The 72,089-nt window shown below is 39.8% G+C and overlaps 1 protein-coding gene across 1 annotated transcript; it reads right to left on the bottom strand.

The window, feature by feature from the left end:
* Positions 1 to 9,022: 9,022 nt before the first annotated feature.
* On the bottom strand, positions 9,023 to 37,475 carry cbln1 (cerebellin 1 precursor). The gene is made up of 3 exons (XM_044193682.1): positions 36,542 to 37,475; positions 34,919 to 35,038; positions 9,023 to 18,924 (listed from the first exon to the last, which is right to left on the bottom strand). Exons 1-3 carry the CDS (start codon positions 36,797 to 36,799, stop codon positions 18,727 to 18,729), a joined length of 576 nt encoding a protein of 191 aa, XP_044049617.1. The 5' UTR covers positions 36,800 to 37,475; the 3' UTR covers positions 9,023 to 18,726.
* Positions 37,476 to 72,089: the final 34,614 nt, after the last annotated feature.

Here is a 72,089-nt window from a genome sequence, read left to right on the forward strand (position 1 = left end):
AACTAAAAATTTCTACTGGGGTTGAGAACCAAAGAAATCAAGATAGGTGTAACTGCTGCCTCGGGGCAGTACATGAATTATTTTGCTCAGTGTCTAGGCTGGATCCAGGCCCCATAAATCATAACTATGCCCTTTTATTGGGATTTTGCAGGGACTCTTGGGTCCAGACCTACCCTTTCTCCTGGACATGGACATACTGACAGGATTAGTCTGACACACTGGTCAAATGGTCAGCAAACCATGGTTAAAATAACATTTTCGATGTCTAAGCAAGTTAAGATTGTGTTGATAATCTTCATGTTGAAGATTATCATTCCTAAAAGTAAACTTAAGTCTTCTGTTGGTCTGCACACACTAATTCAAATAAATCATGTATTCAACTAGATTAAACCCAAATAAGTCCCTTTGTTTCACTGTTTTTATGTTTGTGTGATACTCAATACTACAAGTACTGTTTTAAAAGGTAAAGACCGATTTTTGGCGATAAAATCTCTACACAACTTCTGATTTTGTAGTAAGAAGACTGTTAACAGAATCCCCTCTGTGTGTGTCCAAAAATACAACACAAAGTGAGAAAAGGTTGCAACTGTTCTCTTCAATAAATGCTAAACTGGCCAAAGGATCCGTTTAAATGTAGAAAAGAGAAAATGATGGGCAAGGAAATGAGAGGGAAAATGCTGCAATTGAAGGAAATATGATGAGTGGAAAACAGAGCAGATAAGACACGAGTCGAGAGGGACGAAACAAGAAGATGATGGAGTGGGTTGAAGAGAAAAATGAAAAATGATCTTCAGTGTTAGCTTCTCTGGATTAAGTAAAATGTGTTTTATACTCAATATTATTTGTTTATTTATTTTGGATATGAAACAATCCATCCAGTCCTGAGTGGAAACAGTGTGTTGTAATGGTAACCCACTGGACCAAATGTGCACTCTCCTCTTCCTCATCAATCATCTTAGCCGTCCTCTCCTGAAGTGATGCCATATGGCGTCTCTACCTCTCTTCTCTCACTCTGTCTCTCTGTCCTGTTAATTTTCTCACCTTGTCTTCTCTCTTCCTTTCCCCTCTCTTCCTCTCCTCTCGTATCTACCTCCATTCCTCGTCTGGTGACTCCAGCTCAATCCTTTTGTCTCAACTCTGCTTGTTTCTTTTGTCTCAACTCGTTTCTCTTTACACTCACTTGCTCGAACACACAGATGTAAATACACACACTGCCCAGCTTGCCCTCCTGCCACCGATCTTTCAGGGCCAGATCTGTGCATGAGCGAGAGCGTTGCCAGCGGGCACGACATCTCTCCCTACTCTTCCCGCTCCCATGTCTGCCTCTACTTCTTATTTCTCTTTCTCACCTGTCTCAGCTAAGATCAATACAGCAGCAACAGAACCTAAAAAAGTACTTCTACTACTTTTTATTGTGATTGTGTGTCTGTGTCGACTGCAAGTCATTAACACGGGAATCTTTCCCATCTCTACCATCCATTCCATTTGATGTGAGCGCTGCATTAGTGGCACAAACAACAGGAGTTTAAGCTCTGTGATTGGATATTTCTTACCAAAATGCTCTCTGGGGAGTTGTAATTGGCTCATCTCCTTATTTTTCTATGTGAACAGGCTTGTATCTTTAACTTTTCATCAAGAACTTGATAATTTATAACAGTGGCTTATCTATTGTTTTATGTTTTGAATTTCATTCCCATCCAAGCTTTGGAAGTGTTCCACCTGCCAGTCACATAACATTGTCTGTACGGAAACTAAACAGGATTTTTACTGTGGGAATACTGGACGTCCAAAATAACTTTACTACTCTATAGTTACAAAATAATTAAATTACTATTGCTACTATTAAGAGAAATCTGATTTTTGATAGTATTCAAAGAGAAATACAGAACATGATGTGTCACTGAATGAACAATCTATGAAATGAACATTTTCAGGATGTAAACATAGTCATTGACCATCAATGTTTCTGCCAGAGTTAGCCGACCAGACCGGGCGTGTGTCCAAGCAACACACCTGCTGGATGCCACAAAAAAGATTAGTCTGGTGTGAGAGCCTCTCACTGCAGCCTCTCCTCTACACGCCACTCTCCTTCTCTACTCCACTTTCATTTCCTCTCTACTCCTCTCATCATGTAACCTCTCCTGTTGTAGTTTTTCCTCTCTCTGTTTTCTATTCACTTCCCTCTCTCCTGTTTTCTCGAACTGTTGAACTCAAGTCCAGTCTCAGTCTCAAGACATTTTGTCTATTATCTCGGACTTGTCTTGTGGGTGTTTTGCCCTGGACTCATGGTCCTCGCCCAGTGCAGTCTTTGGTCTTGATCATATTGAGACATTTGACTCGGACTAGACCCCATTTTAACTCAGTCTTGACTCAATTTTAAATATCCATTTAATTCATTCAAGAACTTTATTCGTTACAAATATTTATTTACATTCATGTTAACTGAAGCTGGCCTCAAAGCTGTTCCTCCACTGTCTGGCAATTATCTTCTCCACCTTTTGAGCTTCCTCCTTTATTTTCCATTATGCTCCAGTGTTGTGATTTTCAGATGTTTTTGGACACTTGGGTGTACGTGTAGATTGATTATTAGGCCTCGATCAGACAGAGCGCAGTTTTTGCAGTGAGAGGCGTCTTTCCAGTTGTTTTCCATAGGCAGTAAGCGTTTTGCGCGCTGCTAATAAGCATTTTATACGCTCGGAGCGCCTAGCATTTTTGCAGGAGCGCTCTGAACACCTGGAGTTAAAAAAATTTTTTTCCCATTATCCAATGGGATGAATTGAGAGGTGGGCCTTCTGTGGTGGTGATAAAGTTAACAGTGGCTTGGAAATAACAATCGTGGAGGACAAACTAGTGGTGACTGTTGCTGGATACCCGGAGCTATAGTTACTGTGATTTGAACAGAAAACAGCAGGCCTGGAGGCAAATTAGTGCGGTACTTCAGATTTCGGGAAGTTGTTTCCATTAAGCAAAACGCGCTCTGTCTGATCTGAGCCTTATAATATCTTTTTTATTAGAATAATAAAATCATACATTTTCAAAAAAATATAAAATATAATTTTAATGTTTTTCTTAAAATCATGCACAGGAGGATGAGTGATGTGTGCTTATCTAACTGTCTGGCTGCGCAGAGTTCCAACAACCTCCTCCAATCACAGGATTATGGCAGCCTCTGCTAGCCCATTTGGTGTGTTGTCATTAATTTTGGTAGCCAATAGCTGATAGAAGTACAAATGGAAACTTTGAACAGACCTGTACAAAGTTAACTTTTTAGTTTTTTACTAAATTAAAAGAAGGAGTTGCACTCGTCCACACAAGTTGTCACACCAGGATTTAGCATTTGCTAATCATAATGATGAGGAAGAATTACATTGCAATAAAATTCTGAAATTCGTAGCAGCCGCTTTCTCTTGTACTGCAAAGATGTGCATTTGTCTTATGAAATGTTCTGACATTTAGATTTTCTCAAACATTTAGATGTCCTTCTGCCTACAGATCTCTTGAAGTAAAGCACAGGTTGGTTAATTGAAACATTATAATGAAATTCCAGTTTGGCAACTGGTTTTCATTCTGCTACAATGCCCCATTTGAAAAGCACAGGAGGAACATTTGTTCTGACATTTCACTTTTTTCTGCTGCAAATCTTTTCTGTAACAAGGCTAAGAGTCAACAGCCATTCGAGCAGCTTTGTCAGCCTATACTTGACATAAATGCTCATATCAGCATGCTAACATGCTCAAAATGATAATGTGTGCATGTTGATGCTTAGCAGGTATAATGTTGGTGGACAGACTGACCGACATCGCCATCCCTATAGCCATTTCTAGCGTGACTAAACATTTTAAGAATGGTGTGAAAGTTCATGTGTGATAAAAAATCTCATCTGTCTCTGCTGGACCATGGAAGTGGCACAACCTAAGAGAGTGAATGTCTCTTACTGACTGGCTGAGTAACAAACGTGACAGTGATTCATAATGTCGAAATGCATACAGGCATCCATTTCAAGTCAACCAAACAGGGCAGCACTTTGTTTATTTTGGTTGTTTCTGTGGTTCAAAAAAGAAATCCAATAACTCTTTCTCTATATATTTTCTTAAACAAAGTAGAGCCAACTCAGTGTCCTATACTTAGTGTTGTGTCACTTGGTAGCTCTTAGGATCCCTCTACTAAAGAATATAGCCTAACAACAATTTTAGCAACATTTTGGGAAGACATTTGCTACTTTTCCTTAAAGCTAGGGTTGGTAACGTTGGAGAAATTAGCAAGAGACAGCTAGATTTTTAAAGTATCCAACTGAAAAAATCCCACCCCCTCCCTTCAGGCCTCCTCCAATGCTACTCCCCCAAAACACATTTTCATTCACAATAAGTGCACAGGCAGAGTGCGCGCAGGTAGGCCAACCAAACATTTCGTTCGGGCCAAATGAAATTATTGGATGGGTTTATTACAGGCCTAGGACAGCTACAGATTCCGGATTTTTTTCAGGGGTTTTTTTCAGAGCATTTGATTTATTGATTGCTGTCGGGATGTAAAGAGAAGTTCAACAAATATAACAAAAAATGCTTCTGAAATACATTACCTACTGCAGCTTTAACTTGCCAATACAGTTCTGCTTACTGTGGCTGCGTCTCAGCTGTGATCAGTTAGACAGAGACACTTTCAGCCGGCCACACAGCAGCCAGCCAGAAACACGTAGCTAACTGAATGCAAAGTACCAATGGCATATGAGAGAACAGCATGGATCTGGTCACTTTGTGTGTCACTGTGCACTTGCTGCCAGGCAAAGATTGGTTTTTGTGGGTAATTCTAAACCATTCATAATGCATATAATGCAAAGGCCTCTGCAGTCTAAACTTTGTTATAGGATGTAGAATAAAACTGCAAACTCTTAAATATAAACAAACAGGAAGTCATTAGAAACACATTATTTTAGATATAAAGCAACTTCTTGCTCCTCAATTTAGTCTGAATCAGACAGCAGTAAATAGCTATAATAATGTGTTGTTGCTGTACGTTTAATTTTACATCTTGATACAATACAATGTACCACGCACTGCAAAAAAAAAAAACCCACAACAACCCATTGTTATATAATGTCTATTGAGTGGAACAATTTGTCATTTCAAAATTCCTCTTTTTCTTCCTGACTCACACGGGTGCCTCTTCATTGCTGCAGTCACCTTTGTCACCATGACAGGTAGGATCCACCTGCTGCAGCATTGATGTGTAACAGCAGCAGGAAACACAGAGGCAAAACATGTTTCTTGGTGCACTGATCACCCTGTTCACTGCCGCCACAGACACAAACACAGGACAGAGAGCTCTTAAAAACAGGTGGGAGTCCTAGTATGCACACTATTACATACTTACACATAAACAGGGGCTGACAGTTGGTTATTGATAATGTTGCCTACAGACTACAAAATTTAAAAACCCAGCACACTGTTAAGGCAGAAAGGCAGTTCAAAATATATTTCTAGGCTAGCTTGATGAAGAAGATGAAGAGCAGCTGGAGCCAGGGATCACCCACTTGACAAAGAAAAGCCTCATATGTAAGACAAATTGTCTGTAATTGACTGAAAGAGTGCTGTAACAGTCAAATCTCGGAGCTATGGTGTTAAAACGAAACGATAAAACACCAAGCATGAAGAAAAATCGACTCAGTTTCACTTGTTTTGCAACTGCATGGTTCCAGCAAGAGGAACCTTCAGGCCACTCGAGCAAGGTGATTTACTTTATTCCTCCATTAACAAACATCACAACCTGACAGACATAGTTTCTGGTGAAAGCAATTCCGAATAGGTGTTTCTTATTTCATTCTGGTTAATATTTATTGGCCAACACTGGGCTTGTACCGACACATTCAGGCTTGCGCTAACTGAAAGCTTTGAAGTTGGCTCTTCTTAGTTTTAGGGCGACATTAGCAGACATATGCAAGACTCTAATAATGATAACTTAAACTCTGTACTGGATATGCAATATAAACAAATGCTAGCAAAAAAAAAACCCTCAAAGAACAGATGTGTCCTGATTGAAACTTTTTATTGAGGGGAAAATTTGATCCAGCTATAATGTCACAACAGATTTATCATAAATATATGCTGCTTTATAAGTAAAACAACTTAACAACTTATTATGGTGATTACAACCAGGCAGGGATGTGGTACTTGAGTACAGAACAAACACAAAGTCTGTTCTGATCCCCACTCATGACTCCATTTAGATTCGTTTTAATGACTTAATCTTTGTCTTAATATTGATTGTTGGTCTGGTTGGCTAACTAAACAGGAGGTTTAAAACAAAACACAGTCACTGATACAATGCTTGGTTGTGTTGGAAAGTTACTTGAAATGTATTTAATTATTCATTCTCAGAAAAAATTGCTTTACTAAGTACCCAACAGCAGATTTAATTAGTTACATTACTCGGTACATCACTCAACACTACTCAGCCCAGCTCCGTCAAAGACGCCACAACCACATGTCACACTTTCTGTATTTAACACATGCCCTAATTGTAGGCTTACCAGAGGCTAGCTTGCCAACTTAGGAGGCAGGACATGTAAACAAGACAGCTTTGGAGTTGGTAGGTGTATTTCTACTCTTTTGGAAGAGGCTAGCCCCTACAGCAACCTGTTACATTCAGGACCAGTCTCTCCACTTAACGCACAAAAAGGAAATTGATATTAATCCTCCTATCTAACGCTTGGTAACAAACCGATGTTCCCCAAATGCTGAAGTAATGAAGCATTACTGGGATTAGTAACTGTAATGTAATTGCTCACATAAATGAACAACATTGCTATAATCACTAATCAGCAATGCATCACTGCCTAATGCTGCATATCGGTAAGTGTGTGAGAATATTGTTAGTCATGAAAGAGATGAAGATGTTGTATGTGAGCTTCACATCTGGCAGAAAACAATGTGAACGATGTTAATAGGCCAGTTGATGTAAGGACTGTACTTGGACTGACTGCTTCAATTCAAACTGGTTGCTCAGACTTCAGAACTGAGATCTTGAAACTGGACTAGGACATGTCTTAGACTTAGAATTTATTCCTCAGCTTGTCATAGTGGTGTTAACACTGAACCAGTGTTGCAACGTACTTAGTAAAGCAAGAGGGGTTTCCAAAAGCATCGTAACGAAAGACACTTGTTGTAGATTAATGAGTGCCTCCTGCCACTCGTGGGAGACGAACCTGTAGCAGGAACCAAAACCTACATGTTTTATGATACATTTTCATTGTTTTTGTTTATTTTTAAGTCTGTACTTTTATCATAAACACTGATGTTTTGTTCAGTGACATTTAATGTAAAATGAGTGATAATGTTTAAATTAGAAAAAACTAAACTAACACACACAACAACTGATTTGCGCAATTAATCTGCCAGTTTCTGCCATCGTCCTCCTCTCCCTCTTCTTGCCTAGAATATTGATCTCTTTCGGATAAAATGCCACTTTCCTGATGGTAAATTTTCAGGTTCTGTATCGTCTCTTTTCTTTTTATTTGTGATGCAAATGTTGTTTGCCAAACACTCATATACAGCAGGTCTACAAGTGAACAAAGACCAGATGGCATTCACAATAGATGATCTGCATATTCATAATAGTTAGGAAGCATCACTGCTTCATTTTAGCTTTAATATGAGCTAAAGAGTAATTTCTGCCTCCAGCGGCAGCTAAATCAATCAAAATGCACTTTCTTAAACTTCCATCATGAATTATAAAGGGCAGCAAGCTGAAGGCTGTTGATTGTTTGCTGCATATTAAACTTTGTTTTCATACTGAATGATTCCAAGTATAAAACATTTCTTTGTGTGGTTTACAACACTTACACTATGTGATGTATGTATTTTTAATATTCTGATAGCACGGCTTACAGACAGTTGAATATTCAAAGTTATTTTAAAGTGTACTCAGCATCATCTTCAGCACCACAGACAGCCGGCATTAAGAAGCTTTTAACGGCACGCTCGAGCACTCGCTCTCAAGTGCTACTCTGGGAAACACATGTAGAAATTTAAGAACGTTATTAGAAACGCTCTTAACGTCTAAGATCCATTGTTATCAGGAAACGGGGCCCTGCCCTGTGTGTTACTGTGAGAGTTTTTGGGTGACAGTGACATTCTATTGGATTGGCTACACCGATAATACTTGTTATAAGGTAAAATTCACTGATGGTTTTAGTTTGAGTCTCACAAGTTAGTCACGATTGCACTGTTCAGACACACACACACACAAACACACAGTTGCACAGCTGTCTTGGTTTCACACATTCAGACAATGCTAAAATCTGTTCACCATGTGGTTACCAGTAAACAGAAAATCATTTGCACAGTTTTGCCTTTCATTGTGTTTCATTGTTGCAGAAAATGTTAATGTTAAACCTAACACGGCAGCAGCGGATGGCCGCCCACCATTGAGTCTGGTTCTGCTTGAGGTTTCTGCCTCTTAAAAGGAAGTTTTTCCTTGCCACTGTTGCCAAGTGCTTGCTCATGGTGGGATTTGTTGGGTCTCTGTAAATAATATTATAAAGAGCACGGTCTAGACCTTCTCTATAGGAAAAGTGCAATAAGATAACTTCTGTTATGAATTGGCATTATACAAATAAAACTGAATTGAATTAATATACAACTGATGATTAGCCCTTATGTTATGTTGGGACTTTACACTTTACACACAGGAATGCAGAAAGAATCAAGTATGAGAGCTTCTGTATCATTAAAAACAAATATGAAGCCCTTTGAGTTATTAAAAGTTGTTGTGGCATACAGTATGTGCTCCTCTCTGAACATCACTGCTGAAAAGCTGTCAGTGTTCATTATATTCTGTTCTTTGCTCTGTGTTATGTCTATCTGTAAGTCTGTGTTCTGGTCACTCCCCCATCACCTCAGCTCATAACACAAAATCAACACAGTCAGGCTCTGCTTGTGACACTACAGTCACATAGTACTCACTGAAGGGTCCAATACATCACATATGTCCATTTTCTCTGATACATTATATAGTGCCTGCCAATGTATTCAATTTGAACTCACATTTTTTTATTGAACATGAATAAAAAATGTCATGAAATATCAATAGAATGAATCTATTCATGACAACATCTGTGAGAGGAGATGCACCGTTGTTCAACATCAGTTGAGTGTTTGTTAAAACTGTCATGCAGCCACAGTCTCCTACAAATTGCATAATATGCAACTATTTTGTTTTAGCAAAGATGCTATAAATGTAATATTTTGCAGGACACGCAATAAACAACTAAACCATAAACACATTGTTGCCAATGATTTTATTTCGGTTGGCCATGGTCAGATGAGGTTCTTTCACTACAAAGATAATATTTGAAAAGAAAATTGTTTAAGTACATAAGCAATAGTAATAGCTCATGTCAGTCCATTTTGTGTTTTGGGTATGAGTAAACATTCAAAAGCAATTCTACAAGTTTGAAAGGGAGGAGGAAATCCAGATTCGCAGATGTTCTGATTATTTGCAACTTGCTTTAATGCCAGTTGATTTATGTGTCTTTATGTGTGATCTATTGCTGCAGTGGCACACTCCAACTGAACGCGTTGCCACTGACAATGGAAGCAGAGATGTTTAAGTTGTTCAAGGTCGGCAAACATGAACAACGGTAAATTTGATTTCAGAGCAGAGGCTTGTGGAGTTTCCTCTTTATTTTCCAGAGTTGAGGTTTAGTGTTGGAGCTAAATTTTGTTGAAAAGTGTTTTACATTATAAACTTATTTTAATAGCATTTGATTAGTATTTTCAACGTGTAAAAGGTTCTACAGCATCTCCTAGGTATATTTCTTGGTTTCTAGTGCCTAAGAAGTTAATCTCTATAAACAGATATCTGCATAAGAATGCAGAATCTGTAGGCAAGGGACAACATTTTGGTATCAAAGCATTCTGGTTTCTGTTTGTAGCCCGAGTAGTATCGACCAATTACATTTGAGTGGGCTTTGGGTGCATGCAGGTAAACAGTCCGTGTGGAGAGCAAAAGAGGCGGAATGCATTGGCCAAAATGCAATGTCGTAACCCATCACTTTCGTCTGAAAACGATTTCGCTTTTTGTCAATCTTGGAACCCCAGAGATGAGCTTTTTATTATCTTTTTTTTAAATGTATCTGCATTCAAATCATCATCAGACGATAGCCAATGGGTTCCAAGAGTGTTAATCGAAGTATAATCAATGACCGGCGCATGGAAGAGGAGGTCTTGGCCTGATATCCGTTATCTGTTATCCGGATATTTGCTGGCTACAGCGGAAGCTCCGAAGTACTGGCTGTTGCCCCCAGAGGCTAAATCGTCGTCAGACGATAGCCAATGGGTTCCGAGATTGCTAAGAAGTTAAATCTTTTACATACATTACTGGGTTTTAAGCGAGGTGCCACCACAGAAATGGCGGTTTGTTTACTTCCACCTACAGCCCGGATTTGTCCGTACAGCTAGTCATCCAGAACCAATTTTTTCTACCCTAAATATGTAACTATTTGTGTTTCACCTGAAGAATGTTCCCCACCAAGCATGATTTAAGACATACAAATACTCTGCTTGGAATAATAATGTATTAACCGAGGGCTGTGCCTTCGGTATGTGAATGTGTGTGAATGATTAGTAACTTTGATGAGCAGTTCTGCCATCGGTGTATAAAGGTGTGTGAATGGGGTGAATGTGATATGCACTTTGAGTAGTCAGAAAGACTAGAAAGGTGCTATATAAGTACAGTCCATTTACCATATGATTGTTGCACAAAAAAGTTCCATTACTTCATTAAAAATTCTTGAAATATCCAGAATCTATGAATATGCATGCTTTGTTCATTTCAACAGTTTATCTGCTCGACACACAATGTCATGATGATACTTCAATGAAAAAGTCAATTTTCAGCGTGCGTGCACTGGAGGCTTCAAGTTTCCACACCACTCTTGTGTACGTTGCATATTGGACCACGATTGGCTTCCAAATAAGCTGTGATGTCACAAATCCTGCTCGCACTAACACGTCTTAGACCCAGATTTAAAGTGAGCACAGAGAAACTTTCCTCCTTCAGTAAATGAATGTTAAAACAGTCTCATAATGTCAAACTATGTACACACATCATTCTGCACAGTGAAGGCCATACATCCAAATGAAGTAACAATAAGCAAAACACATTTTTGATGGGGGGCTAAGGCATTCACAATGTTAGGCAAATAAAATAAATAAATTATGTGTAGTGTGAAATGCTTTGAGTGGTCAGAAAGACTAGAAAGGCATTATACAATTACAGTCCATTTACCATAAAACTACTTGGTTATGGTTTAGTCAGCATCCTTTACCCTGACTCTGTTAGGGCCAGTGTCCAAAGAAAAATGTTTGGATTTTTTCCGTGAAGTGTGCATGAGGGAAATAATCCAAAGTCAGGTTTTTTAATGGTAAATGGACTGCGCTTTATAATTTGCCTAATAATAATTCACACTCACACACCGATGGCAACGGTGCTGCCATGCAAGGTTCTGGCCTGTCCATCAGGAGAAACTTGGGGTTCTGTGTGTCTTGCCCAAGGTCACTTCGACATGTGGACAGGAGGAGCCAGATTGAACCGCCAACCCTGTGATTAGTGGACGACCCACTCTACCTCCTGAGCCACAGCCTCAATGTTGTCCATGCCACGGTCCACAGGACATTTGCCATGCCAATTTGCTGTATCATCACTTTTACACATGTAATCTATTTTTTCTGCACCCACACGTGTAATAGAAGCCTAAAATATATAATTTCTAAATGAAAATGAAATGTCAGTCCAACATTTACACACAATAGATGAGACACATGAATTTAGCAATTTACATAATAATATATGCTTATTTTTCTTTTGAATTGTTAAATCTAATACTGTATTCCCTTGTGATGCAGGTATTTCCTGATGTTAGTGTTACAGTCCCAAGAATAGAGAAACAATACAGCCCACATGGGATATGTAGTTTTTACTTTAAAGAAAGATTTCCATTGGACTGTTCCTTTAAGAGTCACGATCCCTATACATGCATGATGTTTTCACTTTGCTTTTTTGTTACAAAACATATTTTCTCAAATCTTTTCTCACATGCTTAAACTCAAGAATTAAAAAATGTACGCATACTGCATGCATGCACCTAGATGTATTGCATTGTGTTGTATTCTGAATGTGTGCTTTGCCTTTTTAACATTCAAGGATGATTCAGTTACATTATTTGTAAGGTTTTCACCCCAACTTGCAGGCCAAACAAAGAAGAATTTGTGTGTTTTTGTTTCTCTGTCTTTGTGTCTGTTTAAGTGTTATTTGAGTGACATGGGGTGAGAAAATGAGAGGGCCTTAGCGACTCGGTGTCAGATGATCTGAAAATGGTAGAGATCAAGCTACCATGGATGTGTCTGAATTTGTGTGAGAGTGTGTGACCTGAGGAATTGGTGAGTTTGGGAGAGGTCAAAGGTTATCTGTCATTGGGACAAAAGAATTGCTGGTCTGTTCTTTTTTTCCTGTCTAGATGTCAGTCTGACTCGCTCTCTATTGGTCTTTCTTGTTGACTGTCTATCTGCCTTCATGCCCATCTGGCTGGAATCAGAGGGCATGGGGGCAAAAGTGTGTATGGCAGCAGGAAGTGTGAGTGTATGATGTGTCTGAGTGTGCGTGTGCTCTTGGCAACTGTAAATAAGTGTGTGCACATTTCCATAGGGCTGAAAATATAATGCTGCATCAGACCCAACTGTCAGCTTTCTCTTGACATTGAGAGGAGAGGAGAGGAGAGGAGATGAGGGGATAGGAGAGGACACAGGAGAGGAGAGTACAGCGGAGCAGACGCTGGTGGAGAGGACATAGGAGAGAACAAACACACACACTTTGTTTGCTATGCGGTGACCTGCTGCAGACAATTATGTTTCCCTCGCTCTGCCACAATCAAATTACTGCTGGAGGACAAGGCCTCTGGACAGACCTGCTGCTGTGAGGGAAATGAAAACACAAACACACATTCCCTCTCACAAACACACTAACATTCCATCATACACACATACACCCACATTGTCGTAAATTCTTAAGGTAATGCTGTGATTGAGTTAACAGATTTCTTAATAAGAATCAAATGAAACAAGCCAATATTGTGATTAAAACACTACAACTAATGTTAGTGAGAGAATACTGTATTGGTATGAACAAAAAAATAGCTCGATTATAAAACACCACCATCTGCCTTCTTTATGCAGCACTTCTTTTTGGATGATGACTTTTTGAAAATGAGAAACACTGTAAATAAATAAGGTAGATATGGTGTATTTAGCACCTTTGAAACTATTGACATATATCAATAAAAATGATTGTAGATCGCAATTGAAATTGAATATGAGAAATATTACCCATAAAGATTTAGAAACATAGTTGAATAGTATAATGCCAGGACAAGACTATATGATATTTTTGAATCTTGAAATGGTCACTTTGTGAGATTAGGCGATCATAGAGTCATACATTTTTGTTGTGACTTGGCTGAGAGACCTGGCAAACAACATAGATGATCATTAAAACTAAAATGAAATAAAACATGATGGCTCTCTTGTTTTGCTATGTTTATAGATGTGCACGGAAGAGGGCTCTCTGCTCCTGTGGGCCAACGTCACGAAACAAACTAGTCAAACTAGTCGAGCGAAGGCAAAGAAATTTCCACGTTAGTCTTTTTGTCAGAATGTTGTGAGGCTCCCAGAGGCTTTGTGGGTTTTCTTTCACTATGACACAATATGCGGGATAAAACAAGCAATTGTCAAATGCTGATTTTCATTCCTGATGCCCCTCATCTGTCGAGTCGGGCCATTATTTGGCTGATATCGTGTAGAAAGGCATTGCAGTCACCACATGTACTTAATGACAGTCAATCATCAATGAAAGTAGACATTATTTACAAGAAAGGTCTAATATAAAAATCTTTGTTACGTCCAGAATGGGTAAATACCCATGGAATAATTTTGTTCTGAACAAGCTATATTTATTATATTATTATTATTTGATATGTTGAAACTGATGTTTGGATTTAAATGTTTTGGATGGATTATGTATATATGCTAATGTAATTGATGGCAGACTCACTGTGATTCACGACCTAATGTCGCAACACTCTACATAAATCATACTAAATAGCACACTAAATCTTTTTGGCAGCATCAATTAAGTGTGCGAGCACCTAAATCTAGAATAATTTCACTTTACTACCTCAAAACTCAGCATTAGCCAATGAATTTATGAATTGACCAACTTTCAGTTGTCTTGGAAACAGACATTTCACAAAAGTGTCTTCTATTTTTCCTTTTGACTACTATTGTCCTATTACAGTTGAAACCATTACTCAATTAACCAATTACTACATCAACATGAATTTTGTCAACAATTTTGATAATTGATGAATCACTTAAGTAATTTATCTAGCAAAAATGTCAAATATTTGCTAGTTCTAGCCTCTGAAATGTGAGGATTTCCTGGAATTTTAAACCATAAATGATGAATTGGAAACATAATCAAGTAGTTAATCATCTGTCCTGTAGAAAGACTGTCCTCCCCAGAAAAATAACATTGTTTGTTTGTTAACACTTAAGAGAATAGTTTGACATTTTGGGAAATGCACTTTTTCATGTTCAAAATCGAATTCAAAATTAAATGAGCATATTAATACCATTCTCATGTCAGGCTACAGCCTGCAGCCTGTTAGCTTAACTTAGCAATTTGCTAATTAGTCAATTTTAAATGTATTTGTAGGCTAGCTGTTTCCTTCTGTTTCCAGTCTTTACACTAAGCCAAGTTTACTGGTGGCTGGCTGTAGCTTCATATTTACCGTACAGACACGGGAGAGGTGTTGATCTTCTCATCTAACTCTCGGCAGTTAGAACTCTTTCCTTACCATAACCAAGTAGTTTTAGTTGGCTAAACCTAAACAAACCTTAAACATAAAGGCGACAGAATATTAGTCATTTTAGAAGGCAATCACTCGGTGCAAACAACCTATTTTGTGGTTTAGTTTGGAGGACTTGCTTCCCTTTGACCAAAAACAGAGGGACGTCAGAGAGACAATGACAAAGAGAGCAAAGAGAGAGAGAAAGTGTTGAAAGCTGCTCCAGGAAGGTAAGTTTTTCCAAAGTAATTAATAGTAAAAATGTCTTTTATTAGTGCCAATGTAGTATTTGGCAGTTAAGAAGGAAATGTAAGTTTTAAAAAAGCATGACTAAATAAAGAGGAAACCTAAGAAAAAAGGGGAATGTAGCAGAAAGTAAGTGGCATTGAGACGGTAGAGGGGTAGAGGACAGCAAATCAGAGATAAGTTGGAGGGAAGTTGGACAGAAGAAAAGAGGAAGGACAGGAAGGAGAATCAAGCTGTGGGAAAGCAAGATATGAAGAAATGAAGTCAGATGAAGGAGGAAAAGAAGAAGAGGAGAAGAAAGGAGGGACCTGGAGGAAGAGGGGAGATGATGTTGATGTTTGCTTGTTATTCCAGCTCTAATTTTCCCCCTGGAGCTCATTAGAGTCTAGAGAGAAACGAACCACAAAACCTTAAAAACCAACAGAGTGGAGAAAGAGAGAGAGAGGGAGAGAGAGCGAGAGAGAGCATCTAAACAAAATAAAAATAAACAAATGTAAAGAAATGTAAGAGGAAGCAAAGAAAAAGGAACTCTAATCAATTGGATTTAGAGAGGAAAAGAGGACAGAAAAAGAGAAATGGGGGAATAAAAAGATAAAGAGACACAGTGTAAAAGTGACTGAATAAATATCCACATAGATATGGAGAAAAGAGGAGACAATAACAAGAAAGACACACACACACAGAGGCACATATAGTGAACACTGCCCATCATTACACACATCAACCTGGGGCTGTGTATCTTTCTGGTTGCTTTCAGAAGTTTTGCCAGCTTCAACAAAATAAACTGCCAGGCCAGGCTTAAAGTAGGTTTAATAAAAATAAAAGTACCATTTAAATTTTATTGATTTCATCAGAGCAAATAAATAAGAAAACGGTAGATAAGTTGATTTGATTGATTGATAATAATAATAATAATAATAATAATAATAATAAATAAAAGTCCTTTTTAGCTGTAGGTTCTTTATATAAGTAGTAGCCTCACCTTTTAACCACAACTTGGTTTGACCCAAAACAAAAACAAGAAGCATGTTTTTAATCAGAAGAGCAGAACGGCAGCCTCAGATTTCCACACACAATCACTAGTAAGTTTCTCTTAGAATATTTTTTCTTTTATATAACACTGAAGTACGGAAATACAGATATTATAGTCATCAACCAGATTCAGTTTTCAGTATTAGTATTATCATTATTATCATCATAATACCAGTAGAATAGAAATGGTGGCTTAGATTTCGATATATTTATATATCCATTTGTATATATATTGTGTAAATTTATATATATATATATATATATATATATATATATATATATATATATATATATATATATATATATATATATATATTATAGAGTTAGTGGTTGTAAGTTGGTTTCAGTGTCCAAAGTCCAACATTGAAGAAAAGCAAGGAAGGATCCGTACTGGGAGGCAAACGAGTAGTACAGCAGCAGATAAAGTACAGACATGAGGAAGGAGAGGGAGATGGACCATTGAGGAAAGGAAGAGAGAGAGGTGAGTGAGGGGATAACAGAAGTATACAAAAAAGGAAGAGAGTGAAATCTGCACTTGTGGGTAAGCAGCATAGTTGAAGAGAGAAGAGGATCCTGGAACAGCAGCAGTGATGGAGGGAGAGAAACAGATTGAGGGAGGAGAGATGAAGGTGTGGACAAAGGATGGAAGGATAGGATGGACGTTGGTTCAAATGTTTGTGTGGCTGCCAGAGAGATGAAAAAAACACTGATAGAGTAAGGTATAGCAATACTTTCTGGGTGATGGTGTGACTTGTATCAATGTCACTGTAAGGTTCATTAGATATAGTAACAAGAGAGTCACAGTTAAGTATTGAGTATATGACTGAAGACTGGATAAGGCTTTGATTACATCTACATTTAACTGCGCATCTGAAATTCCTGTTGTTGTAAACTGTACTATATACTTCATACTTCACATTTTGAGTAATTAAAATTGCATTTTTGATTCCACTATTTTGTGCTTTTTGAAAGTTATCTAGCAGTATTCAGTATAGAGTATTCATTTGAAATCTTGTAGTTTCCTGATGGACGTCAGATAGCAACTACTACTACTAATTTTTTTCCCAATCACATTTTGTACAAACAAGTAATCGCTGCCTGGATTATGTGTAGGAAGCGCTACATTTATGTACCGCACATGAGTTGTGGGGTGGAGACTGGGGTGGATGGTGTGCCAACAAAGCACAGGACATTAACACTTGACCCCAGACCTCTAAGGTTTTGGTTTGGTTTGGTTAAAGTAAGGGAAAGGTCATGGTTTTGGTTAAATGTTAAAATAAGCACATTGTGTCTCATTCTTCACGTTGTGTTCACAACTTGTTTCCACGGCCCCAGTTGGCCAAAAATATCTGTTATTGCAGATTTAACCAAGACCATGATCTTCTCCTAACCTTGGCCAATTTGGGCAGCATTACCTTTCTTTCATTATTTGGTTTTTATTTTGCATTTTATTTGCACACGTCTTTTGATTGTATTTATCGTTTTATTTAATTTTTTATTTATTGTTGCATCAACTGTTGTGTGAGCTTTCTTAGATTAGGAGTCATGTTTGATGCTCACAGCTGGTGAGCATGTCTTTAGCGTTAGCTGGTAGTTAGAAATCAAGTCATCTGACAAAAAAGACAAAGCATAGCACAAGACTGGGACTGTGGCAGGGATGCAGGGGGAGAGGGCAGAGCTTTGTGCTAGGATTAAATAACAGAGAGTAGGAGAAATTGAGCGGAGAGGAAGGGTGAAACAGATGTGTCTTTCAAGAACAAAGTTTTTTAAAAGCCATTAATTATGATGATAACTATAAACCACAGCTTTACAGGGAATCTAAATGTGTCTCACCTGATTTTGTGATCAGAGTTTAGTGTTTCCCCTATAAAAATTCTAGTTTATCTCTGGGCTAGAGGCTGATCCAAAATCAGAGCAATTTATGTCAAGCATGAAAAAAAAAACTACAAATATGGCCATAGTAAATGGGAGACGATTCTTCAAGAAACATTCTTCAAAGCTTATGTTGATAGAGATTGATGAATTAATGATTGAATGAATGTGGGGGGGGGGGGTTACACTCGGGCTTTAGAACACTCTGGAACATATAAATGATCAATTGCGTCTTTCTGCAGAGAATAAAAAAAGTTTTGGCTGTCCAAAGCTGCAGTCAAGCCACAGAGAAAACAGAGGGAGGAAAGGATGGATGAAAGGATGGATGAAAGGAGGAAGGGAAGTGAAGAAGCTGGCCATACACTTTCATGTACTGGCTTCACAATTCTTCTCTCATTTTACTCTTGTATAATCGTTCTGTCATGCTCTTACATCTCTCTAACATCTCTCATCCTTCCTCTTCCCTCCTCCCTCTGCAGAATCCCAAACAGAGTCTGTTGTCACGTTCCCTCTTCTTTTTTCTTCATTTCCTCCTTTTCCACCATCTTATTCACATCTTCTTGCCCCTCTTCTTCCTCCATCTGCCTTTTCCCCGTCATCACCATACTTTCCGTCTTCCACCAGCTCCTCCTCCTTCGTTTCCACCCCCTGCTCCTCCTCCTCTTCCTCTCGCTCTTCCTCTACATGGGGAACACCAGGAAGCCGGAGAAGGTGGAGTATTTCCATCCTCCCATTAGGTTTCCTCTCTCCAGTTTGAGGTAGGCCCGGTCTCCCTTCTCCATCTGGATCAGAACACCATTACTGGCCGCCTCGCGCGTCACATCCTGGTCACCCGCAAATGCCGAAATCACTGGCCAGCCGTTGTGCATCAGGCTCACCTGGATAAGGCAGAAGAGGACAGACAGTTTACAGAATGAAAAGGGGGGGGAAAGAACGAGAAAAAAACTGACAGACTAACACCCTCCCACACAAACAGGGAAATGAAGGGACACGAGACACAACCATATATATATATATACCAACCGTATACACATATACCAATACTCAATATCATGATGATGCTTTCATGTGGATTCAGAGCATCATATTTTTCTTAGTTGAGCTGCAAGATTTTAAATATCTATGCAGAAATGTATGTGGTTATGATAATACAACAGAATAGCATATTTGCATGGAGCAGCTTTGTGCTGTGCAGTCAGCACATTATCAATAGTGTGTACTTCCCTTATTTTTCAATCACCACTTGGAGAAGATTTAACAATGACTTAGAGAGACATTCACACACACAAAGACACAACAGATTCACACCCATTTCTGACTCAACAAATGTTTCAATGGGGAATAACATCTTCTTCTTACAAAGAGAAGTAGCTGTCAGTGATGCGTCCCCTCCCTTCCCAGGCCAGCCAACATACATGCCAGACAACAGCTTTCATCCCTTCTCTTTTGAGCAACAGCAGAAATACAAGTGCTCCCTGGATTTGTTTCCCCCGTATGCTTCACTAAGAAATGGTTTTATGCTACCCCTGGCACAGATGCAGTACTAAAACAAACTGAAATTAATTTTAGAGAAATGTCTGTTTATGCAGGATCACATTTTATAGAACCAGACGACCATTACGGCCGTCCTGAGAGCAAACTCACTGTACCTTAATAAGGAAAGAGAAACAACACAGGGTTTGTGTTCTACTGCATTTCTGGAGATGGTTGTACACTACAAGACTATGACTACATGATGACTGATTTTGCATCAGGAAGGGAAAAATATGCAAACCATTTGTGAGTGAGTTGTCTTCCTGCTTTGTAAATTGAGACTCCTATTCTAATTACGTTGTAAATCTGATCAAAGGTGTAAGATGGTTAAGGAGTGGCAGAATGCACAAACTATTTGTGAGGGATCACTGATCTGACAGATATGTCTGAAAAAGTGTCCCAGATGTCTTCAGACTGTTGTTCACATGAACATGCATATACATGGGACGATGTTCATTGAAAATTGTTTTTTTTAAAAAGACAGCTTAACGTATTCAACAAGTCCTTCAAATTAAACGACAAAATACATTGTTTGTCCACCCCTTCAGAACGACACAGAGAGGCGTTTTCTGATCTGACCCCCTATCAGCAGGATGATATCATTTGTGTGTGCTTTCCTAAACATTACAAATCACTGCTGAAAAATAAATTAAGTTTTGTAATGTGATGACACTATGGTTAAGGTTTGATGAGGCACACAAACGACTTGGTTATGTTTAGGTAAAGATCATGGTTTGGGTTAAAATGACTGCTGTACTTTGTGAAGGTTAGGGGACTTTCGTCGTCATGGTTACAATAACAACACTACAATAACACTTGGTTAAGGTTAGGGAACGATCGTGGTCATGCCAAAAGAAACAATGTTAACTTGCAGTTGGAAACGGGAAACAAAGTGTTCTCCTGTGTTAAAGTCTGATGTTTTGTGCTGACAAATCCATCCACACTGACCTCCTCCCTAAGCTATACTGTAATAACGTCACCTGACTTCCTCCTTTTCCCCCGTCATAAATACTATGGCAGCCAGAGGGCTTTGTCACTTGAACATAGACATATTTTGGGGCACTTGAAATGACTGATGCTGTCGGCTTGTGGGGCATGTATGCCATTTTTTAACATCAGTGATGGCACAGTAAACAACCTCAGATTACCATTACAAACGCTGAAAATGCACCTTGCCAACGTCCAGTGCAGTAGTGTGTTATTACTATTTTATAAAAGACAACAACACGCTAACTGTGGTTTTAAACAGGGACAGTGCTTTCACAGACCACACCCAGTGTATGTTAGCAATACATTTGTTTCTTTACATTATTTATACACAGCTTTCAGGATTTCAAGGTTCATCATCAGATAGAAATTCACATCTGCATTCTAAATACATCAAACATGAACACCCTGGAAGTAAATAGTTGTAAAACCACTGCTAACTGATGGAACACAGTCATAAACATCCCATAATTATACACTTATCCACCTCATTCTACCTGATGGTCAGGAGAGAGAGAGGATGTGTGTGTGTGTGTGTGTGTGTGTGTGTGTGTGTGTGTGTGTGTGTGTGTGTGTGTGTGTGTGTGTGTGTGTGTGTGTGTGTGTGTGTGCAGGAGATGGAGAGCCTGTCAGAGTCAAGAGCTCTCTTGGCCAGGCACTCCTCTTAATAGCAAACTGAACGTAGCAAGTCAGACTGTGTGTGTGTGTGTATGTGTGTGTGTGTCTGTGTGTGTGTGTGTTGCTCTGAACAGCCAGCCTGTGAATTTGATGAAAACACTCAGACTATACTTAAACAATTTTATTAAATTATCAGGATGGAAACACAGTACAGGTCATGGCAAAATTTACATTTCACAATGTTGAAAATTGAGTTGGGCTGCAACACATTTAAAAAAGAGGCTGTGCTGTATTTTATATATCATTATATACCTACATATTTATGTACAGTATGAAGTGTTCAGTAGCCATCTGAGACTAACAGGAGGCTGAGCAGGCCTCACACAGTATGAGATGAGAAAACAGTGTTTTGGCTGTCTGACCTGAACTTGGTTCCTGCTGAACACATCGCGTACTGTGGGGGAAATAACTCTCCTCCTTGTACATGTTTTAAACTTCAAACTTTTCAGTTTGACAGTTTCTTACTCCCTCTTCTGATCCATATTCGTCGTTTCTCTGCAGTCTAGAGCAGGCAACTAGTCACAGTCTTTAAAACAGTGACATGAAACACTACTCATGGACGAGGGGAGGTCACCAAAGTCAGCAAGTGTCAAACTGTACTTGTAGCAGCTTTAAGGAACTAGACTGAAGGAATTTGGTATATTGTATTTGTTTATCACCTGTTGCTATATATTGCAGGGATGCACAATACTGACATTTTTACAGATAACCGATCATTTCCCTGGACAATTCAGCAGGTAATGATGCCGCTAAAACCAGCAATACCATCACGACACAGTTTTAATGGAACTGCAATAATTAGCGAAGGCTTCTTACAGTAAAAACTCTACTTCATTATGATCTATCTTGATTGATTACAAATATTACAAACTGTTTATGAGAATCTTCAGTCAGTAAAGGAGATGAGCACAAATCACTTCAACTCAAATGCAGAAGCATGAGATTCGGATCTCATCCTGCTGTGCAGCCATCATCAATAACTGACATCGCCACAGATAACCAGACTCTGGCAAGTACACAATTAGAACAAATGACACCCCTTTTATGAAGGCTTTTTTTAAAGCAAGTAGCAAAGTGTGACAGAGATGGAGGCTGGGTTTGTGATGTGTGTTTTGGAAAAAAATCATTTTTAAATAATTCTTCTAAATTTTTAATTTATTATTTATTTAAAATCTTTAGTGATGCTTGACAACTGCTAAATTATAATGATCACAGTAACTATTAAATAAAATTCTGATTCATACATATATATATATATATATATATATATATATATATATATATATATATATATACAGACAAACTTACATTCTTATTTGACATTCACCTCTTTCTTGCAACAAATCAAGCAGAAAGACTTATAGGAGACCAGCCTAAAACTATCAAGTGCTTCCTCCACCACCCAAAATGTCGAGATGAAACCAATGTTCTGACAATCCAGTTGATGAAACACTTAGGCTAAAAAGCACACTGTATGTGGAGAGGTGCAACCAAGGGCTTTAAGTTAGCCTCATAAACCCCCAGATCATAATATGAAAAAAATAAAGGGAGAAGAGACAGGGGAAACAGATAGAACACTAGCATAGATAGATAGTAAACAATGACAGATAAAAAGGAAAGTCAAAGAAAATAGAGAGGAGGGGGGATTAAACAAGAGGGAGAGAAAGGCAGACAGAAGAGAGAGACGGATGGAGGGGGAGAGGGAGGGGGAGACAGGGTTCCTGTCCAGTGTGCATGTAATGCTTCCAGAGACAGAGATGGCAGACAAAGAAAGGCCAGCATCACTACATCACTGTTACCCTCAGATACGAACACAAGCGCACACACAAATCATGCAGACAATCCCCCTTCTCAGCTGCCCAGCCATTCAACTAAGTCACTCATGTGGAACTCACACTTACAAAGCTTCCCCCCTTCCACAAGCCCACGTATTTTTTTCCTTCCGTACACACATAAACACACACGCTCTTTATTTTAGTGAGTTATTTAAACACGTTCCCTTGTGCTGTTGCTTACTTAAGCGCCAGTGAGACATGGAATTTGTAACATTGCTGGGCCCATCTATCAGTTAAAATAATGGCTTTTTGGCTTTCACACAAAGGTCTCCATTGCAGAGGAGTGCCACGTTGAGTCTGTTAAAACATGATGGGACTGTTAAAAGACAGAGCCACAGTGCTCGTGTGCTTTTTGGCTTTTGGCACGTGTGAAGCAAGTCAGGACTTGCATGTATGATATAAAAGACACGATTATTTACTGCAACATCCCACTAAAGCTGCCTTGTTATATTTGGTGCATGGAGCGGGTAGAGCAGTTCTTTAATTTGGGCATCATACCAAAGTCCAGTCATTTTTTCACAAAAGTAGAGTAGCTTGCAAGTCATTCTTTACAGTCAAATCTGTTGATTTAAAATGATCGCTGTGATCAATTGGCAGAGCAGTCTGAAAGGGACTCAAATCTCTCTTTCTTTCTCTCTGTCTTCTCTTACTATCTCTCTCTGTCTCTCTCTCTCTCTCAGACACACACACACACACTGGTGTGTGCCAGTGATGTATAGCTCTAATAAAGCTGTGACAGTGTCTTTGGAAGGATGAGACTGTGGTCACCACACACACAAACACACACACCTCTAAAGAATAAAGAACATGTGTTGGTGTTGCCTGTGTGCAGCTGTCTGCCGCCCCCTCCCCCAGTCACACACACACACACACACACACACACACACACACACACGCACACACATACAATATCAACTACACCCTTACAATTACCAACCATAAATATAAAAGCATGATAATAAAGCTGCGTATCGTGTCAGGCCTCGATCGATCTGCACTCATTAATGCATAAGCACCAATGAACTGGCTGAGCAGCAGAGAGAAAGAGAGACAGAATAACAGAGAGAAAGAGAGAGAGAGAATGGGGAGGCAGAAAGAGGATGCATAAAAAGAGGAAAAGGGGTGAAATGGCAGGAAAAGGTTGGAGGAGAGAGAGAATAAGGGAGAAAGAAAATCTGGCTCTCGATATGTAAATACAAGTTGTCTGACATCTCAGTGCAGCACTTAATGCCAATGACATGATGACATCCTGTTATTGCATCATCAATTCCTGTCCAGTAGACTGTCTTGACATGGAAATGATGATAGTTTTTTTTTCCTTTTTGTCTGTCTCTCTTTCTGCACATCTTATTTTCTTTTTCCTCTTTGTCTCTTTTTCATTTCTCTCCCTTTTCTTTCATCTCTAGCTCTTTTCCCTACTTGTTTATCCTTGGATCTCTTTCTTGTCACCTCTCTTTCCTTATCTCTTTCTCTCTATGTATTTTTTTTCTCTCCCATCTCTTTCTTTACAGACTGATGTAGATAGATGTGGTGATGGATACATACATAATGGTGCGTCTGCCTGTGGCCTGTGACACCCTGTGTCTTTAAAATGGCAAAGTTTCCTATAGTGGACGTTTTCAAAATTTTATAGCACAGTTACTCCAGGGTCATCCAGGAAATGGCTACAGTACCAAAGCAAACCTCTAACAGGAAAAGAAGTGATCCTGGGGAAAGCAAAGACTCAGCAGTGGATGAAATATAAGGTACATAGATTGGATCTATATAGTCTTACTCCATGTCAAAGTGACGTGTAGGCCTTATCTCACAAAATAGTACAAACTCACTACGTTTTTACACATTGTAAACTTCCTATTGTTGTTTCACAATAAAGGCTTACCACCCTCTTAATGTTAAAACACTTATTTATTGTGGAAAAACATGCAAAAAGTGTTGAGTTGGTATCAATAGGATCTTTACTCATCAGCATTAGCTCACTGCAGCAAATGAACAAAGCAAAAACAATAGGGGTTCCTGCTGAAACAATGTTGTTTGAGTGACAGGACTACTGGCAAATAATGTGGCAGGACTGCTGGCAAATAATGATCAATAAAGCAACATTATGCACAGGGAATTATAGTGGTGCTACCTCTTAATGAATGTTGTGTAAATCTTTTGATGCTGGCTCAAATTATATTACCCCTAACCAGTCTCGAGGTGGAAAAAAGCTTTTCCTGCTGCACAGGTTTCTCATTATTAGAATCTGGAACATCTGTGCTGGCCAGGAGACTTTATTTAGGTCAACTCTCTCTCTCTATCCAGTTGTTCTACAAGCTTTTTGACTTTGGAATTTCTGTTCTTTGTTGATGCACCTTTTGATAGATACCTACAGTAGGTGCTTTCTAGGAATACAATCCAGAAACGTAATTACCACCCTGCAACTCACAGTGAGCTGTGTTTTGTAACCATTTTTAATAAGCAGTTTTACCATTTGGGATGAAATTTGTACATAAATGGAAGCTTGAGTTAACATGTTATAATGCCTTAATATCCTAAATATATTAATAGGATGTTTGTGTGCAATGTTTCTGTCTGTTTAAAGCAAACTAGTTTTACCTCAATACATCTGATTGATTGTTTGTTAGCAGGAAATCTCAGAAAATTACAAATGCATTTTCAGAACTCATTTTGAAGGCATAAAAGAAATTACTCACTTTTCACTCTACTGGCCAATGCAGGCACAGTGGTGCATGTAACACAATGGTTGTGGTGTCTTAATTGTTTAGGCCTATTTCAAACTTATTTGAATAATAAAAGTGATTTTTTTTATGTGAAGCAAATTGGTGATGTACACAGAAGAAAATGTAATGAATGAATGAAAATGTGACTGTAGAACAGGTATATCATGCATGCACTGGTATGCTTTCCATTGACTACCCTCTACTCAGATGTTTCAAGGTATAAATTGGAAGGTGTGTAGGCCTTTATCACAGAAGACAATTTTGACATGTCACAGAAGGAAAAGCACATGTGTAAATAATATAAATTACTGATGGCTGAATTCCATTTAGCTGCTTCAGTTTCAGGGTCCTGGTATTGTGCATGCTGGCTCATTGTCACACTGTCATGGCTTACTGGGACTTACTTGAATAGAATTATTAATGTTATTAGTAACACCTGTGCTCTTCCTACTGTTAAGTCAAAATGTCTGTGGTAAAAAAATCACCTCATTCAGTGTCTTTTTCTCATATATTACTATAATGACATTAAGAGCATAATGCTGTCCATCAGCAACAATGTATTGAAATTTTATTTAGCTTTTTGTAGAAACTGAATCCAGTGTGAATTTGCAGTTCTCTTGGCCTTTTTTCCACACCTGCACTGTTCATCAGTGATGTATTGTTGATCTCACAACCTGCAAGTGTGTAGACAAAGTGTTCTCTCAAATCCGTAGTTGGATGGATTTTTACACATCTAATTTAATGAGGAACTGCATTTTATCTAATTGAATTGTTCTCTGTTTTAAGGGCTATGAAAAGATTGCATCTGTAACACAAAGTTAGAAAGAATATTTGCTTTGTTCCTGTGTAAACACAACATTTGATGTTACTGTGCAGTAGATGTGTTGTTATTGACTGTTTACAGGAAGCAGTCTGTGAATAACTAAAAAACCAAGCAGAAATGATGCAAAGAGATGGAGGCAACCAGTTGCCAAATGTCAAATTACACCAAAGGAGAAAAATTAATTAAGATAAATCAGTTGAGAACTTCAACAAGAGCAGATGATCGTATGATTTCTAATAGCAATAGCAACACACCGAAAAACGTCAAGGTATTATTTATTTGATGCAATAAGAAAGCAGGCCCTGACTTCTCATGAGATAAAATTATTCAACTGAGAATAAAATTAATCAAATAATTGTAAAATAATGCTGAGCAAAATGTTGTCTTTGTTTTATCACTGCTTTAGAACTTGCACCTCAGAACAAGGCTCAAGTCATACCATAATGTTCAGACAAAACTACTGTCAATGCTTCACGTTGTGGCCTCTGGCTCAGCTACAGATGGAAATCACAAACTGCTCTCTGCCCTCTGCAGCATTGACACAGCCTGCCATGCGAGTTCCACTTTGTAGGCACACACACACACACACACATACACACACACACACACAGGTGTTGATGCATGTGTTGCTGTTGCTTTTATTTTGGCAGTTAACTAGAAGCACGTAGCAATTTTTCCAGGATTATAACCTTGCTTTTTCAGTCTAAAAAATGGTTGTTAGTTCAGTCATCTATGGTGTTGTCTTCATCGTTATTGGGTTACTTTGACACTGACAGTTGTATTAGTCTGCACATAATTGTTTCTAATTCTAAGATTTTATTTTGATTTCTCAATATATACAGTCTACATCATATACACTTCTCACATCAACAAAATAATAAATGTCTCTTGAGTAAAACATAAACACAACATACAGTGTGTCATCTATGACAAGCTCCATCCAACTGTTTTATCAGAACCAATCACCATACAGACAAATGGTAAATGGACTGCAGTTATAGTATATCACCACCATTCTATTTGAATTTACAAGAGCTGACAAAGACGTATGCATGCATGGGCGCCTGGTTATGTTTTAAAATGGGGGAACAAACCTACAAAGATACATAATTGTCGGGGGGTCTGGGTGTCCTCCCCCAGAACATTTTTTTTAATTTAAACTTATTTCCTGCATTTCTACACCACCTAACTTGACTTTCAGTAACAATAGAGGATAATTTCCAAAACATAAAATAATCATAATTTTGTATAGGCCCTACTCAATCTTACAGTTAGAGGAATAATAATGACACATTATGAGATTGTGTGTTTATAACTTTGTTGAATGTAACTGCATGGCTCATAGAATCCCATTTGAGACAGTTGTGGTGAAGCAGAGTTGGATGTGAAACATGCTGGACTGGGGGTGCATGCTATTCTAGGTTAGTCTGCTGTTGTGTGGGGCGAGGGAGAGAGCGGGGCAGCAAATTAGCCCGAGATATTAACAATAATTGGACAAAATCACAGAGGGGACCTAGTGGTAAAATAAAAGGTGGGTAAACTCTAAATATCCGCTGGCTAAACTGTCCAGTGTTAGGTGGTAAACTCACAAAGGTGAGTAAACCTGTTGCATTTGAAAAAGGAGGGTAAACTGCGTTTATGTGCATTTACCCTCCGCTACATCCCAAATAATAAAATCAGCAGGGCTAATGCAAAATTTTAATAGCCATATTACACTTAAAAGAGGCGATTCTTTCATTTGGCTCCTTCGCAAACGTCCCATCTCCACAGCCGAATCCTGTTTGATCGCAAATGCTTTTGGCGTTTCGGCAACATTACTGTCGTACTTTAAGCTAATTTAAGTTTAGCTGGAGTCAGTGGGCCACGCAGGTTCATTCAACATACACTAGCCTATCGTTTCCTATGTTCTATTTTCATTCTGTGATCGCAATTAGGCTAAATGGCCTGTTTCTCACCTTTGTAAACAGTCAGACTCCTGTGTGGATTGACAGACTGTGATTGACAGCCAGTGCATGCTGTGGCAAACGATCTGCGTCAGGTTCAAGTGAACCAACTCAAAAGGTGGTCCAACAATGTGTGATTTTTTTATTACTTGTTTTTGTCAGTTGCTGAAAATTGATATAGGCTGCTTAAATATAATCACCTGATTGCAGGGACTGTACGATGATATGTTTATTTTTAAAAAGTGGGGTAGCAAAACCAAAACTTTGCTCCCCCTAATTGAATAAATGCATTTGTTCCACTAGCTCCATTGTTCAGGTGTCAAACTGTCCCTACGAAATGCCCGGTACTAAGACAGTCATTACTACACTTGGGCAGGCCGAACAACTAAACCTGAAATGGTAAATGGACTGTACTTGTGTAGTCTACCACTCAAAGCGCTTTACAATACATGTTAATCACCACATTCACACAACATTCATACACTGATGGCAGGTGCTGCAACTGCTTATCAGTACAAAGAAACAAATCATTCACACACACACTCACAGCAAACGAGGAAATGGGTTTTTATGCTTAAAGTATCTTCTCACATGCATCTTCATGGTCAACATAACCACCCTCAATTATCCTTTGCTAACAAGACCCAAAACACCCAAAAAAACAGTGCTAATATGGATCTAAGATTATTTTTTGATAGTTGGGAGTGAAGAGGTAGACATGAAACAAGAAGGGAGGGGTACATCATGCAATGGTGGAATCGACACATGGGCGTTGCAGTTATGAGGCATGCACTGTAACCATTCAACTACAAGGGTGCTCCTAAAATTCATACTTATTTACAAATTTATATAAGGATGGTAATATAGATTTATAGATTTAAAACTTACATATCAAGCATTGGGTTAAAATACAAGAGAATGAAGGGAAACAAGTCGAAGAGTTGATGATATGGTATTTGATCATAAAACAGTCTTGGACAAATTGAAATTATGATGTGATGATGGCAAAAATTCAGGGGATCCCAAAGTCAGTAAGATTCATCATCTGGAACCACGAATGTGTGCACCAAATTTTGTGCCAGTCCATCTAGTAGATGTTTAAATATTTCACAGGATAAGTGAAAACTTTGACTTGCTGGTGGCACTAGAGGAAAAGTCAGGGGATCACTAAAGTTAGTAGGCTTCATCCTCTGGGGACCATGAATGTCTGTACAAAATTCAATCCATCAAGTAGTTGTTGAGATATTTCAGTCTGGAACAAAGTGGTGGACCAACAGACTGACATCGCTATCCTCAGAGCCGTGGGTAACATGGCTAAACGCTCCCTCCCTCAGAACAGCACAATTGTCTGTACTTGCCACTGAAACAGGCACAAACAAGCAGGTAAAACTGTCTGTGTGTGAGGCCTGACAACCCCCAGAATATACTGTCTTTCTGGCCATTTGCAGACAAACCCACTCCATTTTCCTGTCTTTTCATCCTGCTTGCTCCTTCCACCATTTCAAAGGCAAGAGAACATAGGAACAGATAAGGTGTTATGTGGCTTTGACTTGCCTCTCATTTCCCTGCCTCTCCACTGTAGAAGATAACCACTGTCTGAGCCATTAGCAGAAGACTAGTGTATTTCTATTTTTTCTTTGTCATAGCACAATTCATGTTGCACATTCTGTTCACACTTCTTCATGTGCAACACATCAATCTACTGCTGGCTACTCACTTCCCTCAAACACACAGCTGTCAACATATGTTGGGAGTGTAGTGACACATCCTAGTATTTCTTACATTTTCACTTTGCACTATTTGTGAGGTGTTGTAGGTCTTTAATACCATATGAGTATTATTGAGGTGGTCACAGATAATGCTTAAAGTCTAAAAGACACCCACTTTTCTACACTTTATCAATTGATCCTGGTCCCAGTCTATAGTTTTCATTCAGAAGTTGTTTGCCTTTTTCCGGAGAAAATTCAGGATCTTTCCCGGTACACCACATGTCCCTGAACAACAAGGCAACGTTCAGCCTTATCCTCACCCTTATTGCAGTATAAAAGATGCCTCAGGTCATGCAAGTGAGAGGCAAGCCTTTACTGACCGGTGTTGATGTTGTTAGACAAGAGTTGGTATGTACCTGGTTTTATGACTTCTGTTTGACCTCTAGGTGTATTATCTGGGCATTTGCAAGGCTGAAATGTGTCTGTGAAGACAGGGGGAAAGATAGAGTGACATGCAATAATCTGACAGAGCTGTGAGAGGGGTGGGAGCGTCAGTAGGGGCAGCAGGTGGTGAGGAGTGGTGTCTAGTTACAAGTATAAATTTGGCAGTGTTATGAGGTCTAATTAGACTTTCATGTTATCAGCTCTGAAATCTTCTGTTTGATTGGACAACAAATATAGGTGGGTTTTTTTGTGCAATTATTGCATGTGTTCCCTGCGTTCCTACATAAAGGCTGGACATATTTGTGTTTAGCCACTGCTTTGCAGTCTGTTGGCTGTAGTGGAAAGCTGCATAGGAAATCAGACTAAATTAAATATACTGTTTGATGATATTTAAGGTTGTCTAGAAGGGATGTGGCTTTTACTAAGTTTCATCTCAGTGGTTCTATATACGTATCAATCTTTAAAAAGTGTATGTGGTTTTAAAACAGAATTCCCTAACACTTTAATGAAGTGGTGCGTATATGGCTTAAGCACTTTATGACACTATAACCATTTTAATCAGTGAAAAGCCTCATATAACACATTCACACAACACATTATAGATTATATAAAATAGATAGTTATATTGTAGAATTAGCATGCACTTAGCTAATCACTTACATTGATTTCTAGGTCTTTCTGTTGTTTGTAAGCTAACAAAAACAAGTATCTGTGCTAATATTTTAGTACATAAAATTCTGTCCTCAGAATGATTACTGTTGACAACCAAAACTCTTCAGGTAGCTAATAACAGACTACAATAGCAATTGTGGATATCTTGCCTTGACTATGGTTACGGTAACAATCTTATTTCAGCTATAATTTGCACTACAGTTAACAGGGGATAGCATTTGCTGCTCAGAAAGAACCTCACAGCATTTGGAAAGGGAGCATGTTTGCTATTTCTCAGGAGTGAAATATCTCATTACAACATGGGATGACCCCAGTGACCCAAGTTAGAGAATAAAAATGTCTGTATTGGAAACCAAAGTATAAACATGGGCTGGCACTGAAAGAGTTGAAAGGATTCTGTCAAAATGTAAAATAAGTTCTTATAACCCAAAGAGCAGTATGTAAAAGGCAAAATCTCTTATTATCAGAGCAAGGTGCTATCGACAGCTTGAAGCAGTGCCTCCAGGTTTTTTTTCTCTCAATGGGAAAATGATAGTAGCAGAAAGTCTGAATACACACACAGCATGAGATATGCCCCTTGTGTAGCTGCTATAGAGCTGCTGTGACCCGAGGCTTCATGAATGCTATTTCTGAATGTTAAGCTGCACAAAATACTGTTGTAAAATACCACTTATTCACACTGCAAAACCACAGTAAACAGCACTATAACATTTCTTTTTCCATAATATTCCATTCCAAGCTTTATATCTCCTGGCCAAAAAAGTTTATTCTTTCAATGATCTTTTCTGAAATTTAGATCCAGTGCTCTGTGGAAGGCCATTTTTTTAAAACAATACCAACATCAACTTAACGTTGACAGGCTGATTAGTGATAATAAGACTGCTGGCTCAAGTTTTGATTTTGTTGAAGTTGCCACGCAGTACTCAAACAGCAGGCATATTAACCCGTCTAATACCTTAAATTATTTCCAATATACAGTATTATGGTCTTCAAAAAACAGTGAAAAAGAAAACTGTGATTTAAACCCACCCATATATCCAGAGAGCACCTCACATTGTTGAGCATTGATATCCTACCAGCACCTCATCTGTTTGTCTTTCTGATCTGCAAGCTCTCTGTTCCAAGCTGCAGGTACAAGATGTTCACTAAGGGAGATGCAATTCATTAGTTTCAATCAAACTTCAAATGCAGTGGCACATGTAGGAAATGAAAATAGTTGCACCTGAAATGAAACTCTGTAACAAAAGGAAGTGTTTGATATGTACATTGTAGGTGATTTAAAAAAAAAATGTAAGTAAGCTATCCTTTAGTGGAAGTATAGGCACAGCTGATGGATGTCATTTTGGGTAGTGTGATGGAGTTCCCTTCAGATCCGAGAATATACTGTATTTAATTTGCAATACTTGTATTTAATTGCTAGGCAAAAAGCAAAAAGAAATTGTTTTTAGAGGCTTTTTAACACTCACATCACTTCTCTCGTCCCTCACAGATAGATAGACAGATCCCTGCACAGGAAAGGACTGATGAGAGATGGAACAAACTTTTTATCCTTCCCTTTGTACATCTACCCAGCATCCACTGATCAATAGTTACTCATAATCTCTGGCTTTCTTCCTATCTCTCTCTGTGCCTGCCTGAACCCTCTCTTTCTTTTCCCCTCCTGTCCATCCTTTGTTCCTCTCTGACTTCCCTTCTTTGCTCTTCTTTTTCTCTTCTTTTTCTTAATTTCTCCTGTCACTCACTCCAGTCCTCCCACCTTTTCAGTTCTCCATTTGCCTTACACTTTTTCCATTCTGTTTTCTCTCACTTCCTTCCCCTCTGTCCCTTATTCCTGCTTTCCTTTTCCCTTGTCCCTCTTACATTTACTCTCATCCTTTCCTCTCTTTCCCATCCCCTTCATCCCTACCGCTCTCCTTTCCCTGCTGTCTCTCATCGCTTGCATGCACCACAGTAGCTGCCTCTAAGGCAATCAAACAGTGGGAGTTTTCAACACAGCAGATGCGCTGGATGGATGGGAGGATGAGTGGAAGAGGTTGAAGGTGAGCAGCGCACAGGCTGGATGCTTGGAGGAGAGAGGACAACCTACACCTGTCTGTTTCATGTCAGAAACATGACAGAACACAGCTTTTTCTGCATTCAGACCTAAAGTTTCAAAATCAATTTTGAAATGTTATTATTTGGAAATGTTTAGGGCTTTAGAGGATTTAAACTAAACAGGACTTGCCCGTAAGTGCTGTACTCTAGTCTAAAGATTCTGATTGTAAAAGTCAGTCGGTCAGACGATTAATAAAATGACAGTTTCTCTATTTTCCTTTTTAGTCCAGCCTTCACTGTTTTATTGCTAACAATATCTCATTGCAGTACTGTAGTTTCATATTAAGAACACATCAAAATAGCACAAATAACAGTACTAATAGTGATGTGACAGGAATTATCACCATTGTGTTCTGCATAGTATGACAGACTTAATTACCTCATTGTTATGAGTCAAGTGTTTCTCATCCACGGCCTGTTTGCGTTCAGTCACACAAAGATTGTGTGACACAAAGATTGTGTGACTGCGAGTATGATAAGCTTGACATAGCTTTTCCCCCTCACATACCATCCGCCCTCCTTATTTTTGTTATTGTTGTTACTGTTGATGCTATGCTCATTAATTCAAGACTCCAATAATAAAGTATAAGTAGCAAAACATAATGCCAAAGCCCCAGGGAGCCAACAGCATAATTACAGAACAGTTTAATTTGCAAGAGATACATTGTAATTAATGCTGTGTGGCTTGTAAAGCTTCATCATGTGCATGTTAAATGCTGGAAATGGGCCCAAGACTGCTCAAGTGTTTCCTATCACTTGACACATCAAAAGAATATGGAGACTGCATCTAAGGCATAGTGAAAACGTGTTGTTAGTAGGATGAAAGGAGAGTTGTGAGTGGTGTGTGTGTGTGTGTGTGTGTGTGTGTGAGTATGCAAGAAACAAATAAGTGGAATACATGTTATTTCTACATAAAACCCATGTGAGTGTGTGCATGTTTGTGTGTATGAGAGAGAAAATTAAAATGCCTGTCTCTGTTTGCTCTGTTCAAAATGTACTTAATGTTTTAATCTTCTAAATAATCAAAAATCTTAGTCGCCTGCTGCCTCTTTTCATGAAAAGAGAGAGCGAGAAAAGGAAACGTCGCTGTCCATGGCGCTGAAAGTAAAGCTGCTGGAGCCCACGTGCCCCTCCTCGCGCTCACCACAGCACCCGGTCCTCCTGCCGGCTACACGCGCTTGATTTGGCTCTGTCCTCTGTGCATGTATTGATTAATTATGATTGGGCCGGCGGGTGGTGGGCGAGTAGCTTTCATCTGTTAACGCCCGCCTCCGTCGTTGTCTCCCGGGAAAGACATCTCAGACATCTACAAAATGACTTGATATTCTACTTTTATGAGAGAAAAACAGTGTGCGGGCGTCCGCGCGCACAGTCACACCAGCACACACACACACACACACACACATAAAAGACAAATACACGAAAATGCGCTACCTGTATAGTTTGGCGGTTGTAGACTTTCACTACGTGGAAGTTAAAACTGTAAATCCCTTTGCGTGGCGCGATGAAATTACTTCTCTCCTCGTCAAAGTTCCTCCCAACGTTTACTAGAACCTGAAAGACAGAAAGACAAAATTTCATTGATGAAATTGCTTTATCCGGCTTTTGTCTTTCACAGTGTTTGCACTCATAAGTCACTGCGAGATCACAGGGGTGCATAAAACATTTATTACAAGGACGTCCTGACAAACAAACATTAGCAACCAGCGGTATTGCCCTTATCTCAAAAAGCACACAATCCCATGTTTTCATGTAACAAACTCTAAACAGACGCACATTAAGCCACGGACCCTTCCTGACAAAATGTATTCTCAGGAATTTTACCATTGTTAATTTTGTATTGACTTGTCTAATCGAGAATGAAACCTATTTAGCCCCACGTGTCATTATTGTACATTTTCTTTTCGGAATAATTACTAGAACAGCCTTGTGAAATTGATATTTCACTTGTTTTTTTCGATGGAGCACTCTAAAGGGCCCCTCTGGCCCCGGACCACACATTCAGATTCTGATGTAGTGGAATACCTCTGCTTTTATCTAGGCTTTTTTTCCCTGTCAGAGCTTCCAAACTTTATGGGGAATGAAAGGGAACTTAATCAATCTTTCAAATGAAATTTTCAATTATGCATTTCTGCAGCCAAATGTCTGGTTTTATGGATGGAGGCGAACTATGGCGTGTAATTGAACGGCAGTTTGAGGGAGAATTAACCTTTAACGGCAGGCGGGTAGGACATCGCCCTCGCGACCTGCCGTTGCTAAATTATTTGGCGAGATGTCAGTTCCCATATCCCATATTGTCACCTTAAAAAAGTTGAAATATTCAAAAGGCTTTCCTACCAGGCTATACTTTCCCAACCACTTTGGAAATGTACTACCTATAAAAAGAATCGTTACCGAGACAGATTCATTTCCGCTCCACTTTTACTTATCTCGAATGCAGTTGCTCTCTGCTGGCCACGAGACCATTAGCCTGCCAGAGGTGCACGAGATGCAACTGCGCGTACCTCCAGTCATTGTAGCCTAAACGCACCTAATTTAATGTGGAGTCCTGGTTTTATCGACTTTTTAATATTTTCACACAACATGCTCATAGACTAAGTTCAACCTGTATTGCACATAACATATTCAGTGTTTGTTTTTTTTAAGATGCATAAAAAAGACCAAATGAAACAGTCTTTGGGAGATCATTTAATGGTCTATGGCGCAGAAAAAACGACCTACTTTTTTTGTTTCTGTAAAATACGTGACATTTAACTCTTCCATCCATTGATAGCTCAAGTTGTCTTCCCTCCACAGGCTAGTTGACAGCTGCCACAGCAGGCAATACGCACGCCACACACGAAACACACGCACACACACCATTTGAAACTTCCTAAGTGCGCTGATTTACATCATTCCTTCATCAGGTGGCAGCTTCATTTGAAATAAAAACAGACGTAAAACTGACAAGACTGACTAAAAACAATTGCAAACTTACTGTGCTTCTTTGATATTCTGTTGCTATTGCTATTTTACAATAGAATAGAATAGAATAAATTTGATTTTTTTTTCTCCTACCCGGTCGAAGTAGATGACCATGGTCCGGTTGCTCATCTCGGAAGGCTCATGGTTGGTGTTCCGGACTGCGGAGAACGCCACCTTGGCGCTGCCCGAGCGCACCGAGATCCCGAGCGCCGTACCCGTGGGGTCCGCGGTCGGGTTGGAGTCGCACACCACTAGGCACTTCCCCTCCAGGACGATTGGTTCCGTCTCGTTCTGAGCGCGGGCCGGGCTCGCCGCGAGCCACACGGCACTCAGCAGGCAAAACGCCAACATAACGGACCAGAACGATGAACTTTTTCGGTCGTCTTCACACCTTAAACCGTGGGTCTATTCCCCTTTAAAAAAGTAAGGCAGGAAGAGTTTCCCGGTGTTCCCCCGATGAACCTTAAGAAGGCTTGTTTTACAACTAGATGCCACTCCGTTTTCTTGGATTTAATTAGCCTTCAGGCATCAGTTCTCCCTCGCGGACTCTCTTTGGAGGGGAAACCAGACGGTTTATTTTTAGGCTTCTCTCCTTTTTTCGAAAATCAATTTATTACCCTCGTATCTCCGGTTGAGTCGCTAATTTTCACCTGTTCTTTTCCTCTTTTCTCACTTCTCAGTAGCTTCCTTGTCACTTGGAAACACAATAAGCGGGAGTCGCGCGCGGTGCGGAGGGGCCCTGGACGAGTGACGAGGCAGCAGAACTCATAGCGCGCGGGGGGGGGAGCTCAGTCTGCTCTCTCTCGCGCGCGCTTGAATTATTGATATGTGAGATATGAGAGTTTCAAACACAAAAGGCTCGAGTGGAAGGGGCGCGGTGCGCGAGCGCAAGAAGCTCCCGCCCTAGTCCTACTTTTTTTTTACAGACCCTTTCCTCCCCCCCGGTAACGGAGACCTATCATCGGATTAGCGCGTGCGCGTCTTCGATATTTTCCAATCACTGCGTGTCGACCGCCCCCTCCCCGCCCCATCGCTTTATCTCTCCCTCGTCTCTCTCTCTCCTTCCTTGCTTTCACCCTCCCCTTGTCTTTCTTCTATCTATCTATTTATCTATCTATCTACCTACCTACCTATCTTATTTCACTCCCTCACATACACATACTGTATTATTTTTCTCAAAAGTCTTTCTGCGTGTTACACACTCATCTCTTTGCTCTCTCTCTCTCTCTCTCTCTCTCTCTCTCTCTCTCTCTCTCTCTCTCTCTCTCTTTCCTTTTCCTCTCTTACTAACCTGCCCAAACACATACTGTCTTCTCAGCAGCTTAGGTGAACCACAGAAAGCAGCAGCAGTCCTTATGAAGGAGGAGCCATGTAAGATGAGCACAGTCCATACTTATGACCGCTAGTCAACATCATCATCACCATTATCATCATTGAAGCAGAAGACTGCCTGAAAACGCAGTTGTCACATTGCTCTGCAACGAGCAAGAAGTCATATTAGGTGTAGAGATAAAACAGCTCCAGAATGTGTAAATACCTCCTATAGCTATGTAAAATCTAAACGTAAGCAGAGGGATTTAATTAAAGCTGCAAACAGACATTGTCTAGGCATAATGATTAAAAAAAGTACCCAAAAAAGAAGGTTCCTTTGTGTGGCAGCCGCAAAAGATACCACGGGAAGGTGCAGCAATGCAGAAAGTGTGCCAAATGAGCACCACTGGGAACCAAATCAACAGGGACACACAAACATGACATTAGGTCATGGTATTTTTTAAAGACTATTCCAGTATTCCAAATTTGATGCAGAAGAAGGTGAGATATCCTGACCTTTAGTCCCTTGGGTCGAGCTCCAAAAAAGTATCCTACACTTCCCATCATGCAACTCTATCCTAAGCAATTCATATTTGTCCTCTGTGGAAGTCATGCCACTGAGGCCTTTATTTCAAACACCATGCATACTGTTTAGTTGAGTCCTAATGTACTGTGAGAAGCACATCCTGGGCTTCCTAGTGATGGAACACACATGGGGGTACGGCCAACAAAGCACATCGTCTGTCTTTTCAAAATGGCGGGAATTGCAGCAAACACATTTTATGGCAGTAAGGGAGTTAAGTGATCAATTTTATAAAGTTATATTGCTTCTGTTCTTCATAAGGATGTTTTTTATTTATGAGAGTCTTAACTATAATATATTAAGATTTTAGAAGTGTATGTTCATTTAAGCCTTTCAAAATACTCCTTTTAACCCATATCCATTGTGGGGACAGTGGGACTTGCTTCTTCTCATTTTCAACCATTTTCCATACTCCATAGGTAGAACAGATGTAGTTAAAAATGACTGCGGGAGAGTCAGACATTGAGCTGTCAGCAGATGAGGAGAAAAACAGCCTGGCAGTAGAGCAGGTTTTAAAATGTGTTTTATATTTGTTTACAATATTCATCAACTAAGAAAGAATTAAAAAGAAAATGTATTATTTCATCTTTGCCAAATCATGCCTGGTAATGTACTTTTTGTTGAAAAGATAGATCCGATGTCCACTACAAGGGACATATAAAAACTAAATAAACAAAATTTTTGAGAATTTTTTTTTTGACATCTTTCTTACATCCCAATTACTTAAGTTATGTAAAAAAAAAATCAAAATATTAACACCTTTTTTCTTCTGGGTCTCAAGAGGCTATAGCATCTTTTATTAGCTTTAACACCCATGTCTTTCAAACTCCACACTTGTATATACACCTATATTTGTAGTATCAAAGCCTGAACTGAGTTTACTCAAGTGAACTTGAGTTGTTTTCTCAGACTTCACATTTCTCCTCAACTTGTGCCTCTACTCTTCCTCCTTTTTGTTTTTAACCCTAAATTCTTTTTTCTTTTCTCTCCTTGATACTTTGTGTCATTCTTTCTTTTTTCATTCCTTTCTACTTCTTTTTCATTTTTGCTCTTTTTTTGTCTCCCTTTCTTGTTCTGTATGATTGTTTCTTTATTTCTCTGATTTTCTCATCGTCCTATTGCTTTTTTTGTTCCTTTCTCTCTCCCTTTCTCTCCTCCCTCCCTCTGTTTCTTTACAGGATCATTCTTTTATGGTTTCTCTTTCCTTCTTACCTTCTCCTGTCTCTTCTCTTCCTGTCTTTGTCTTTTGTCTTTTTCAGTTTTTTCCCCTCCCTCCCCTCTGTCGTTCCTGCAGTTTTCCTCCCTGTCACTGTTGCTGTTTCTCTCTCAGGGGTTTCCTTCAGCCTCTAATACAAGCTGACGGTGAATGACAGGCCAAAAGGACTTCTCTCAGATGCAGGATGCAGGGGACGAGCCACATCTACTCGCTGGCTCTCTCTCTTACACACACATTCTCTCTCTCTCTCTTTCTCTCTCTCTCCCTCTCTCTCTCTCTTTCAAATATAGATGTTGTCACACAATCAAATCTCCATTTTCCTCTCGCTTTCTCAGAACCACATTGCTCTTTTGCCGACCACAATATCTGTGTGTGTGTGTGTGTGTGTGTGTGTGTGTGTGTGTGTGTGTGTGTGTGTGTGTGTGTGTGTGTGTGTGTGTATTAGCTGTCTGAGGTTGTCAGAGGCACACAGGAGGAACAGAGCTCATTGTTTCTCAGGGTGACACTGTCCTGACTGCAGTTTAACTGGACTGACAGACAGGAGCAAGCTGCCACCACACACCTGCTTTGTGTCTGTGTGTATGTACATCTGTCAGTGTATGTGTGTCTGAGTGTGTGTGTGTGTGTGTGTGTGTGTGTGTGTGTTTGGTTTGTGCTCAGCAGAGATTAAAGAGCGATCATGGAAATCGTATTCATCGCCTCTGGACCACAAGGCCTGTCTTCTTTCCTGACTGCCTGTCTGTCCACCTGCCAGCCTAATTACCTGTCTGTCTCTCCTGCTTGGCTGTCTGTCTGTCTGTCTGCCTGCTGGCTGATGATGCTCTCTAGCCTCAGACTCTGAGGCTGCGCAGTGCTGCCATGACATTTGGGAAGTGAGATCACCAAAGTTCATCATTTTGGGGGTAAAGAAGGACAGAAAGAAAATAATCAAATCAAAGCTAATGTGAAGAAAAGACACATTCCTCTAATCAGAATTCTGAAGATAGCATTAGGGAATACAGAATAATCAACAGCCAGTGTAATGTGAAGAAAAATATGGCTCTAGTTAGTTGGCATATTGTCTGGAAAGAGTCCTATTGTCGTCACTGGACTAAAATGTGCTGTTTGGAAGCAAATTAGGTGTGAATGCTGAAAGGAACAAGTATCACTTTTTCTATTTGCAGGCCTATTTTAGTCTTAAAACTTACTGTACATAAAAGGGATAGGGATACATGATATGGCATTATATCTTTTTAACTTCTGTGGTCTTAAATAGACGGTGTTGTTTGGGGCTATGATTTCTATAGAAAAGTAAAATAGATGTAGGTGCATGAAGAACCATTTCCTCAGTGTTATTGTCAAATTACTTCTGATAGTATAGTAACATCTGCAGAACAACGAGCACACTATGTGTTGCATGCTATGTCTTTATTCTGCACATCCCTGAGTGTCATTTCCCCTGAGCGCTACATAACTGACTTAAGGGACAAAGGAGGTCCCTTAACTAAATCACAGAGAGGGCTGCCTCACAAAATTGCAAATGTGGAACTGTTGAGGAAACAGCTGTGCTCTCTTCAGTCAAAAAAAAAAAAAAAAAAAAGATTTGACAGAGGAGGCAGCCTGAAGAAAAGAGGCAGAGCCTGTGGAAAGACCAGAGTTTAGCCTCTGCTCTTCAAAACAGCTGAAGGGCTTCAACAACAACACAAGACCACAGCTAAAAATAAACACATTTCTGTCAAAATCTGTTAACAAAGCTTTTTTTATTGGTTACTATTTAATTTAAGTTCTAATTCAATTCAATTTTATTTATATAGCGCCAATTCATAACAGAAGTTATCTCATTGCAATTTACCTATAGAGCAGGTCTAGACTGTACTCTTTACAGAGACCCAACAAATCCCACCATGAGCAAGCACTTGGCTCTAAATATACAGTTTGTTATCACACATACAGATACAGTTGTATCATACCTTCCACTGTGATTTTCCACTTAAAGATTACTAAACAAGTCTGGCTGCAGCGCTTCCAATGTCTGGCTAGTCACATCATCCCCACCTACAAGAAAGAACTGAGCAAGTCAAGCCCTCTGTACCCTATACACACAGACAAATGTCCACTGTAAATTGTCAGAGTACAGTCTGCTGTGAGCCACCGAACCGCTCCCAGTGAGAACATAATAATGTTGTAGGTTTTTTTGGACAGCCTGAAAATGCCTGCTGCCTCCCTGCCTGATAGCTGTAGTTTGTGAAAAAAGAAGTTTCTCTGTGGGTACAATAACTTTAATGAATTAATAATATTCTTCCATTATCTTTTGATATTTTTCATTATTTATCAGTGCATTTAATACATTTTTATTTCTACACAACATGGTTAGCATTGATATGAACAGTCTTTCCAATGTACTTTTAAATGGTGTGGCAAATTGTAGTTTACCCCTTAAGTCTTCCCATGCACACTTACTGTATATAGATAGGGCTTTGTTGGATGTATTGGTAACACATCTACACTACTGGATACTCAAACTGGTGTATGAAATATAAATATTCAGCATCTCATAACCAGGGGATAAGGAAAATATTGGTGGAAAATATGTTGGAAAGTACTTGGTAGAGTTACTTGTAAAATACACTAAAATGTTTCAGGAACCTTTTTTTTGGAATTAAGAACCTTTTACAGTACTGAATGATGCTTACTGGACAAAAAAAAAAAGACTGCCACAACTTGTGTACAACAATCATTCAGTCTGCATGCAAACACTGGTTGTTGCTAGTATCAAAATTAGAAGTAGAGGTTTTATTGACAGTTATGTAGCGAACTATCTGTTTGTGTAAATTTGCATGTCAAAGTTCAGCAAAGATGAAATCTAAACAAAATCTCTGCATGGATTTACTTCACTACTGAATTAACTGATTTCAGCCTCCTGTTCTTAATGTGGCAACCAGGGCCTTGAAATAAGAGAATATACAACGGACCACTGAAAATGTTCAGTTGTTGCCTGACAAAAAGAGCTGATGTAAAAAATGACAAATCTTTTTAGGGTGACCATTTACAAAAAATATTTTAACACCATGAACAGTATATTTGTTCAACAATTCGGTATTTATCTGTATTGATCTGCTGTATATGGATTTTGATTGACATCATTATTGCAGATAATGAGGCCCATTTTTATTGCACAGTGTGTTAACATTGGAAATGGACTGAAATTTGCTACTTAAAAGGTACAAAGTAAATTATATACAAGCTGTGGAGAGAATGTGTGAATAAAACTTTATGCACACACATACTTTAACAGTTGCACTCATGTACTAAGACACACACACACACACTGTGATTTTTCGTCAGTTAAAAAGAACATCTCAGAGGAGAAATCTCAGGTCCCATAGTTTTCTGTAAAACAACATGCCCACACATGCTTGCACACACACACACACACACACACACACACACACACACACACAAAGCTCACACAGAGACAGAGTCAGTCTTCCAAAACAAAATGTGCACATACACACTCACACACAGCAAGCCAGGTAAACACAGAGGGATCAGGATTAACCAGGCATCAGTGGGATGGGCTGTCTGGTGATCAGTGGCCTCCCTCCTGAGACCATCTTGTACTGTATGAGTGAGTGTCTGTGTGTAGGTGGGTTCATGTGAGCATGCATTCTCATTACATCATACCATTGCACGAGGTTACATTAAACATTTTCCCCAGTGTCTCAAAGAGATGGAAGCAGGAGAAAGAAAAAGCTAATGCCCGCTGCCTTTTTTCTGCCCTCTTTTGGTTTCATTGGGGAGCTTCATCTCTGCTTTCCGCTTGCTTGTACATGTCACACATCTCTGAGAAATGAGGGTGACTAAACACAAAGAGGCAGAGGATGCGGTCCACCTCTGGGACATTACACAGCAAGCATTTCAGGAGCCATTGACAGAGCAGGCATGGAAGCAGTCGGCGAAATGGTGTCTGGTCCCAATTATTCCACAAGCCAATGCCCACTCTCATCTGAACTGGCTCGCAATCTCAGCGTGCTCTGCCTAATCAAAGGGGAGGCTGAGATAGTTGTGTGAGGCAGCAAGGGCAAAATCACAAATGTTACTTTCTTTCTTAAATCTTTAAATATTTAACAGAGCCAGCGGCAGCTAGATTATTCATGTCTTGAACTCAGGTAATCTTAACTTCTATCTGGATCAAGCCAGGCAGGGAACAAGCTGTAAACCACTGAATAAAGCTGCAGTATATTTAGGGTAGGAGGTGGTCAGAATTTCAAAGCCCACCAGCCGAATGTCTACATCTTAGTATGGCTCTGAACAGGAAAATTATCACAGTAAATATGAATATGAATTTGTGGCTTGTGTAAGTTTAGCTTAGCTTTAACATCGTAGTAATCAACAAAGTGCAAGAAATCTTCATCTCAAACAGGTCTGCAATCAGTGATAATCAGGAATGCAGTCACAGCTACAATGTCATAACGAAGCTTGACAGGTCATTCTTGACCTTGACAGTTGACAAGATCCATCTCATTCTTGACCTTGGGAACAGCAGTTTTTAACTACAGTGTCATAAATTTAATTATACAAGTAGTTCCGACCAATCAATCTGATTGGTCAACTAGACATTTAGAACGTGCTCAAATCAGCATGACAGCACACGTGTTCATCACTAAAAATATTACCAGGTGCGTGCCTCCTTTGTTTGCGGCAAGCCAGAGAACAGTTTTTTTGACCACAGTGAAAATGATGTTTTTGAAAGATTAAACGCCAACAAACATGGATTAAAGCAGAATATTTCATTAGATTAAAACATGTTGTGAATTTTGGATCTTTGACAGAATCTTTTTTCAAAAAATTTTGACTTCTGGACTTTACAATGCTCTGGAGTTAACCCTAACCCCAATGTTTGAATCACAGGGAAACTGTTCAGCCTTGATGTTACCGTGCGTTTAGGCCACTGTCGGTGGGATCTTCAAAATTCGCTCTAGCTGCCCTGCCAATAACGCTGTAGAAAGATTTGTGGATGCTCTGACGTAGATGAAATAAGAGGCAAAGTTTGTTCAAAAACTTGGCAACAAAATACAAGCGCAGGACTTCTAAATTCCGATTGGTTGCCGCCAAACCGCGTCATAGCTCATTACCATAAAGTTGCCCACACTTCAACTTCCCTCGATGCCCACACCATCCAATGACTCCCTGTTCAGACCGCCGGTCTCGCCGGGGCCAGTCTGAACACCCAGTTATGCTCTGGCATCCTCCATCAGCTGTGCCGGTGACACAGCTCTGCTAGTTTGCGGACGTAGTAGCTAAATCTGTCCCTGGAAAAATTATTTGTTTCAGCAGATATCTTAGTTAGAACAAGATTGAGCTAGTTTTGTGTTTATATGTGAGGTATTTATTGAGTTTCCAGGGAAACACTCGCAAAAAGTTTACTTTGAGAGCAAATTGCCCCACAAAATACTTTTTTATAATAGCTTTTATTTTGTTGGTAACTGTTGTATAATCGCAATATTACACACAAGGGTGTGCTTTAACGTCATTTTTGGCACTTCAGTGATGCGGTCAGGACCGAGGCACAGTACTTGAGTAAAAGTACTTGGTTAACTTCCACTGCTGCACTCCACCCACCATCTTTAATCTTGATGTGGCTTCACACCTGGTGCTGACCTCTTGTAAAACACTTTGTTTTTATTGATGTATCAGCATTGTGATGTTCTGATGCAGCAGGCTGGCACAAATCTAATAGTTTATTTAATATACAGTTGTCCCGCCGTAAGATTAATTAACATACACTCTGGCTATTTTTGAAGTGGGGCTGCCATTAAGTGAATTATCATCTGTCACCGCATCTAGCACTTCTGTTGAAATAATCAAATTAGATATGTAAAATGCAGCCTATAATCTCATTTTCTAAACCTGATTACATTTTGTTGACAGGACATTGGTGGGTCTGATGGTTGCTGGCTGTCTAGTGCACTGCAAGGTTGTCACGTCCTATATAAAAAAGAAATCTATGTGCTGAGTAATTTTCAGGACCATTGGACCAACAGAACAACATGAAACAGTTGCTTACTTGTATAACCAAGTGCCTAGGGTTATTTTCAAAATAAAAGTATTTTCTGCAAGTGTTTGCATATTGACTTACATGACAGCTGGAAGTTGGAATTGGTTATGATAACATTATACTCACCAAAGTAATGATCTTGAAGAGATCGTGATATCACTAAAAATAGGTCAGATAGGGCAACAAACAATAGAAGTCAAACGATCATATGGGCTATAAACAAGCCAACACATGAGCCAAACTTATTTGGAAGAGAAACGAAGGTGAATGGTAAAATTATTACACAAACTGTCTGTTTTAAAACATCCATCACAGTTTACAGAGTTACTTCCTAGTTCAAATTTGACCTACACTCACAATTTCAGTGTGCGATGAGGTATTATTAGCGACGTTACCGGTGTGCTCACTGTCGTTTTTACCTCTAAATAAAGTGGTGTAGACAATTTGGCAAAACTGTCAGCTTGTTTACAAACTATGTGGTTGTCTGACTGCTCATGTCATGCCACTGGACCTAGCAGTGCCCTCACTTTCTAAGATCTCAGCAATTACTTTGGTAACTACAGTTAGATACCGTAACCAATAGAAACGATGGCCAGAGCAACGGAAATAAAACCCATGTTGTAATGAACCTTTTTTTTTCTCCTTTTAACGCTGTTCTAATCAGTTTTTTTATATTAACAATAGATCAAATCACATGTAAAGTGAAAAGTGTCGCTTGTTGTGGAGAACTAGAGAATTATCTGACTGCAGTTCCCTTCAGCTCGTCTTTCAGCTCATTGTTTTGGTTTGTATGGTTACTGTTTTGATTCACTCTCACTGTACGCTACCTGTCCAGCAGGTGCTGGAGACCAAAACAGGTATAAAAGGAGAGTGAATATTGGACATAAATTCATCAGGTGGTGAGAGAATGAAATCAAAATGAATGCTGCTCTCCATCTGCTGGATGTGTAAATAGGCAACTGTTAACAACATTGCCATATCAACTTAAAAGGCAAAAATATGTCAGTAATGTGTTCAAATATTGTTTCTGCCACCCCCAGGTGGCCTGAAAGTCCATTAACGTAGGTTTAAGGGAGACAAAAGTTTCAGTTCAGCATTTTATGAGTAAACCGTTACTGTATACATTGTGTTATTTTGAGTTTCATGTGGTCACATCAAATGCACGTACAATTAAGTATACTTAGTACAGTAAGTGTAGAATTTTCCCATTTTTGTAAGCATCATAGTTTGCAGCTGATTTCTATGCCACTGATCAGTGCAGGTTTACAGTTGTCTAGTCTCCCATTGGGCTACTGACTGTACATATACAGGGGGCCAACTGGAATATCTACAGTGTTATCTAGGTCATATTCAATGTAGTAGTCAGTATTTACAAACACATCTACAGCTCCAAAATGCTACAAAGGCACAAAAACACAATAACTAGAAGAAACCACTGACCCACTATGGTATGTTACAGGAACTATTATATATTTTTTTCTTTGAGAGCAATTGGCCTTTGAATTTCAGTAGTTTTGCAATAGGTAAGAATAGGTAAGACACATTAAAGCAGCTCTGTGTGTCTACACAGTATTTTTTATCTACAACCTGATTGTTGGGAGTAATAAAAGGGGTTTGTAGAGGTGATCGAGGTAGAAAAGATGCTGGCACTTTGGCACCACCAGCCTAAGTTCCTGTAACATAGTGGGTCAGTGGTTTCTTCTAGTTATTGTGTTTTTGGTCGTACAGGGTGCAGTTAATGTATGCTGTTAGATTTTTGGTAAATGTTTTTTTTTTTGTATTTGTCATGCTGTAGCTGTGCTCCTTTTTACACTGGAGAAAGCACTCAGCAGAAGAAAGCAACAAAGTCTCTGGGATATCTGCCATCAATATTAGATGATACCCATCTACTATCAACGACAAAGTAAAACCACTCAGCAGGCATACTTAGTATCTGAAACTGTACCTTGAGTGCATATGTTTTCTCTATGTTTAGATAGTAAAGGAAAGGTCTAGCGCGAGTCATAAAGTCTGATTTGATCTGGGAAGGAAAATCTGAAAATAGAAACATGTTTTTGACTTCAGGAGTGTGGTAGACAGTTGGATAAATCCCCACAACCTCAGTCCATTCTCCTTAATGGTTACAAGAGTATCCATTATACAGAGCAAGCCCCCCATCCTGTATATTGTAAGACATTTGTAGAATAATTCATAAATGTGTACTCCTTTTATTAAGAAAGCTCTCCAGTCTGTGTTTGTAAGGACAAGTTTACCTGAGTGTAGCTGTTATTAGTTCAGAGGATTTTTGGGAACATGTTTCAGTACATTTTGTGGTTAGGACATGACTCATGTTGGGATGCTCCTCGTTGCACTCCAAGTAAACATGGCTCAACGTCTTTCACACTGTGTGTTACATCAGTGGCAGACAGAGAAAAAACAAGTAATGTTGGGGGAATTAATCAGCCTCTTACAGTTTCACAGTTATAGTATTTAAGTAATCCCCTCATTCTGAACGGGTTCTTCATTTTTTTCAAAAACCAAGAGATCTCTTGTCTGTTTTTCTTTTCTCATACAAATTATATATTACAAAAAGTCAGAAACCTGTAAATGTGCAGCAGCTTGTGTTTTCAACAGTTACCGATGCATCTGTTGCCGAATGAAGGCCGGTATTTTATATTTTGACTAGGTGGCAGCAGGGTGCAAGTCTGCCATCATGGATAAAGGCTTTGTCGAATCCCTATCCTTGAGTAAACACTAGAGGTCGCCTTTTCTCTTACTAAACCACAATGTCATGTTTTTGATTTCTACTTGTTATATTAATTTTATATTTGATGTGTGGGTGTGGCAGCTTAGGAGTTTTTACAAGAACTGGGCTGACAGAAAGTAATGTAACTAATTACTTCTATTTTAAACTGATTAGTGAAGTGATTCAATTATGGATTAGATTACTTTTTAATGAGTAATACGAATAATTCATTTTTTAAATAACTTCCCCATCACTGGGAATGACTGATGAGTACTAGATAATAAATAAAAAAACATCATAAAATCATCCAAACAACAGTCTTAGTTGACCAAGAACCTAAGGATCAATTTATCTAAGTGACTGACGTTCAGCCCAAGAACTTCACTGTTATGGAAAATTCCTAAAATTACATAGTTATTACAAGGTAAATCCATCACATCCCGTGAATTCTTGGTGCAAATGTTTACCTATAAATTACAAAAAAGTACATGTTAACTGCATCGTAATATAAAATACAACCTCAATTTCTGCCTTGTATAGTAGATGATTTATGTAATAACCCACATTAACTGATTGATAAAACCTCAGGTGCTTAAGCGATCAGGACATATTTAAGTATAAAGGGTCCTTTTGAAAACATGTTTATACTTTGTGAATTGTAATATTCATATTAAGTGGAGAATAAAACAATTTGTTATTCTATATAATCCCATTTTACATAGATTTTTGGTTCTCTTTCCTGTTTTTTTATCTGCAAATTAATGACTCAAGGCAAATGTCAAGTTCATTGTCAATTTTAAAATGTAATTTAATAAGAAAATGTTGTCTCTCTTTCTCTCTCTGGCTCTGCTAGTCTAGTGTGCTATTGTAGATTATAAGTGTTTGGACTGTCAAGTTCAGTTGGGAAAGACGTTTTGAGTTTATTAGACATGTTCATGTGGCCAATATTGGGAAAAGACGGTGTAGTCCCTCATTCGTCCAGGAGTGTTCTATCGTAGAAAAGGTTTCAGTCGTAGTCATCTGGACACTGTTTTCAGAATCAAGACGCTTCGGCTCCCACCCAGAAGTCATTCTCAATTGTGAAAAAAATGGGATGGGAACTAAAAATGTGTGGTTTGTAGCTTTTAGATGCATCTAAAAGCTCCAAACCAGGCCTGATTACTGATTACTGGGCCATCATCGAAACAATTAGGTCAGTTTCAGGTGAAACTAGCTAATCAACAGATACTCAGGTAGACTCCTTCCTGAGGGCAGGGCTTATGTAACACAGAGTAGCTTAAATTTCTGAGTTCCCCGCCCATTTTTTCACAATTGAGAATGACATCCGGATGGGAGCCGAAACGTCTTGATTCTGAAAACAGTGTCCAGATGACTACGACTGAAACCTTTTCTACAATATTGGGAAAAGATGATCTGCTAACCGGTGAGGCAGATCATTTATTATTTTGGGATACTATATATTGTTAAATGCTGGTAGTTGACTGCAGTGTGTGTATTGCCATTGAACCTAGGGCTTATCGGCTAGCAGAAGTTACACATGTTTTGTGTTGGTGGGCCGTGTGCCATATTCTCTGTTGGTCAATTACCATGTGTGAGAAAGCCTTTCCAAAGCAAGCATTTAACTTTGTCGTTGAAAAGAAATAACAAAAATACAGCCCTGGTCTCGGGTCGTGTTCGGGTCTCAAATTTTGCAGTCCCAGGCAGTTTCAGTCGGGTCGGGTCTGATAGGAGCAGGTACTGGCTGGGCTCGGTTCTCGATCTTTTTTGATGACAGATGCAATTTTACTCCCCTGGTCTCTGGAGGTGAGCTCAAACACCTTGAAGGCTTCCACCCTCAGTTGAGACTCGATGGTCTCATTTTCCATTAAACACCAGAAGCTGCCCTCATTAATGTTTTTAGGAATCTCCTGGTCTTTCAGGGTTTTCGAAATCCTCTTTCAAGAGCTCAGTGGAAGGTCAATGGGCGCCCGGCCATTACAGCTGCTGTAGTGTTTTTCTATCAGCTGAGCCACTTTATGGGCTTCCTCCCTAATGTGGGCCTGGATAGCCTCGTGTCGTGTTGCCAAGCAGGGAACTCAGGGGAAACAAGGGGTTGGACCCAAATGCAGACAGAGGAAACAGAACGATGACTTGAGTGGTTTATTTAGGAGCTTACTGGAAGACTGGTCGGCGGGCAGGCAGGCAGGCAGGCAGACTGACTGGTCGACAGGCAGGCAGGCAGGCAGGCAGACTGGTCGACAGGCAGGCAGGCAAACCGACTGGTCGACAGGCAGGTAGGTGACAGGCAGGCAAGCAGCAAACAGGTAACATAAATCCAAGGTACTCAGTAAATATCCAAGGAAACACTGGCGAAGAGCTGGAACACTTGACACACAATTGACGAAGACGAACTGACACTGAACAAAGGAAAAAACCCAGACTAAATACACTTAGGTAGGGGAGACAACGAGACACAGGTGCAACCACTCAAGACGGGGCTAACAATCCAAACTGGAGAGAAAGCAAACAAAGACAGGAAGTAAAACCACAAGACACACGAGGAGAGGAGAACACTACAAAATATAACAAGAAACAGGACAAAACCCCAAACTATGACAACTTGTCTTCAATTAGGACCCAGAAATCATCTTCATGATGTCCTTCAGGTTTGTCATCGCTCTTACAGGTCACACTCTTTAGTCTGTTCACAGAGCCATTTGAAGTATGATGAGTAGTGTGGCATTTGCCAGGATGGTCATCATCATCGAGCAGATTGTCTTGCTATGTGTCGTTTCTTTTATACATAATGGAAGTTGCTGTATGTCTCTTGATGAGCCATTGATGAAGTTAACAGAAAACAGCACTAAACAGTCAATATCTTGGAATCACTCATACGGACATGGTAGTTACTCCAGTTACTCACATTCCATTTTTTATGACCTGAACGAGTGTGATGTTACAATGAGACAAGGAGATTTTAAAGATTATATTCAAATGACTATTTATGTGCATAATAAAATGTAGAAAATGAAACATGTTTTTATTCTTTATGTGTAAATTAAGTGGAGAATTAAGTAACACAGCAGAGACAGCAATGAGATCATTGGATCTGATTTGCAGTGTTGGAAAAATGTCAGAGGAAGAAGTCTGATTTTGACCTTTTCCTTTTTCTCTCATTCACACTCATACCCCCAGTGCATACAAAAACTCAATTTCCCACAGTTCCCAGGGTGCGATCTCTCTCTGTGTCACATTAATAGACTGAAATAACCTGATAGAAGTAGTGGCGTATTAACAGAAATGTTCACTTTGACTCGCCTCTCTCACACCTATCTGATTAGCTGTCATCACCTTTCTTTCTCTGTCTTTATCTCTTTCTCAGTGTCTTTCTTTTTGAGTCTCTCTGCGTTGCTCAATTTCTCTCTTTATGACCCTCATGAAGAGCCCCCTTCTACTCACTCTGTCTTTTAAATGTCACTAAATCTCAATCTCTTTGTAGGCCTCCTATTATATGTGAATCTCTCTTCAAGTCCCAATCTAATTCTAAGAATTACAGTAAATACAGTAACCACAGTCTGGAGATCATACGTGAGATATGAGGGAGGTAACAGAGGGGAGGAGGAAGAAGAAAATGAATACAAACCGAGTGGAGAGGGAGGTAGGATAAGGTAGAACAATAATTGACCAGTACTCACGGAAGAGATCTTCTGTGGGGTTTTTATTTTTTATAGCCTGACGCACATGACTCTCCAGTGTTGTGTGTGTGTGTGTGTGTGTGTGTTTGTGTGCATATACTGTATATGTCTCCAGTGTACTCACTCAGCCTTGTGAACAATAATAAACCGCCGTAAACTAACAGCCAAAGAATTAAACCCTCACCCCATGGCCTTTACTATTAACACATACACGCAGACACACACACACGCACACACATACACACACAGAACATACTGCAAATGCCCATTCAGGCAGGGTATATTGAGTATGCCACCCACATAAAAGGAGTGCAACTGAAAACTAGCATGCTTTTGCACATACATACACACTGGGTATCTTCTGCAGCCCTTATATGTCAGATTTTTATATTGCATATACAAGTGTGTGTAGAGTCTTGTTACGCCCAATGTCGGGGAGTGTGTGTGTGTGTGTGTGTGTGTGTGTGTGTGTGTGTGTGTAAACAATGTGACTGTGATATTTCTTCTTTCATTTTGAGTGTAGGTATATAGGATATACAGTGTATATTTTGTGTCCTTTGTATGTTTTGCTTCGTGTGTGTCTGTGTGTGTATTGTGTGTGTGCAGTCTGTGTAAGGTGTATGTAATAAAGGTTTTCATTTGGTTAAGGGGCTTCAGAAGGGCCGTCCAGAGAAGCCTTAGATTGGATCTGCTGTGTGTCCGAGGAGAATGGGAAATAACATCAGCCGTCAGGAGAGGAAAGGTGAAAAATAACCTGTCATCACTTCTCTCTCTCTCTCTCTCTCTCTCTTATCCTCTTCTTCCTGGCTGTCCTCCCTCTCACCTTTGGAGCATTCCCTCTCTCTCTCTCTTACTCACACATCTAAAGCTGTAAAGAAACACCATGTTTGTCAAGGTTTTGGGTTTCTGTTTGGTTATTTCCTGTTTTATTTTGAAATATTCTACTTCCTTCATAAGTCTGTTAGTTTTGCATCCTGTCTTTGATTGCTGTGATTTCACCTGCGTCTTGTTGTCTCCCCTACCTGAGTGTATTTAAGTGTCAGATTGTCGTTGTACCTGTGTGAAGTGGCTCGACCCTAGTGTTTCTTGGATTTATGCTCTGCTTCTGGTGTATCCTCATTTGTGGACTTTTGGTCCCTGTTGGACTTGTTTGGCTTTTTTGACTGCTTACCAGCTTGTGACCACTGCATACCTGTAAGCCTTGTTCTTTTCATTAAAACTGTTGAACAGAACTTGCTCTGTTTGGGTCCTCCCTGTTTCCCAGCTTTACACTTAAACGTGACAATGTTAAGATTTGAGTGGGCACAGGGACGGATTTGTGAGACAGACTGAAATGGCCCTTGAGGTAATTTCTTCGTAAGTTAAAGTCTTGGTGAGACAAACGAAAAAGCTGATGCAGCATACTGGAAAGTAGCCTTATGTGTAAGTAAGTGGTGTAACAGGTCAAATGCAGTAGATTTTACTCTCACTTGGAGACTGCATGTGATGGATGCAAACTGCTAAAACCAACAAGCCCTCCAGACTATGACACAAAATTGTTTGTCATTACCTTCTAAAAATGAGGGCTTTCTGATCTGACAACTGTGAGAATCAAAAACTTGAAGATTGCTTGCCTATTGTTTTAATACCATGTTGAAACTTTTGTATACACACACACAGGGCATGAGGCTTAACAATTCAAAGTATTGTCCTGCAGACTTGCTGGGAAAAGTTGATTAGCTGTTGCAAACAGGCTTACATTTATACAAAGAAACAGAGATATCAGAAAGAACATCATGTACTGAGGACATACGTATGTATTGTAATGGCCATGAGAGGAGATGTGTCAGTTGTGGGGAACAAAGCAGAGACTTTAGCAACTTAAAGAGGGAGTGTAGGATTCCTCCACTAGGGCGCTGTCTCCACACGAAGGGTGGAATCGTGTGCCAAGAGGCTGGGACCAGCCTGTGCACCAACGAAGGGAGAGCAAAGTCTAAACCACAGCTCCTCCCCACCTCTGTAGAAACCTATCAGATAGTTGCACATTCTCATTTAAAACTCTGTGTAATATTAAGAAGTGCACTCTTTCCTAGGATGTTGACTACAGATTAACAGCTTGCTGACTATGGTTTTCTGAATAGAAAAGATCTTTGTACAAGATATGTTTTGATTCTCCAATGTTTTAATAAATGCCAATTTAAGGAATAGCATCTCTCCAGACTTTTCTTTTGCAAATAAACGAACGCGCTGACACAACATAGTTAAGGTTAGCAAGATAGCACGGTCTGAGTAAAACATAAGCTATAGTTGGGAAACAATTGTGATTATGGTTGAGGAAAGATTGTAGTTATGGTTAAAAGATAACGTTGACTGTCAGTCTGAAACAAAATGTGAACAGCCGTCTCCCAGGTCCAAGTAGCACATTTTGCCAGAGTCACACAACTTCCGCTTTTGTTCCTGACAAACCGTCATAATTCACATGGTAGCTACAATTCTTTCTCACGTAGACATAAAGGTAAGTCGTTTTGGGAATCTAAACAAATGACAAGTGCCAATGTGAGGTTTAAAAAGTAATGTAACCCTTCAGCCTGTCCTCAATTTATTTATTTATTTTTTTAACAAGTCTGTATTACCAACCAGGCACCACCCAGGTGGCCAGGATAAGTGAGCTGACCAGTTGCTCCGACTGGGCACCTTTTGGTAGCATGTCAGGCCCCCTATTTCTCTCCCCTTGTTTTGTCATCTCTCTATTCTGCTATCTAACAAAGGCATGAAATGTCCACAAAAATAATTTTCAATAAAATCACCACATAGCATTTCTGGGTTAGGTAGTATTCCAGCCCAGGAAAATGCACAGAGAGGGAGGACTGGGGGGTATTAGGACCCCGGAACCTTATTTTTGCCACTTTATTTCACACTTTGTCAAAGCCAGTTTTTGTAAAACTGTTTGTAGCAAAACTTTGCAAATCGGTGCAAGTGTATAAGAAAAAGACCGGGGCGCACACAAAAAAACAAAAACAAAGATAGTGATTAAAGGTGAGAGGGTTAAAGCATAGAAGGCCACGCATCTGTTAGCATGACAGTTGGAAGGGGGAAAGATGGGACTTGCGAGACGAATGTGAGAGCGGCAGCGAGGGTGGTAAATTGAAAGAAAAAATGTGGAAGAGGTGAGAAACACCAAGATATACTGTATATAGTTGTAAGGCAGGTGCAGGTTTGAAGCTTTGAAAAGAGTGATCATGGAATTGTTTCCTGATTCCAAATGTGAAAAGAAAGCCAACTGTGTCTGTAAAGAATCTCGAGCTGCATATGACATGAAGACCTTTGTCTCATTAATTGATGGATTCATTAGTTGACTGACTGTCCAGTAAACAAACACACGTCTCAGGCTGACAAGGAGAGCTACAAAGCTTCAATTTAACACTCTTAACACAAACAATGTAGTCATTTAGCATCAGAAAAAGCTCTTGTTCGCTCTCATCAACTGTTCCGACCAGTTTTGTTCATGATGTGATTTTCCACTAGTCCTAGAAGACGTGTGAAGTGGGCAGGCACCGAGAAAACGGTTAGCAAAAATAGACAGACTCCTTCACCATAAGCTGCTGAAGAGAGCGATTTAAATAGAGTTGAATGGGAGGTGTAAAGTGGGCAGTCAGTGAAACACTGTTGTGTTCACCAGAGGAAGCCAGACATGTTGAAGAACATTTGGTATGCAGCAGAAGAAAAAACTGTCACTGTGGCCAATACATAGTGGATGCTCATTTTCTCAGATGAGTGGGAATCTGCCTTGAAGACAGCAGGTGATGTCTTCAATTCTAACAAGGTGAGTGGGACACAAGACTGTTTTGCATCTCTTTATCTAAATGAAAATCTTGTCAGGTCACAGTGTCATTTTTGTCTGTGTGTGTGTGTGGAGAGGATGGTGGTGGTGTTTCTTACATTCTTTTTTTTGATTGCCTGGATGTGCCTGTTTCAATGTTTGTTTGCACCTGTGTGCAAATATCAGAGAGGCGTGGGGTGTTGTGTTGACTAAAGATCGATGGTTGATCTCTCAGGAGGAAGAAAAGGCCGATCTTCTACTGTAATAACACTGGCACACTACACCTGTATGTGTGGGTGTGTTTAAGAGAAAAAGTAATATAAAACATATTCTACACCTACAAAGACATGATAACCAAGGCTTTCATCTCATTGTTCTTGATTTCTGGCTACGTCTTGTATTTTATGGAATGTGTTACGTTTTGTTTTTATATATTATGCAACTTCCAAGGACAACTCAGGTCTCTCTTTTTCAAGAGAGATCTGAGTTAAGCAAATACAAAAAAAACAAAACATAGCCAGACATAACAAAAGGACATTGCATCAGAGACAGTCACAGACATTACTAAATAGATTTGAAGATGAAAGTTTGAGAACACTTTGACATTAACCAAGACAACATAACCATAAACATGCCATAGCAGGCCTAATTATCAAACTTAAATAAAATATTTAGCTTTATGTGTTAACATTACATTAAACTGTCATATGTGATTGGTTTTGACACTGGATGTCATGAGATCATCATAATTGTGTCATGAATATTTTCCTTGACCTCAACTACAGTGGTACATTTTGGACTTGTCATAAAGATGTCATCAAGTTTTCTTACACTGTCAAATGCTTTTATAATGGTGTAATGAATAATTTCCTTGACCTCAACTACAGCTTATTAAGATGATTATGAGATGGTGGATATTGCACAGCAGTAATAGAAGTATGAATAAATATCAATAAATAGGGAATTTTAAATTGAAAACAGAGTATATTGCACAGGAAAATTAAACAGAGAAGTTTGCAGAATTATTTCAAGTATTGCAGTGATGTTAATGATTCAATGTCCAGTTTAGTGACTCAGGGTCATATAGACTGACACTTAGAGGGAGGAGGAGTTAAAGAGTTTGATGGCCACAGGCAGGAATGACTTCCTGTGGCGCTATGTGGTGCATTTTGGGGGGGTGAGTCTTTTGCTGAAGGTGCTCCTTTGTTTGACCAGCACGTCATGGGGCGGGTGGGAGACACTGTCCAAGATGGCATGTAGTTTGGCCAGCATCCTCCTCTCTGACACCACCGCCAGAGAGTCCAGCTCCACCCCCACAATGTCACTGGCCTTACGGATCAGTTTGTTGAGCCTGTTAGCGTCCGCTACCCTCAACCTGTTGCCCCAGCATGCAACAGCATACAGGATAGCACTGGCCACCACAGACTCAACGTCCTCAGCATTGTCCAGCCGATGTTGAAGGACCTCAGCCTCAGAAAATAGAGGCGGCTCTGGCCCTTCCTATAGAGGGCTTGAGTGTTCTTAGCCCAGTCCAGTTTATTGTCCATATGTAGTCCAAGGTACTTGTAGTCCTCAACAATATCCACACTGACCCCCTGGATGGAGACAGGGGTCAGTGGTGCCTTGGCCCTACGTAAGCCTACAACCGGCTCCTTCGACTTTGTCGCAATGAGCTGCAGATGGTTCTGCTCACACATGAGACAAAGTTCCCCACCACAGCCCTGTACTCAGTCTCATCACCACCGTTCATACATCCCACCACAGCAGAGTCATCAGAAAACTTCTGAAGGTGGCAGGACTCAGTTTGGTAGCTGAAGTCTGTGGTGTAGATGGTGAAGAGGAAGGGAGAGAGGACAGTCTCCTGAGGGGCCCCAGTGTTGCTGACCACGCTGTCCGACACACAGTGCTGCAGACGCACATGCTGTGGTCTGCCAATCAGGTAGTCAACAATCCTCACCGTGCTTGCCGGCTTTTCCAGGTGGGTGTAGCTGCGGTTCAGCAGGAAGATCATGGCATCCTCGACTCCCAGTAGGTAGGCGAACTGATGGGGTCCAGGAGGGGTCTGACCATGGGCCGCAGCTGTTCCAGCACCAGTCTCTCCAGGGTCTTCAGCGAGTATGTACAGCAGAATATACTGGTTTATAAGCACACAAAGCTACAGGAAGCCCCCCAGGGGAAAACCTATGTTAGTCACCGCTTGCACTGATTAAAGCAAGCTAAACTTTGTTACACAGTACTTGAGTGGGTTTGAAGGGGAGAGCTTTGGTCAGTGTGCGACTCAAAGTCTGAGGCTGTGAGTACTTCCTGAAGTAGTTTCAAACTCAGTCTCATTTGTGTCAAATTTTTTGCCAGCACAAGTGTGGTAGGTCTTGAAAAAACTTTTTAGCTCATTCATGCAGCTGAAGTGTAACCAGTGTTGCTAACTATGGGGGAAGTAGCTAAAGCCTGCAGGAAAAGTCACAAATTGTCGCTAGATGATGTCATGTGCTAATTTGCATATATATGACGTCATGACATAACTACACATACATACATACAGACAATATTTTAAAAGATCTAAAGAAAATTAAGTTAAACTAAACACCTCCTCAATGTGCATCTAAATCTACCTAAAACTGTTTTATGCAGGCTGTTGTATCGACTCTGTAACTAAAGTATCATATCTTTATATCTTTATTTATATAGCACTTATCAAAACAAAGTTACAAGTGTTTCACATAGCAAGCAAAAAACACAAACATAAAATAAAAACAAATAAAACACAGCAGTAATAGAATAAAAACATTAAATGAACCATAATAAATAATAAAAACTAGAATCAGATGAAATCAGCTTAGATTTAAAAGAAGCCACTGACTCAGCCTGACATATTTCCTCGGGCAGGGAGCTCCAGAGTCTCGGGGCTCTTATTTCAAAAGCTCTGTCCCTCTTAGTCTTCAGCCGAGAGTCAAGGTGCGAGCAGGGTCATACGGGGAAAAAAGATCTGAGATATACTGAGGAGTCAGACCATTTAGTGACTTGTAAGTAATTAAAAGCACTTTAAAATCAATTCTAAAATGTACCGGAAGCCAGTGTAAAGAGGCTAAAATCGGGGTGATGTGATCAAATCTGTTTACTTTGGTTAAAAGCCTGGCAGCTGCGTTCTGTACTGTTTGTGGCCGGTCTACAGTTTTTCTATTTAGGCATGTAAAAAGGCTGTTACAGTAATGCAGGCGTGGTAAGATAAAATTGACCCTTGAGGTACTGCACACTTGACAAATTACAACCTATGGTTGTTAATGGACACACAGAATTTTCTGTAATTCTGTAAATAGTATTGATCCAACTCAGTACAGTGCCCGATATGCTCACCCATTTCCTCAATCTGTCGATTAAAATACCATGATCAATCGTGTCAAAAGCAGCACTCAAATCAAGCAGTACGAGAATGGAACACATGCCAGCTTCATTGGTCATTAAAAGGTCATTAGTAACTTTAAGAAGAGCAGTCTTTGTCATGCTGATGTAAACCAGATTAGAAGGTTCGAAGATATTGTTATCTTCCACAACTGCAAGAAGTTGCTTTTTTCAAGTATTTTTGACATAAAAAGTAATTTTGAAATCAGTCTGTAATTTTCAACAACCATATGGTCAAGCCCAGGCTTTTTTAAGAGTGGCTGAACGCTAGCAGTTTTGAAGTAGTCAGGGAAGCAGCTCAAAGATAGAGAGTTGTTAAAAATTGATAGCAAGCTAGGCCAAATTGTTTCAATACATCCAATGTATAAAAGGACACTGTTATGTGAGCTACTATATTAAAAATTTCGGTAATGGAAACCGGGATGAAGTGGCTGAGGGTAACTTGTTCTGGGGACTCAACATCATTGAAAGATGATAGACTTCACTTTCTCTGTAAAGTAAGTTAAAAAAAATTCACAGTCAGTATCACATTCAACATGAACATTTGAATGATCTGGATTTACTATCTTATCGATAGTCTTGAATAAAAACCTGGGATTGTGCTGATTTTCCGATATGAGATTTGAGAAGTAGTGTGTTCTTGTGTCTTTCACCATTCTGTTATAATTGAGTAGAAGGTCCTTCATAGCCACGTAGTGGACCTGAAGATCGGTATTCTTCCACCACCGCTCAGCCTTCCTGCACTCTCTTTTACAGCTACGAGTGCTTTCATTTAGCCACGGTTGCAATTTACAATTTGCTTTAATTCTATTTTTGAGAGGAGCCACTCTATCTAAAGTTGAAGAGCATAAAAGATCAAAGCGGTCAACTAGGTCATTGAGGTGGGGAGTTTTCAGACTGTCCATTGTGTAGTGGCTAAAAAGTGCACAAAACTTGGGGCACTTTGTTCATTAAGCGTGCGTGTGCACATAGAATGGGGTGGGGTATAAATAGTGGACTGCGATTTTAAAGGTAAAAATTATGCATTTGTGGTCAGAGATTGGTATGTCCAGATACTCCAGGATTTCCACATTCACGACCAGGGAGAAAATTAAATCAAGGGTATGACGGTTATGTGTTGGGCCAAACACATGTTGTACAAGGTTAAGAGAGTCCATAATATTTACGATATCACAAGCAAGAGAATCGGATGGGTCATCAATGTGAATGTTAAAGTCTCCACAGAGATCTTATCATTAGTTATCACGAGACTAGATAAGAAGTTAGAGAACTGGATAAAAATCCACAGTTTTTTTATTTTGGGGCACGGTAGATTAAAACCACAAGGACGGGTTGTGAACCGGGGTTATAAACGATTGATTGGTTTTATTTTCATTTCGATACACACTCAACAAGACCACCCCCACGTCCACTACTCCTCGGGGAGAGCGCCTCCCCCTCCTGCTGCAAGCACTGACCAGCTTCCAGGACTCGTGGTGGGATCGAGTGGACCTGACCGAGGCTTTAGGCTTAGCCCCGAGCCGTAACCAGGAGTCAATAGGGACAGTGATGGGAGGAGGGGCATCAGCAGCAGAACAGTGAGCGATAGATCCAGACTCTTGAGGAGAGTCGACTTCATCACTCCCAACTGCAGGACATGGAGCAATGGCATCAGGCTCACGGGCACAGGTTGAGTCCGTTTGTGCTGGACCGAAAATGATGGTATTCAGGAGTTTTTCGGCCTCCTGGATCTGGTACAGCGTGGCGATTCTTCCTTCCAGCTCTGTGATATTATCGACCTGGCGGTAGCAGCTGAAACAGCCAGATGGAGAGCTGAGCCATGGATTGTAGATGGGGTGGCTGGGAACAGAAATAAAAAAGGAGGCCAGTTCACGGGCTAAAGGTGTAAAATAATTTGTTGATCAGTTGAGAGGGGCTAGCCGTTGCAGACAAGGAAGGGCCCAGTTACTTACACACAGGGACATGAACATCAGTGCACAATCATCTCTGTGATCGTAAACAGAGAGATGATCGTGCACTGGAATAATTCCAGTCACAAAACTAAATCAAACTTAGATAGTAAAGTTGCATTTAGAATAAAAACAATGTGGCTCAGTGATCAGTGATCAAGTATTTCTGATTCTGATTGGTCATTAGGTTCATTCACGTCTCTAACTGGCTGATGATTGGTTGACTGAACGTGCTGCTGCTCTGTCCCACACATTGAACACAGTCAGTCCAGAAACCCACATTAGTGCACGTTCACTGAGAAATACTGGCGACTCCCTTCAAGGAGAGGAGTTGAGGTCTGTCATAAAAGTCGCTAGATATGTCGCTAGCCGCTTTTTTGAAAAGAAGTCGCTAAAGGGGTCTTAAAAGTTGTCAAATCTAACGAGAAAGTCGCTAAGTTGGCAACATTAAGTGAAGCCCAACAAAACTGGTGGATTTACATGGTAAGTACTTGTACACCAATATAACAGGAAACTATTAAATCCAAAATGTAATTTTACCAATCAAAAAAATCATGTACACAACTGTTAATGTGAAAGTGAAATTAATTTATTGTCTCTCTTTTGCCCACTCAATAATGACATTAGTGAGGGTGAAAATGTTTTTGAACTATCCATCCATCCATCCATTTTCTACCGCTTGGTCCCCGTTAGGGGGTCGCGGGTGACTGGAGCCTATCCCAGTGACTTCGGGCCTTAGGCAGGGCACACCCTGGACAGTGGCCAACTCGTCGCAGATGTTTTTGAACTACACCTATAAATTAAGTAAAAAGATATTCCATCTTAAACTCTTCTACTGCAGCTACCTTTACCTAGAAGCAGTGCACAGGGTGGCTCAGCACACTAATTAACACTCCCAACGTGTGTGCGTCTGTATTTCAGTCTGTTAGTGTGTTAAATGCACCTGATTGGATTGTGAAGATGAAGACTTGAGTTTGCTTCTCATGCCCCCAATTACTTTAAATATATGCAGAGAAGGGTCTGACTAGCCCATTCACTTCATCCACATATTAAGGGAGAGATAGAAGTTGAGGAGAGAGAGGGAGGTAAGCTGGTGAGAGAGACAGCGGGAGAAACTGATGCAGGTGTGATGAGGGAAGAAGGAACGAGTGACTCTGAAGAAGGATACCAAGAGAGGGATAGACAGAAGGGTGAAGAGGTAGAAAGAGGGGCAGGAAGACAAAGTCACATGACATAACTGTTTTTAAGTGAGAAGGGGGAAAACCTATGTGTATATGATATACACATTGAATATTTTCAGCTCAAAAATACTGTAAATAACTACCTATATGACTTGTCCTTAGACTTTGCAAGATTTGGAAAAAACTTTGATTACCCTGCTGCTGAAAATACATAGGTGTTGGGTGGGATAGACCCTTTTTCATGGCAGACATTTTGACTTGTCAAAGCAGGAAAAGCACAAGTGTAAATAATAACATTAACAATGGCTCCATTCCATCAAGTGTCCCAGTAAGCCCTCTGGTAACAATGCCAGAGCCCTGAAACTGGCTCACTTAAATGGAATGCAGCAATCATTAAAACGGACACTGACGTTAGTACATATTAGCTATCTTAGCTTAATCGTCTGAACAACAATAATCCAGTCCAATTACGGTTCTGCATATTTAAGCAAAATAAACAACTAATGACAGTCATAGCCCTTAAAACCTTAACTAATGCGTTGTCGCTGGTTAGATTGTCAAAATTAGAAAAATAACAGCTTCAATCCCTGTGGAGCTACATTAGCATTACTGACGGTTGCATCCAGTTACCTAACATTATAGTTCCCTCAAACAATGTAATGTTATAACGAAGATGTGTATCAGAGGGGATTTAGAAGTGGGCCAGGGTCCAACATAACCAATGGCCCGGGCCAATACAAGTTTATGCAGGGCAACTTGATTGTGGCGGACTGGTCCACTTATGAAAAGATGGTCGCTCTTCTTTAAGAACGGAGTGGACATGGGATCCCAATATATAACATCATGTCATGTCGAAGGTAAATTAAAGTTCCGAACTACTGTAAATCTGCTCATTATAGTGTTTAGACCCAAAACATGACTGTTATTGAGGGTGTCATCTCATGTAGCAGTCTAACCCAATTATGAGACACTTTGCTGAGGTACTTGTGGCTAGCTAGCCATGTAGCCAGCTGCATTGAGCTCAACAACTAACTTAGGTTACTCACGTTAATATAAAAATCTGAAAATACTGACAAGATCATACAGTCATCCTTTCTCCCTGTAGCCATTGTTGCTGTGTGGCAATCAGCTGTTTTTATAAGCCGCTATGAAATTTGTTTTCAGCAAGAAAACACTCCAACTAATGTTAGGTCAACACTATGCTAACACTAATTCTAGCTAACATAAACTTTTACTGTAGCTATCTGTCAATGTCAAACGCTATGGGTTTTAATAGCATCCCTACAATGTACTGTACTGTACTCTTTGATTGGATTAAAATGTAAATATTTACCTAATGTCTTGTAGTGTAAGGATGATTGAAATGCTATTTTACGGTAAGTGTTGCAATATATTTATTAAATGTAGGGGGGGAAAGGGTTACCTACAGCTACCTAGCCATATCCTAAGATTGCCATAGATCACGTTACATGAAACACCACCACTGAAAGTAACCTAAATCTATAACTAATGTATAGCTTTATGTTGCAAAATGAATTCACTGAGTCTGTCTGAGTCTCACTCCACTCGACCATGAAATATACAGGTTGTTCAATGAACTGGCAACCACTGGAATGGAATCGAATGGAAAGGGGGACGGGGAGTGCGTCATCTAGTGGCTGGATGTTATCAATGTTATCAATAGCACCTTTAATTCCACCCTTTGCTTTTCGTGCTTTGACAAGTCAAAATGTCTGATGTGAAAAGGGTCTGAAGTCATATCCAGCTGTTGTCCTAATTTAACGGAGGACCAAAGAAGTCACCATTTCTTGTTAAATGATCCTGAACAATCACCTGGTGACTCCCTTACCTCAGCTGTCATGGCAATACCTCATTCTGATTGGCTGTTGTACGTGTTAAGTACCAGTTGGTAGGGTGAATTAAGTAAATTAATGCATAGGAATTTGGACACAGGAAAGCACAGGTGGAACTAATAACATTAATGATGGCTCAGTTCCAGCAATTAGTGAAATAATTGGTAACAGCTGTGTTTGACAATTCAAACAAGAAACCACTACTTTACATTATTGTGTGTAATTTTAAAATAGAGATTGTAAATGGAACATAAATATCTGTCTTGCAGCCTGCATCCGTAGATAAAATTGTCATCATTTATCAGGCATTTTTCTCATAAGGTGCAGCTTATATAGAGAAAACACTACTGTTAGAATATGTTGCATTACAAGAAACCAATATTTTGTACTTTTTATCACAGGGAAGATGAGCGAGCAAATGCAAGGAATGGGAGGCACTTTATTTGGTTGTTATTTTTGCTTGCAGGTAATTTGGGGTTTCCCCGTCCACCACTGAGAAGAAGCACAAAAATGGAACATAGAAAGAGATAGAGAGAGACTGTGTTTTTTCAGGGTCGCAGGGAGGCTGGATCTATCCCAGTATAAAGTGGGTGGAAAGCAGGAAAATGAGCCAGACAGGTCACACTGCCATCACAGTGATAACACACAATAAACACAGTCAAACACATTGACATCTGCAGGCATTTTAGTTTTTCCAGTCCAACTCACTCATATGTCTCTAAAATTTGGAAGTAAGCTCACACAAACACGTTGAAGACATGCAAAATCCACTCTGACAAACCTAAGGCTGAAGATAAAATCAGTACCACCAGTAGTAACCACTGAGCTGCTGTGACAAATTCTCAGTTTGAAAAACACAGGGGAAGGGAGAGATGGGAGGAACAGGGATGGGGATGCTGGGAGAGAGAACATGGGGAAGGGGTGGGGAGGGTAGCTAAGAGCTCAGAAGACAGAGGCCATTGAAAAGCAGAGTTATTTAAAACACAGTGAAGAGAGGTCCTACCTACAGGTCACATGTTGTTAATGGAAAAGATGGAGTGATAAATAGAGGGAAGGAAAGACTGAGTGGAGGAGGCAGTGGGTCAAGGGTTTAGAGAATGTAGAGATGGCTCCCAAAAATCAGCTGGGGAAAAAGAAGAAAATACCTGGTGGGTAGCAGACACAGACAGGGAACACACTCTAACTATGTCATTCTACCTGAAATGCAATAATTCAATTATGGCATGAAAATGTTGTGTAAACTCTGTAGTTATCTTCCTCACATTATGGTCATAATCGGAGTAATCATGACTTGATTAAAGGGGCACTCCATCTATTTTTCACACAAAGATCAGTTTTCTAGTCACAGGGAATACTACTGAGCGGCTCTGGAGGATAAAACCCTGACAACCCTGATGTCATTAAGGGTATTTTGCCATCTAAGGATAGCAATGTCTGTCATCGGTCTGTCCACTTTGATGCAGACTGAAATATCTCAACTACTAGATGGATTGCCACAAAATTTTGTTTACTCATTCTCCCCGGAGGATAAATCCTACTGACTTTGGTGATCCCCTGACTTTTTCTCTAGCGCTACCAGACGGTCAAAGTTTTCAGTTATCCTGTGAAAAATCTTAACATCGACTTGAGGGATTCAATCAAAATCTTTTCCAGACACTCATGGTTCCCAGATGATGAATCCTACTGACTTTGATGATCCCCTTAATTTTTCTCTAGCACCAACATGAGGTTCACGTTTATGGTTTTGACAACTATTAAATGAATTGTCATTCAATTTGATACAGAGATTAATGTTCCTCACAGGATGAATTTTCATCTTGCATTACTCACATGAGTTTGACCGCAGGATCATTTGTGTTTACTTGCGTGGGAAACCCGAGTACACAATATTTGCCCTTAATCTGGCTTACTACAACCGATAGCTGGAATCAGGTAACAGACACATATTTTAAGAACTTACCAGGAAGTCAAACTTCCTTGCTTACTTTTCTCCAAGCAATCTCTTTTTTTGTCCAGTCTCTGTATAAATATGAAGTAGTATCATAGAGCTCTGGGTGTCCACAGATAACTACAATAACGACAGTGGAGGTCGACACCTCCATGGCTCGCTGCTGCAGACAGGTTGAGAAGTGAGAGTGAAGATAAATCCACTTTTTAATCCCAAAAGTTTGAAAAAACCTCTGTGCTTTCCTCCCGCCGGTAAATGGCTCAGAATAAGAGTAGAATGCAGTGCGACTTCAGGTGTTTATTCCTCCAGAGCTCCCTGGCACTCAGCAGCTGTCTGTCGGTGAGCAGCGGCTCAGTCCCTGGTCCTCCCCTTACAAGTCCAAGCTCGCTCCAATCAATTTGAATATTTTTAAGTTGCACGAATGCATAAAAATGACGCGAATTTCTAGTATTTCTGGAAAGGGACATTGCTGTTGAGTTTTTTAAAAAACATTTTTGGAGCTTTGAGCACCACAAGCCAAGTGCCATACACTCCCATTATATTCAAAAAAGGCAGACATCTCTAGGGCCAATATCTCCAAAGCTCAGCAACTCACACCAAAACAATCTAGATGGATAAATAGCACTACAGGTAAGAGGAAAAATATGTATTTTTGATTTTGGGGTGAACTGTCCCCAGTGTGTTAGTGCACACTAACACAGTAACACTAGTTACACACAGTTTTGTGCTATTTCATTATCTGTTTCTGTAGAAAAGAGCATCAAATGTACTTTCTTCTTTCTTTCAGCAAAGCTAAAATGTTTTGCAGTAAGTTATGTACAACTTATGAAGTGAAAGTCAGTTTTCAAAGATCAAGGGCATCTTTGTAGAATGACCATGTTGAACCATCAAGTTCAACAGTCACTTTGGAAAAGTCTACCACAGAAAAGGCAGAGACATCTGTTTCTCCACTGATCAGAATGCATTGCAGTCATAACGTCATATACTTTGACTGTGGTGTTAGTTTAACCTCATTCTGGGAGATGCAGGAAATTACTGACATGCAAGTAGATCAAGGGTCAGGTAAGGGAATGTTGATAGGATCAAAAAGGTAATAATTCCTGACAAAAAGTATATTGATACATTGATACAAAAAGGGAAACGAACAGTGATCACCCGTGTTTTTTTCGACCAAACCATCATACATCAATCATGTTGTGTTGAACCGCTCTATATTTAATCTGTTTCGTAATCTATATTTTATTTGTAATTGGTCTATAAAAATACAGAAAACTGATAAAAGAAAATGGCTTTTAATTGTGGTCACCTCAGTGGCAGAATTAAAATCACTACAGTAAATGTATTTCAACTTTTGCACCCCCAGTGGTAGTGTCTAAAAAAGACACTATGGCAGACATCAATGCACACTACCCCTATGGATCGGACCCTTGCACCTGCAAGTTAACAAGACTGCACCAATGTTTACCAGAATTGTATGATATTTCTGTACAATGAAAAACAGCCATTGTAATATTTTGAAAGATGCTGTTCTCCACATAGTCGCTTTAATGAAGTTGACCCAATAAATTTGTGCTTTCAAGGGCAAATTCACACAAGGATTGCGTGCTTTTGCAGCTGCTAAACCTGCAAATAAGACAAAAAGAAACCGTGTAATTCTCAAAGCACCTGCAAAGGGTGAAATGCACCCCTAACTTTGCCGCCCAGCAAATAGCGTCTCAGTGCTTTGGTGCTATTTACATGTATTTAAATTAGGTAATATGTATACATTTGGCATAAAATTGCCCCCTTTCAATGCAAATGAGCCTCATTGCAAAAAAAAAGTTCAATTCACAAACAGCCCTAATAGCCACACGCAGTTAGAGTGAAAATTATTTGCGTCATAATTATTTGCGTTCAGAGAGTTGGTGGTAACTGAAGCACATTTATAAGGGGCGTCACACCCAGACTTTCCAGTGATCATGGCAGCAGTGATTGTAGCCAGGCGAAGCAATAGCATATCATAGTACATCATATGCGCACAGATGGCACACATTACAATAGGCTTTTCAACCTGGTCTAGGTCCTGTGTTACCAAAGTAGTTGCCCATGGTGCTAACACATTTCTCACTATGACGTCACCTTTTGTCCTAGCACATATAAACTTTGCTTCATAAAGTTCCATGTCAGTTGTGCTGTGCAGTCCATAGATCTGTAACTATGATTGTGTCGTGATAGTGTGGTAAGCAAAGACACCCTCCTGCACAGCTAAATCATATTCTTCTTGGGAAGGCTCTACCTTCTTGAAGAATGTGGTGACAGAGGTCACAGCAGCACGGGCAATCAGAGAGACTATATGCTTTTTCGTCTGTTGATTATCTACCACTGCCGTACATGCCCCATTGCAGATTGAAAAGCAGGAATTAGAAAGGGTGCAGTGGCAGAGAACCATTGTATCGTCTTGACCTGGGTGTATAAATGGAAATTCTCTCATTTAGTTGTGATTAAAATGGTATTTCCATTTTTTTGAAAAGAGCCATTGTACCTCCTCTGTCTGCTCATCTTACTCTCTTAACTTTTTCTTCTCCTCCATTCTTTCCCCTTTTTTTTTCACTTGTCTTCCTTCTCTATACCTCTCCACCTCACTCTTCTACACTCTCCTCGCTTCATTCTTTTTACTCCCTTAATTTTTCCTTCCCACTCTCTTCTCCTTCCTCTTCAATCTTTAATAATAAATAAATTAAATAAATAAATTAGATAAAATACTTTGTTTAACAGATTCCCATTGCTTGCCTTTTTGAATTTTATCTCAAAAACATTTTTTGGAATAATAAATTGGCAGGCTCTGTAATCATATCTTTACCTTTCCTCCTCCATTTCCTTCACTCTTCTTCCTATCAGTCTTCCTCCTCTCCTTCCTCTCCACTCTACCTGGCTTGAAAAAATATTTGTGGGGATGTTGTGGATTCACTTGACACTTGCTAGCTCTGCTCACTTGCTAACTTCCATGAGCAAGTAGTTAGTAGAAGAAGAAGAGTCTTATGAAGCTGCTATGGCAGTATAGTCTGAATCAGGCTATTACCTCTTTCACTGTCAAAATTAGCCTACATTTTATGCATTTATTGTTTTAGTTTGGATCTAGCTAACAGAGAGAGCTGTTTTTATGTTGGACAACTCAACATTTGATACTGGAAATGGGTTTAAACACACAAAGCACAGATAAAAGATGTTGATAAAGGTGACAAATAAATTGACTTCCTCTGCTGCAGCTTGCCCTTACACACTAATAACACCGAATCAGTAGAAAAAGAGAGACACGTACTAATATCACAACATTTAATCAAAATGTTGCAGCTGGATTGCCATTAGGATTGTTGTGTTTTACCAAAAAGGTTGAGAGGCAGTCCATTAGCAGGGTGAGTCACTGCAGCGTCACGGTCACAGCCTCCCTTCCCTGTTCCTTGTGAAAAATCACCGATGTGATGCGCTGGGACGGCTGACAGCTGTGTAAAGCAGCACACACTTACACCTGTCCAGTCACGTTACGAGTGTGATTATTCCCAGAAAATAAACAGCAGTGCTTGCTATAAAAGTCCTGCACTCTGCATCCACACTGCATTTGTAAAACAGCCAGTCCTTATAGATGTCCCCTACACTGCATTTCTAATTTTCACTCTCGTCACACCTGTCTATTTTTAAACAATCTTTGCAACACTGGGAGCAGCAGAGTATAGGCCACTACTTTGCTCTGTTCAACAGATTTAGCATTCTGAAAACAACCATATTTACATATTTGCATATGGTTGTTATTATTTCACTCCCTATGAAATTAATTTAAATTACATTAACATCAGCTCCCCCTTCAAGCAGACACAAACTTTTGAAAGGAAACACTTCAGCTGTGATGAAAGTGTGAATTGCAGCTGTACAGTGAGCTCAACTGAATTTTCATCTCATGATAACTCAAAAGGTCATTTATTGGTGTTTTGTTCTTAAGCAGACAAAAATCAATACTTGTTGTCTGCCTGGCTCAACCATCCACATTTATTCTCACAGGTTTTCTTTTGGTCTTTCTTGCACACCTTTCTCCGCACTTTCCCTGTCTTCTATTTCCTTTTTTCTCCCCATTTCTCTTAGTTTACCCTCATATGCTCTCTCCCTCCTTCTTTATTAGTTCCTTTGTACTTCACTGTATACATTGAGGTGGTGACAGCATCTCCCCCTCTCTCTCCAGACTGTGTGTGTTGGTGGGGGTGGGGGTGGGGGGGTGCAGGTAAAGGTCAAAGCTGACAGCCTTTTAGCAATGCTGCCAACAGTGCACAGAGGAAAACACATAGACAGACAGGTGGATGGAGGGAGAAATGTGTGCAGAAACAGACAAAGAATAAGGGAGATGGATGGCTGATGGGCAGTGGGGGGGGTTAGCTAAATAGCTGGCCAGATGGATGATGAATGGATGGAAGCCAAGAATGAAGAGCAGACAGGCAAAGGGATGGATGGATGGATGGATGGATGGATGGATGGATGGATGGATGGATGGATGGACGGACGGATGGATGGATGGATGGATGGATGGACAGACTCTCAGACAGACTGACATTTGAATCTATATCTAGCTAGGTTAGTCTCATTGAGACATCTTGAAACTCTGCTAACAGAGATACCCTGCTATGAAAGAGGTGATGTGGTGAGAGAAACAGAAGTTATACAGTTATACAACTGTCATACATTCAACACAATCAATGCTGAGTGATCACATGTTACTTAAAGCTGTATTAATTAGGGGTTATTTTGGCCCGTCGCTGGCAGTGGAACTAGTTTTAAACACAATACTGACATATTATCAGCTTATTAAGTTGACATGGTTATCCGTGGAGTCCTATTTCTGCATTTTGTATGTTCAATATAAGTAATATATTCACTCTCCCTCAAGCACCCATTTTCTCTGCGCCAACTCCTGAGGGTATCTGGCTCTTTAGCTGCTAAATGCTCTGCTATGTTCAACTAGTTGCTAACTTTGGGGCCATAGCCAGGGCAAATTTTTAACTAAGGTCCACAAGCGGCCACAGGGGTTGTTGAGACAAAACATTTCCTGCAGTCCACATCAGCAGGTTCCATCTTTTCTTAAATGCATATTTAATCTGCCTGATTCTCTGCTCTCTGCACCTCCTCTCCTTTTTCTCTGACCAAGCTGACTCTCTGACACTGAAGGTCTTTGGGCAGAGAATGTGATTTTCCTTTAGATGTACTACAATCGCAGTTTGATCTCAAAGTGTGGCATTCACAAGTTACCTGGTTACCAGGTTATTTGGCTGTGGAGGTTACTATGGAAACCAAGTGCTCATTGACTCACCACGAATCTTCCAGAGTCTTCGGCTAAACTAAATATAAAGCTTTCTGATCTTTAACAGTGGCTGCTGTTTTTGTCTGTAAAATAACCTTAGCTAACAGTCTACACTTCAGCAGAGATGTTTTTTTCTCCCTCACGTCTTGTACATTGATAGGTTTCATTGTAGTTGGTTATCATGACTACTAAGTAATGTGAACCGAAATTACCACTGGGAAAATTGCTGTTATGTCACATATCCATGTACGCTTTGCAGGCCTACACAGACACCATATTTATCATGTTTGAGAAGATAAATGAATGCCTGAGAGTTACTCACTCATATTGGTGCTATCTCCTCCAACATTTCTTGTGTCACTGACAGCATCACAGGCAGGTGTGTGTAACCAGTATGTGGTACCACTAAGTACTGTGTGAGTAATGAGTAATATGCGTAACTGCGTAAAGAACAGACCAGAATCAGAAGACTTTAGGATCAGCAGGAACCAAGACAGTGAGTGACCATAATAAAATCGAATATGACACTGCTGTGGGGCTTAAAGGCATATAAAGCAATAACAAGGTGGGACCCAATACCTAAAAGGTAAGTTCAAGTTGCAGTATAAATCCAACCACAGTTTCAGTGAGAAAAATAACATACACATAA

The sequence above is a fragment of the Siniperca chuatsi genome, linkage group LG4 (genome assembly GCF_020085105.1).
Source record: "Siniperca chuatsi isolate FFG_IHB_CAS linkage group LG4, ASM2008510v1, whole genome shotgun sequence".
Classification (NCBI taxonomy): domain Eukaryota; kingdom Metazoa; phylum Chordata; class Actinopteri; order Centrarchiformes; family Sinipercidae; genus Siniperca; species Siniperca chuatsi.

Excerpts from the sequence above, each read along its gene's own strand:
- cbln1 (XM_044193682.1), bottom strand. The coding sequence starts at position 36,799 with ATGTTGGCGTTTTGCCTGCTGAGTGCCGTGTGGCTCGCGGCGAGCCCG. Across the intron at positions 35,039-36,541 it reads TGGTCATCTACTTCGACCGG|GTTCTAGTAAACGTTGGGAG; the intron begins GTAGGAGAAAAA and ends TCTGTCTTTCAG. Across the intron at positions 18,925-34,918 it reads ACAACCGCCAAACTATACAG|GTGAGCCTGATGCACAACGG; the intron begins GTAGCGCATTTT and ends TGCCTTATCCAG.